Source organism: Ochotona princeps, chromosome 14 (assembly GCF_030435755.1).
Source record: "Ochotona princeps isolate mOchPri1 chromosome 14, mOchPri1.hap1, whole genome shotgun sequence".
NCBI lineage: Eukaryota > Metazoa > Chordata > Mammalia > Lagomorpha > Ochotonidae > Ochotona > Ochotona princeps.
Genome location: NC_080845.1, coordinates 49,058,458 through 49,130,546, shown reverse-complemented (window position 1 = coordinate 49,130,546; position 72,089 = coordinate 49,058,458). Strand labels below are relative to the sequence as shown.

General features: G+C 37.1%; 1 protein-coding gene across 1 annotated transcript; it reads left to right on the top strand.

Annotated features, from left to right (window-relative positions):
* The first annotated feature begins 20,277 nt into the window (after positions 1 to 20,277).
* LURAP1L (leucine rich adaptor protein 1 like) lies at positions 20,278 to 51,545 on the top strand. The gene is made up of 2 exons (XM_004581106.4): positions 20,278 to 20,758; positions 50,826 to 51,545. Exons 1-2 carry the CDS (start codon positions 20,450 to 20,452, stop codon positions 51,198 to 51,200), a joined length of 684 nt encoding a protein of 227 aa, XP_004581163.2. The 5' UTR covers positions 20,278 to 20,449; the 3' UTR covers positions 51,201 to 51,545.
* Positions 51,546 to 72,089: the final 20,544 nt, after the last annotated feature.

Below are 72,089 nucleotides of genomic sequence, written 5' to 3'. Positions count from 1 at the left end.
GAGCCGCACCTGGGGGAGCCTTTTTGTCAGCCAGGTATAGGGGGTGGGGATTGGGAGGGATTGAGGGCAGGCCCCCAGGGGATTGGCGCCTGCAGGTGAATGCCTAGATACTTTTGTCCCTAAAAATGAATTTGATATATTGTCTCTAATCTTCTGGAAGATACATTTTTATATGTATTTATTTGAGAAGCAGAAAATAACAGACGCAGTAGGATGGACCAGTCTTCCACACCGAGAGCACGGACCCAGCAATCGACCCCATCACCACTTCCTCTTGGGTTTGCATTAGCAAGAAGTTGGGCTCATGTGCTGGAGTCTGGCTTGGATCTCAGGTGCTCTAATGTGGGATGTATGTGCCTTAACTAAAACATCAATCACTAGACCTAATTCCTATCCCTTCTGGAATATATTAAATATCATTGGAAAGATTTCTTCTTCCAACACTTTGGTAGAATTCACCAATGAAATCATTATGGATTAGATTTCAGTTTGGGAACACTTTAAACCATACACTCAGTCTGTGCAATAAATCTATGTCTAGATACACTCTTTAGTAAGTTGGATATTTCATGTCTTTCAGAAAATCCAGGCACTGTTGAATACATGTATTTAACAGGGTCCTTCATCTGCCTTTATTAATGTCTACAATGATATAATCACTTTTCCTAAAAACAATGATAGTTTAGTCTTTTTTCTTTCATTACTTGGTGATTCCAGGCAGAATTCTGAAATTTTCATTGATCTTTTTTGGTAACAGATTTTTATTTCATTTTACAAGCATGTTAGGCTGTAACTGTGCTTCTGAGCTTCATTTCATGCAGTTTTATATGTTTTACTGATATTTACCTTAAGTCCTCCTCTTAGATCTCATTGACCCTTTATATGATTTTTAAAATTTGTACCTGATTAGCAGTTTTCCAAATGACTTTTCTTTTCTTTGTCTATATCATTTTGTTGCCAATAAATATACTCTGAATTCTTTACAGTTTCCAAGTTTTATTTTGTGACCTAGGTACTGATCTGTCTTGGCTTTTTCATATGCATTTGAAAAGAAAGGATATTTTGCTGTTGATGGAAAGATTGTCCTATGAATGCCATTTCAGTCCTGAAAATATTCATTTAGCTATACTTTCTTTCTGCCAACTAATTTCACTGAATACTGTGAGAGAAAGTGTTACAGGCTTTATTTACCGGCATAATTGCAGATCTATTTCCTGTTTCAGTGATTTCAGTTTCTGCTTCATGCATCTAAAATTATATTATTAAGATCATATTCACTAGGCCCAGTGTGGTAGCCTAGTGGCTAAAGTCCTTGCCTTACATGCACCAGGATCCCGTGCGGATGCAAGCTTGTGTCCTGGCTGCCCCACTTCCCTACCAGCTCCCTACTTGTAGCCTGGAAAAGCAGTTAAGGATGGCTCAAAGCCTTGGGATCTTGCATCCATGTGAAAGATTCAGAAGCTCCTGGCTCCTGGCTTCAGAGCAGATCAACCACCACTTCAGCCATTCGGGTTCTAAGCCAGCAGGTGGAAGAGCTTCCCCTGTGTCTTTTCTTCTCTCTGTACATCTGCCTTTCCAATAAAAATAATCTTTTTAAAAAAAATCACATACACTTAGTATTATCAGATCCTCTTTGTGAACTGATCTTTTCATCATTATGTAATGATCCTTGTTCTTGACATATTTCCTTTGTCTGATATAAAAATGTCTCTTCAATGCTTTTATTGACATTTGAGTTGCATACCTTTCATCTTTACTTTTAAACTATAGCCTGCTTAAACAGGGTGGCCACCGTCACTGTTACTGTTTCTATAGGATAGATTCTCCACATGTGTTGATTGCCCATTCTTGTGTAGTGTCAGTTCACTATCCGAAGTCTTCCCAGTGCTGTCTACATCTAGTTTTCCATGAGTTCAGTTGTCAAAGCCTTTGACAGTATGTTTAGCACCAGATCCACTCTGACTCACGGGTGAGCCAAGAGTTCATGCATATTTTATGTGATTGTTTCTTTGGGCTGCTATTAATCTCCCTAACCCTGTCTAGCTCCCAGGGGCTCTGTTTGCTAGTCTCTTGCATAGACAGCCAAGGCATTAATCTCTGTGCTCTACTGCACACTTTACATTGCCGAGCTGGTATCCAGGACCAAGCAGCAGTAGCACAGAGGGACAAAATATAATGGAGCTTTTCTCTATGTTCTGAGGATCTTCCTGAAGGGGAGTTATCTCTGTTTACCAACTGTTGACATCACTTTTGCATGATAGCACTCAAGATGCTGAGAAAATGTAGCTTGAGATGATGGAGCTTTATTGGAAGTAATAATAGTGTAATGAGAATAATTAAAAAAATAATAAAATTGAGAACATGAAGTTTCTTTGTGGTATCTCAATCCTCAGGGCTACTTTCGTCATTTGTCAGACAATAAGGAAAGAAGTTTCTTTGGAGCTCTTATTGTTCTTACCTAGTGCATAGTTTCATATTTGAGCTTCATTTAAGTCCAAGCAGGAAGTATGATAAAACAAAATAAACAAAATAAGGACCTCACAATAGGACTATTTATAATGTTGTGCTGTTTTTTTCTTACTTAATCTGTCTCCTACCACTTGATTCGGAGAGTCCTCAGATAACTGCTCCATGGATTCTGTTCAGCTTTTTAGTTGTATTCAATGAGAAGTGGAGTTGAGTATACTTACACTACTAGATTTTTAAATGCAAAATTAATGAGAAAAAGTTGTCTCTTACAGCTTTGCTTATCTTCTATTACAACAGAGTCTTAATTTTAAACATACAGTAATTCAAGCTAGGTAATTCCAATGCAAATACACTTGCTATTATTTTGTTGCAGTTAATCTTGGAAGTGACTTAAGAAGCAAAATTCCTAGTTTTCTGTCCTAGAAACTGTGTTTACCTGTTTGTGTGTTAAATACGCAAGTGTATTATTGGGGGACGAGGGAAAAGACTGAGCTCATGATCAAAATTAAGGTGACTTTATGTATTTTAGACTCTATACTTTTCAAAAAAGTCACATTTACCTAGATATTAATGACAGTTAAAGTAAACTCTTAAAAATAATGTGAATTAAGATACACGTATTTCCTCAGCTGAATGATCATGATAAAAGCATTAGCAATTTTGGATTAAGGACAACAGTTGAACAATAGTATATTTATCACAAAACACACACAATTGCATACCTATGCAAAAATTTCTCCGTAATAGCGACTTACATGTAAAAAAAATGTGATTATTGAAGCATGCAACTCACAAATGGCCCAATTTCTTGTGTCTGGAATACATACATAATTTAGTGTGTGTAAAATCAAGCTTATGCAAAACCACACAAACTATTCAATAAAACCCATAGCAGAAATTTGGGAGAAATCTCTATCCTTGTAAACTCAAGTGCCAACATCGCATAAGGACGCTGCTTCAAATTCCTCTCCAAGGGGCTGTTAATGCACCTGGGAGGGCAGTGAAAAATGACCCAAGTCCTTGGGCCACTGCACTAGTGTGGAACACCCGGATGAAGCTTTTGATTCCTGGCTTGGGCTTTGCTCACCAGAGACAGTTGTAATCATTTGGGTGGTGAGCCAGCACATGGAAGAACTCTCTCTCTCTTTCTGTCTCTCTCTCTCTGCCTCTCCTCATCTGCAATTCTTTTACATAAATTAATAAAATTTAAGAAGTAAATACATTACTTTATAGTATAAAAGACTATTTATAAAAGACTATTATGCTGAATTCTTCAACATTCAGAAATGAATGAATAAATTACTTCCCTGACATTTTTTTTATTCTGAATCCGGTTTCTAGCAAAACTAGAGAGACTATCGATAAGCTTCAGATATTATAAATCTATTGAATTTTTAAACAACCTGCAAAAATATTCATACATATTCTTATAGAAACTTCTTTTTTTTTAAGAGTGAGAAATTTCTAGATTTATCCATTTTATGTCATCAGAAATCCAAATGGTATTTAAAAATTTGATCTCTAGAGAACATAGGATGGAAGAAAGATTATTTTCCTGATCCCAACTATCTATGGGGCTTTGGAACAATTACTTTCTTGAGCTTTTGTGCTTTCTCACTTTATTTCTCTTTAAGATTGAGTTAGTTTTATTGTAAAGGCAGATTTATAGGGAAGGAGAGACAGAAAGATTTTCCATCTGCTGTTTCATGCCCCAAATGACCGCAAATGGCTGAACCAATCCAATGCCAGAAACGAGGAGCTTTTTCTGGATCTCCCACGCAGGTGCAGGGTCCCATGGCTTGGGGCCATCCTCAACTGCTTTCCCAGACCACAAGCAGGGAGCTGGATGGGAAGCCGGGCAGCTGGGACACAAGCTAGCACCTCCAAGTTATCCCCGCACTTAGCAAAGCAAGGATTTAGAAACCTAGCCATCACGCGGAGCCCAAACTTCTGCTCTCTTTTCTGGAAAACAAATATGTCTGATTGTTTGTTCTTGATTTTCAGTGTTTCCTTTCCAAAGGAAGAGTTATAGCCCAGCCTTCCATAGTTTGCTTTACCAATATTTTCCTCTTTTCTCATTTCCCCCTTTGGCCTTCCAAATAAGCAAAGTGGTTAAATGGGAAATTCATCTTATATCGCCTGTTAGACTATGTTCCTGCTTGCAGCATTATTTCTGTCTTCTCTGCAAATAGCTCAAGCTTTGAACTTGCCAGAATCTCCAGCCTTGAGGCCCTCTTGTAGAAGAAGAGGAATTATTATGATAAATGAAATCATACTCATCTGCTAAGGTCAGACTCTTCAGGGAATATCTGCATTTTGATACAAGCTGGCCAAGAGAGATGAATCCTTTATCTTAAAGAATAAGTCCTAATTTGGGATTATCTAACATGCTCACACAGGGAAATTGGAGAGAAAGTGAGACAAAAGCACAGCTTCAATTAAGAAGTGCATTCTTCCACAATGTAAAGAATGGACAGTAAAAAGGGTGTTGCATTGCTTTACTTTTGGGGAGAAATATGCATATGTTAGAAAGACTTATGTGGTTTGTTGTTCACAGTATTCTAAACTTCACAAATACTTATTAAATCCAGTAGAGTAATAACAGCTTTTATGTGTCTCTGGGTTACCTAATAAAACTTATGGTCCAACATAACGTACTCAGTGATAAGAATGAATTACAATGCTCTGTAAAATACTTCTACAAGCGAAAGTAGTCATTTGAGCCACAAATCACTAACAGATTATGTGTTAACTGTTTTTACTTAAATTTTAGAAAATTGTTTTAAAAATAAAACCACTGTGTATCAAAAGTTTCTACAAATGAGGGAGGTCACAGAAGATCACGGAGAACTGTGAACCTGATGCCCCCTTGACATTTAAAAGGTACCTGATTGCATGAAAGGCTCTCTCTCTCGGAGGTGGTGCTACCTCATCTGTTCAAGTGAATTACGAAAATTGCTAAAAGACTAAGATGAGATATTTAAAGTAACTGGCACCTAGTAAGTAATAAAAAAGAAAAATATAAACAATAGCCTTAAGGTGGCTGAAATTCCCATAAAATATACATCTTCAAAAACATTGTGTGTGCCCATCACAACAGACGTCTAAGGGAAAACATGTTTGATTTTTTCAGCATTGTTTGTAAGTAAGTGCAGGTCTGTGCCACATGAAAGATTCAGTAGGGAGTTACTGGGCATGCTTTTCCAGCCTTCCATCAAGAGGAAGATATTTTCTGATACATGTCTTTTAGCATATGAGAGTTATCTTCATGTGCCAATCTTTTCTAAGTGGAGGAAAAAGGATAGCAACTTTCATACGACTTCATGTCTTGTATTTCTTAAGGGATCTATCATTTTTAAGAATGACAATTTTTCACCACTTTCTATGTAGGTCAGTACTCAGTAAGTGTTGTTATACTGAAAAAAAAATGAATACTGGGAGACAGGAGCAATGGTGTGAAGAATAGTTATCAACAGTGATGACTGGCACAACTAGAAAAAAAACATCATGCTTCTATACCAGTTTTCCTAAATACGAGCTGTTGCTTTCTTTTTTAATTATCCTCTGTTTGACCTCTCATATCCTCCCTATTTTTCTATTGTAATAGAAAGCCTTCATATTTAATCCTCCTTTGTTGGACTTCTTAGTCTGGTGGCAATGAAATGGGACCGAATCTCCACAGCACAATATATCACAAATAGCAGAAATACAACACCTCAGTACATGGCCATCCTTCTCAGTCCTACACACAGAAACACCCACACCCACACCCACGAAACCTGCCACACGCTATACAGTGCTTTCTGTGTCTGAAACCAAACAAAACACAAACAATGGCTGGATTGCTATGGCAACAGATTCCAGGCCATGTTTTCTGGGAACCTTTGGCAGCTGTTTTTAATTTAAAGTGTTTGCTCTGCTACCTTATATCCTGTGAGCAGCACTGTGGCCCTTCCAGTGTGTTCCTTGGCCATTCAAAAGTCACTCCTGCTGTGTCCCTTGAACAGGTGAAAAGAAGACGATGTCAAATTAGTAAGGCTCAGGGCTCATCCACTGCAGAAAGCTTGCACACAGAGAATCCAGCAGGACTCACTTGCTCTTCAGGCTTGGAAATATCAGTGTAGTGAACTTCTTTTTTTTTAAGATTTATTTATTTTTATTGCAAAGTCAGATACACAGAGAGGAGGAGAGACAGAGAGGAATATCTTCTGTCCAATGGTTCACTCCCCAAGTGGCCACAGCAGCTGGAGCTGAGCCAATCCGAAGCCAGGAGCTCTTCCGGTTCTCCCATGCCGGTGCAGGATCCCAAGGCTTTGGGCCGTCCTTGACTGCTTTCCCAGGCCACAGGCAGGGAACTGGATGGGAATCAGGGCCGCTGGGATCAGAACTGGCGCATTTGGGATCCTGGCGCGTGCAAGGAGAGGACTTTAACCACTATGTTATCGCACTGGGCCCAGTGTAGTGAACTTTTGCAGTTCAACCTTTTTTTTTTTTTTTTTCAAATTAGCTATTGAAGAATTCTTAATTTCACAAGGCGAAGTTGTGTGTCTTATGTGCTATACTTCTGTCTTTAGAAATTCTGATGTAGGGCCCAGTGTAGTAGCCTAGCAGTTAAAGTCCATGCCTTACAAGCACCAATATCCCATATGGACGCCGGTTCTAGTCCCAGCAACCCTACTTCCCATCCAGCTCCCTGCTTGTGGCCTGGGAAAGAAGTCGAGGATGGCCCAAAGTCTTGGGACCCTGCACCCATTGGGAGACCTGGAAGAGGATCCGGGCTCCTGGCTTCAGATCGGCACAGCTCTGGCCGTTGCAGCCACTTGAGGAGTGAATCAACGGATGGAAGCTCTTCCTCTCTGTCTCTCCTAGTCTTTATATATCTGACCTAATAAAAAAATAAATCTTTAATTTTTTTTTAATTCTAATGTAAAAGGAAGAGGGCACTTCTCTGCCTTCCTGAGAATTCTGTGATACTTTTTTTTTTATTACAGGTGATGAAAATTGTATTCAGAGAGATTAAGCAATTTATGCCAATCCACAGGACAGCACAGGTACTCTGAAGCTTAATAATAAAAGCTTTCCTGCTTCAGTCCTTCTGCACCCTCAACTGTATTCATAAGCATGATTCATCCAACAACATTCTGAGAACATCCTTGTCTAAGAAATATTTAATGAGGCTGAACAGTACAACCAACAATAGTGCTATTGTTGGCATCCACCATTAAGTCTGTGTGCACTATGAGAAAAAGTAAAGGAAAAATAATCACTGAGCGATTTTAAAGGCTGATAGGTGCATGCAAAAAGCAAATAATAATCTTCTCTTATGAACATCTCCGGAGAATCTTAATAGAAAATTGAAAGTTGTGTCATGTTACTATCTCACATCCAGGATTTTTCTAACTTTACTGAAGAACCCTTATAAGTTATTTTATCTATTTATTATTTTTCCCAATTATAAATTAATAGTAGCAAAAGCTGAGTGGGCTCTTAAAAGAATGAGTAGCTTTATAGTAACATACTGAAATTTTCAATAGTATTAGAAATAATATTTAACGCCAAAGCACAACCAAGTGACACCATTTGTTGTTCAACTGAGTTTCACATGACACGTGGGACATCCTGAAGGAAACTCTTATGAGACTAGAAGGACAGAATTTATACACATAGTACCACATTCAGATGTAGGGGTATGATGCAACATGCATCCCTGCTTCCAGACAAAAAATGGATTGGAAGTTTAGAATGAATAATTTAGAATTAGCGTTGCAGGCAATGAAACCATAGCAGGGTCTTGAGATAATTGAAGTATTTAGGAAAATTACTTAGAAACAATATCACGCAACACTGATAAGAAAGGAGACACTGAAAAAGAAATTTCACTTTAGATCCAAATGTGATCATTAATTGATGAACCTGAACTGTAGCAGATTAACAAAAGGGGATAGCAATTTTGTTACAAAAATTCAGTAGAGCTCATTGTAACTATAAGAAGGAGTTGTACCAAACATTCTCAAACCTTCCAATAAGCCTTTTTTTTGAGCGCACAAATTGTGATGTCATAAATTAAAATAAGAATGAATAGTTTGATGAGGATGATCAATTTAATCTTGGACATGAGAATATTTTGCAGATTTATTTATTTATTTATTTTTGGAAGGTAAAATTACAAAGAGAAAGAGAGAGAGAGAGAGAGAGAGAGAGAGAGAAAGAGAGAGAAAGAGAAAGTGTAGAAATCTTCAACCCAGTGGATCACTTCCCAAGCGGCCACAACAGCTGTGGCTGCTCCAGGCCAAAGCCAGTATTCCAGTTTCCTCCAGGTATCTCATGTGCATACAGTGATCCAAGAAATTGGGCCATCTTCCTTATCATTCGCAGGGACTGGGATCAGAATTGGAGCAGCCGGGATTCAAACCACTGGCCATACGGATGCCAATTATCACTGAAGTTGGCTTAACTCACTATGCCACAGCACCGGTCCCAGGAACAAGAAATATTTGTGACATGGTGAGTAAGTCAGTAGAAGATACACTATGAAATTTTAAAACAAAATGTTGGTGCATTCAAAAGTCAAGACTGGGAGTACTGGGAGGCAACAGAAAGGATTTCTCATTGGAAACAAAATCGTTAAAGTCACAATCATTATTTTCATTAAGCCACTTAATGGCTGCATATTTTTGTTTCTAAAAATATTAAAAGGGCACATAAATTATTGTTAAGAAGATAAAATTCTATGATGAATATTAGAATTCTTGAAAATCACATTCTGTTATAAATCAGAGATTAGAGGCAGGGGGTAATTTTGTCTGATACATATGGCAGTGGTGTGCCAACCTCTACATACTTTCATCCACTTTCAAAGAAATGAAAAGTAGCAAGATCATCATGTGTTTTCTGAAAAAAAAAAATCTTTTTTTTTTTTTTTTGGTTGAGCTCTCTTCTGCCAAACATCTCTATTTTCCTGACTATAAAATAAAAATGGGTCATCTCTTACCCATTTAATAGACTCCTTTTACAACCTTCAGCTCACCTATAAACAGAGACACTGAGTGGGTAGAAGAGGGAGGCGGTGATGTTGAGCGAAGCAGGACTGTCTCGGATACAGCATACCTACCAAGCGCTAGAAACAGGTGGAAAGAGGGACCTGATCCCTGAGAATTTTGATTTTTGAAGGAAAAGGCATGACTACAACATGGCTTCTGGATTGACAGAAGGCTGTTCATCTTCAGGCCAAACACAGTTTCTGCCTGTTTGGCCATGAGAAATTTACTGAAGTTAGTTAAGCCACTAATTGTGACATAGGCACAATCAGATGACCTACCTTCCAAGCTTGTGAAAATGTGATGAAACAAAGAGTCGATACTCAGTCATCACCAGGTAAACATCTTTAACAGGAAAGAGTGGTCGGTATCCTCTAACCAACATGACAACACTCACACTTAGTTGAAGTTATTAAGTGCAATAACCCCAAAGAGACAGATGGGAAGTAGAGAAAGAATGGGACCAAAAGAGAAAGTAGCAGGATTTACAAAAGAAGGAGAAATAGTATAAGAAATCAGGTAGAAGGAAAAATTGAAAAGAGACCTGCTAAAAGGTAACAGGGAAAGAATTTCTAAAATTAATATGTATACTCAGACGTGTCCATGTATTATTTTGATGAAAAATTCACTGGAAGAAAAAAAGAGAAAGGATGAAAAGCTTTGAGTGTCAGACATATGGGAATTGACTGAAAGTGTGGAGTATGACTTCATCCAATTCCTTCAAGTATCCACCTTTTTAATACCTATCACTGTATAAGAGGCTTATCTAAATAATACATCATATGAGCCTTTGTAGTCAACTATGGCTCAGCCTTTACAAACAGTATCTTAAACAATGCACACTTATAGAAATGGGAGTAGCACTATTATACAAAACAAAACTATTACATTACACCAGGAAACTTCAGTTCTGTAAGACAGAGGCCACATTTCAACAAACTAACAAATCTTTTTTTTTTAATCCTTAATCATACACAATTTAAAATGATGTAATGCCAGGTTATATATCAACTCAACCATTCTTTCCTTGAATTATCTGACTCAAATGTCTGTGGAATCTGGAGTTTATAACATACTGAAGAAATAAATAACCTCTGTAATCTGATTATTCTCTATACATTATTTCTTACACAAGGAACAAAATTAATTTGATTTAAAATGTTCCAATTGTGTTTATAAAATGAATCTTTATAAGACATGCAAAGTTATTAAGTTAGTATTTTTAATAATTTATTTATGAGCTGAGATGTTTTTCATATGGACAAATTTATCATTGGTGACCAAGAGACTTTTGTAAATGTTTAACGTGTAGGTTATGCACAATCAGATTGTCCCAGGCAGCATTGTTTAGTATGCGCCTGCAGTTGAATTTGATGATCCATAAGATGCACAGGCGCACAGTAACTCAACCGTTCTCTTCTATACAGAGCTCCTAATCAAGATTTGCATTTTCTGTTTGACCCCTTTGCTTTATAATTCAGTCCTCACTGTGCTATCCAACATAATATAGCATAACCCAGGCAAAGGATTCCTGAGTATTCAAGTATTGCAATTCTTTCTGGTTAACTTATTTGCAACTGAATGAGAAGAGTTAAGAAAAGCAAAATGTGATGACTTTGTTGTCAGGAAGATGATTTTGTTGAGCCATTTATTAAAATTAGAGAGTACTTACTATTTCATAAGAACCACATTAATTCTACTGTTAGCTATTTTATTAATATTTTATGCTCTATATAAGAAAACAACCTTGTACAGTCCTAGATCTACCCTTTGCTTTCTATTTAAAAAACTTAATCCAAAGAAAAACATAGCAGAATATCCACCTCAATTAACTATAAGAGACAAATACCAAATTTGCTGTAAAGAAACTAGAGAGTAATAATACTACTGATATTTATAGAGTTGGATTTTACAGTTGTAGTAATTGTTATTTATTTGAAAGGCAGAAAGATGGAGAGGATAACAGAAACACAGTTCTCAGATTCACAGTTGCGGGTTCACTCTTCAAATCCTACACCTGCTAGGGCTGGGCCAATAAGAAGCTGGGGACTGGAAACTCAGGCCAGGCCTCCCTTCCCAGGGTGTGGGTTAACAGAAAGTCAGAAGAGTAATGGAGTCCAGATTTGAATCCAGGTATTCTAAAACGGAATGTGGATGTCCCAAACTGTTTCCTAACTGCATTGCCAAATGCCTACTTCTATAGTTCTTGTTTTTATATCAAGCTTAAACAAAAATTACTCATAAAATATTCTGTGATCATAAGGCAAATAAAGATGAAATGACGTTTCTGTTTGTTAACACATCCCAAATACATCTTCAAAAGCATCCCTTTTATTTCCTCAGAATTAAAATATCATGTATAAACATAAAAGAATAATATTTAAAAATAGTAAAAAAAATTTAAAGCAATGTATGCTCATATATATAGGCATATATATGTGTGTGCATGTATGTATATATACATATACATGTATAAATCTATGCTTGTGTGATAAGAGAGAGAGGAGAGAGGCTGGCGACACTTGTTGCCAAGTCATTAAGTGCTCTATCACCTATGTTTTATTGGTTGCAAGACGATCAGGATATGGCTAGATATAACATATCTAGCAATTTTCTTCAGTGCTAGACTATCCTATAACAGTTTCTGTTGATTGTTTTCTTGAATTTTGTGCTTGTACTCAATTCAGCATTTGACATATTAGTGATTACCTTCTTAACAATGAATTCCAAGAAGCTAATTGTTCACTCTGCTGAGATGCTAGATCTTAAAAACTGATCACTAACCCTTCAAAGATGTTCAATAATTCATGCAACAAAAACAGCATGCTTCATTTGGCCACTGAATAATCAGAATTCAAGGGTTTTGAAAGCTGGGGAAAGTTTTAAAGAAATAAATGAATAAAGAAACAAATGCTTTGTTTGTTTGTTTGTTTGTTTGTTTCAAGGGAATTGTGACCTGCTTACTAACAAAACACTTTCATCACTTTAGAATTCAATAACTCCTTTAAGTTAACTCAGACACAAAACTTAGCAGAGTAAGAGAGAGAGAGATTGCTTCTGACCCAAATTCTGATTAGCTGTCAAAGGAGATTGGTTATTATCACAACAGTGATCATTTCTGAGGGCATGGGTCTTAGGTATTCTCCTCGGTTGGAAGCTCTCTCTTTACCCTTTTCTTCTCTCCTTCCCTTCCTCCCTCTTTGGTTTCGAAATCATGTTTTATGCTAAAGTGCCTTCTTTACAACTGACCCCTTAAGAACCATAATCTCAAACCAAATATGAAGTGGTTTCTGGGAGAGTATGATGAAATTTAAATATAACTAAGTATAGTTTTTAAACAAGCTTTGAAGTGTTCCGAAGACCAAAACCAAAGTTTATGATGAACTGAGAGTTAGCAACCACAAAGTCATCTACAACTCATGGATCCAGTACTAGAGAATCATAGACTCAAGCAATGGAACAATTGTATCGGCCTTTTATCTTCTGGAATGGCAGTGTGCCTCAAACTCCGACCCCCACCCCGAGAACTCGCCATGCACTTGGCATTTGTACCACTAACCTTCCTGGAGCAGTGGAGCTGGTTGAAAGGTGACAAACCCTTCTGTTCAGTGCTGATCTTTGCATCAGCTGACAGCACCCTTTAAGAACTGTTTTCCTCTTCCGCCTGGGCACTTCCTTTAGATCCATCACTTTGTGAACCAAATAATGTATTCTCTATTCACAGCTGATCTTCCCAATTGACAGATTCATTTAAAAAATTTGGCCCTGTGCTACGGAAGGTGTGATTGAAAGAACAGTAACTTCTTTCCACATTGGAACGCCCTTTAAGGAGTCATTGGAAATACATCTCCAATGCACTTACCTGCTTTTTCTCTTTTCTCTCTTTTTTTTTTTTTGAGTTTTACATCAGTTGGAATATGAATTCCCCCAAATCACTAAAAGCAGTAATACAATTTCAATATCTTAGATGTATGTATTTAGCAGTAGAATTCGTTAGTAGTTCCCAGAAAAGGGCTAATGCCCACTGGTAGATAATGAAAACAACATGGCTTTGGGAGCAAACTATAATTTGGGAAAAATTCCAACTTCCTTACCTGATGTCATTGGAATGCTGGGTGAGTAATTTCAGCTCTTAGAGCTTCCAATGCATCTTATCAAAGGGCAGTTAGCAATATTTTTTTTCTGCGTTGCTATGAGAGTTCAACAATTTAAATAAAACTCTCCAAAAGTCTGTCAAAGACAGTTTTGCATACACAGCAACTCGCTTCACATTCAGCACTTTTCAATTGCTCCCATGTTACTAAGAATTTAGATTGCTCTGATTTAAAAGTACATTTCTACTTCAATAAGAGGGTTTTTTTTTCTCTGTTTCATCAAATGAATTCAATGACCAGCGAGCATCTGGTTTAATATTTTTGAAGACACAATTACAGTCTTTATCTTTAATGCAAGATGCACATACTCAATATGTCATTATGATCACAAAAGTATTCTCACTGAGTCACATCTTCTTAGGAAAAGAAGCACAAACACAGACACAGAGCAGAAAAAAAAGTTTCTTCCTTGTGTATCTACACCTTACAGCTTATTCTTTACTTCATAGATAAAGTGTACATATATATATATAAACATAAAGAAGATTCCAGTTATTCACAGCCTCCTCTAAAGAATTCACCCCGCCCTAAGACCTAACACTACAGAACTATGTCCCTTTAAAATATTTGAACTCCTAGCCCTAGCAAGCCTCAGAATATGAGCTGATTTAGGAAGAGGTCAGTCATGGAGCTGGGTAGGTCCTTAGTCCGCTATGAATAGTGTACTTGCAGGAAAAAAGTAATTGATACTGAGAAACAGAGGGAAAGCAGCCATGTGAAGAGAAGCAGTGACTGTGATTATGCCTGCCACAAAAGAGATGTCCAGACCTATCAGAAGCTAGAGGAAGAAAGGAAGGCTCCTCCCTTAGAGGATTTACGGGACCTTGGCCTTTGACTTTGGACTTTCAGCCCTTAGAAAAACCTGGAGACAATAAATTGCTATTGTTTTAAACTACTCAGATTGTAGTAGTTTATTGTGGCAACCCAAGGAAACTAACATGCACAGTTTCACCTGTCCCCTGCTTTTCCTGTTTTCTGCTTGGGAGTTATTTCCCCAGTTACGGTTTTACCTAAACCATATACTGCTTTCCTGTCCCTAGCTTTCTTTTTTCTTTCTTTTCTTTTCTTTTCTTTTTTTTTTTTTTTTTTTTTTTTTTTTGCTGTCTAAATCAAAACTAATAGTCATCTCGCAATGGTTTAAGAAATAGAGGTGTGGTGAGCCAATCTATTTCAGTTTTCAGAAGACAATTGTTAAATTTTCAAAAAGTTTTACCTGTTTTTCAAAAATGTTTATTTTTAATTGCATTGTATAAGTTTTTAAATTAAGTAAAAAGTACCAAAAAGAATAACTAATCAGAGCTCATTTTTCCCTCTGTAATTACATTATCAATTTCTATGTTCTTGGGATCATTTAATTCTGTCCCATCTGTATTGTGAAAATACTAAGTAATGCTCAACCACGTATCTTTTCACCCAACTCATTTTGGTGGCTTACTACCAACCATGGTGAGAGAACTTACACCATGAAGCCTGTCAAGTAAGATCATTCTGTGTTTTCAGAGAGTTGATTGTATTTACTAACACAACATTGATATAATCTCCAAAGTCCACCTAGACAACCAACCAGAATGACTATAGACAAACTGACTCAGATTAGCTAAAGATACATTATTTATGGGCCCTGTATTGCACCTATTAGTACGAAAGCAAGAAAAAGCAAAAGCAAATAAAGACCATCGCAAGTACTGAAGGCACAGAGATCTAACAGGGATTGCAGCAGCGGCGAGGGGATAAGGGAGATTTGCATGCCAGTGACCTACTTTTAGTGTCCTCTACAAAATCTCTCAAGGAAGTGTTTAGCTCTGAGTATAAATATTAATTAGATTTTACCCACAGTCCTGTTTAAAGTGTCTGCTATGTATGGAAGAACGTTTTGGGGACAAAAAGATGATAATATAGAGATAAACAGAAAGATATAACAATGTATATAGTGAATGTATGCACAAGTTGCTCAGGTTGGTAAGACACTAGATGGTTTTACTTCTTAAAACAGAGCCAACCAAGCCAGCTGCAAAATTACAGGTGAATTAAATTACTCTAATAATAGGCAGGGTAATAGTTTAGCAGCGTTCATATACATATAATTCCTCCATATAAGGACGCAGTCACATTCCTTAGCTTTGCTATGGCATCTTCCTTGTTATGCCTGTAAACTCAACCATGTTTATAGGAACAACAGCCCTACTCAGATAAAGCAATCATTCAACGAATATTGGACCCACTAAATGGCTACTCCTTAAAATTATTAAGGGTAATTTAGGGTTGCTGCTACTTGACATTATGCTGTTAGGTGGGGAGCAATCCTTGGCCCTCGTCCTTGAACTGTGTTCCAGAAAGGGTTGGGAATGCTACAAACTTTAAAATCACCAGAGAGAAGGTAGACGGCTTCTTTTAATCACACTGCCAGCAGTAGATTAAGAGCCATCTTACCACTGTTCACAAAGTCCTTCTCCGTCTACCGTTGCTGTAAATGCTGTGCCTCATACTGGGAAGTGTTCTAAGTTCTGAACGTGTCAAGCGTGCCTCACCACAATTATTGTGACTGAGCCATTCTTTCTCAGCCTCCCATCTGAGTCCAACAGTGCTAGTCCAACAGTCCAACAGTGCTCCGTGTAGTCGGTGACTGTTTTCTTCTTTAATGCTAAGTTAAAGTCCTCCATCCCTCACCACCATTCTCCTCCCCCCACCCTTCCTTTTCTGTGACCACACCTTACTGGGGAATAAGCATAGTCTCTAAAATTCTCTGTAGTCTAACAGTTAAGGCTAGATTGCTTCCGTACTTTAAAGAGGAACAAAAGACAAACATGCTTGTGCTCAAACTGTTCTCGAAAGGAAGTCCATGATAAATGATAGCACCAAGTGCTATAGCAGTACAATAACAGTTGCTGCAATTCCGCTTTTTCAATATATTAGGCTCACAGAGACACGGTGAGCTTCAGTGCATCCTGCAGCAGGAACAGGGAAAGGAGGCGGGGCTCCAAGATAATGGGTTCTTTTTCATTTCTGCTTACCCTCCCTCTTCTACTTATTGTTGACCAAACTCACAGTCTTGTCAACTGATTCCCCAAACTCATATGAGCAACATATTTTGCAAACAGTGACTGCTGAAATCTCACAAACATCTTCGAATCACAGAAGAATACTAAAAACAGACAAACCAAAATTACGTCCTAGGCCCAAATGTGAAAGGATCCTTACGTTAAGATGTTTTAGGTCAAAGATGTCCTCAGATCAATGATCAACGCTCTTAAAGCAGTAATGGTTAGTGTTAACCCGATACCTTTATGGCTTTAAATAAATGTCCTGTGATTATAAATGCCCCAAAAATTAGCTAAACTGGGATTCAGAAAAATCTTTAAACTAAGCTGTCACAAGCCATTAATCTGACGACTTTGTTTTTTGAATGATTTATTTCTTTTTATTTGAAAGGCAAATTTTACAGAGAAAAGGAGAAACATAAAGAGGTCTTCCATCCATTGGCTCGCTCCCCAAATAGCCCCAAACGCCAGAGCTGAGCTGATCTGAAGCTAGGAACCAGTAGTTTCTTCCCGGTCTCCCACATGAGTGTGGGTCCCATAAACTTGGGCTATCCTCTGCTGCCTTCCCAAGTACAGAGTTGTATGGGAGGTGCAGCAGCCAACACATGAACCAGTGACATATGGGATGCTGGTGCTAGCAGGTGGAGAATTAGCTTGCAATGCTACTGTGCCAGCCCCAGCTGATGAGTTTTTAAAAGGCTTAATGTAACTGATTTTTATTTTACACTTGACATCTGTTTGCTATTTCACTGAACAAAGTATTATTTTATGATATTTCATATTTATTTTGACTATCAGACGAATTCCTTCTGCAAATTTAAGCAACTCCCGCCAATCATTTAATCAATCAATCAACAGAAGACAAACTGGCCCAGGTTTTTGGCTCAGTGATAAACATAATGCTTGGGCTCTAGCACGTCTTGGTTCTTAGTTTTCAGTTCCTAACTCCCACTCCGATTTCAGCTTCCTGCTAGTGGGTACCCTGGGAGGCAGTAGGTGGTGACTTAGGTACTTGAGTCCCAGTTGTCACTTTAGAGGCCCAGGTTGATTTCTGGAGTTCTGTTTTTGGCCTGGTCTCATCCTGATTGTATGAACTTTGAAGAATAAACCAGCTGATGGAAAATCTCTCTTTGTGTCTCTCCCCACTACCTTCTCCTCTCTCTCCAAACAAAAATTAAATACTCCTTAGAGACTTTTAAAAATAAATAACTATTGAGTCTGCTTTTGAGCTATCTTCAGCATGAAATACCATTTTACTATTTGTGACTCATAATAAAAGCGGCTATTCCTATTTTCTATAGTTGCAATGATGACAATTTGATAGTAAAAAAATCTTGTTGCTGTAGTTCAAGTTAGATATTTGCTTTTGTAAATTGTTCCTTTCAGTTAAACCTTTGCTGAACTTCATGAACTTCATTTAAGAGAGAGAGAAAAAAAATATTCTTGACTGAAACACAAGTGCTACATAATCACATGTCATAATAAAATTCTTGTGAATCAGTTTGCGGTTATCCAAATTTAGAAAAAGAAAGCATTAGTTTTTATGAGCAAGTTAAAATTTAATCTTGTGCTGGGATTTCATAAACGGTGATTCTAAATTTGAAACGAGCCATCTAAAATAACCATTTTCTTCATTCCGTTTTAAGAGGGAGAAGCACGGGTGGGCATGCCCTGCAATGGCCAAGCCTTCACTTGGGGTGCCCACATCCCCTACGGAGCCCTGGGCTTCAGGCTCCACTTCTCTGCCTGTAGTCTGCTCCTGGAGGATGTACACTCCTGAAGGCAGCTAGAAATGGCTCAACCACTTGAATCTCTGCTACCCATCTGGGTGACCCTGGTTGAGTTCCATGCTCTAGGCTTTGTCTGACCTACACCTCTTCCCCAGCTCCCACTCTTACCACCCTCTCCCCTCTCCACCCTTCACCTCCCCCGACCCCCCACTTTTGTTGGAGATTGAACCTGGAGATGCAAAATATTTCTCTGCCTTTCTAATAAAGTGAAATTAAATATAAGGAAAGAAAATGGAAACAGCATACATAACATTTCTGTCATGTTGACAAGGGAATTTCAGCAGCTTTCTTTCTGTATGAAATATTCTATTCAAATGACCTGTTTCCTCTCATCACAATACTTCCCAGAAGAGACAATAACAAACATACAAAAACACTGTGACACATCTGGCTATGTTCTTACAGGTGTAAAACCAGAGTAACATCTCTGATAGTGGAACCTGTAACAGACCAAGTATACAAGTAATTACAAGTCCTGGGAATGAAGGACTCATGTTTCCAAGCACTTCAGGAAAATCCAAGAGCTACAGTCTACTAGATTGAAAATGGTGTCCTCTACTTGAACGTCACTGACACAAATTCATCTCTGAATCAAACATACAATTCATATGGCTCATGGTAACTTACCTGCAAGAAGTATCTCAGAATAATAATATTTCTGTTAAACAGTTGAAAATTATTGGCAAATTACAAGGATGCATTTTTAAAATTCTTACCAATTGCATTTCTCCTAAAATTAAAATAACAGTATCTCATAACATCCTCCTGGTTTAAAATTCCACTGCTAACTCAGTGTTCACAATTATCTAGATTTTTATTACTCTCTTTAGTTGCAGTGACATTGGGCAGCATTTGGTAAGAATATTAACTTTTGTTGGAATTTTTCAGTGGACTTTTGGTAAAATCATTTCTTTTTTATTGTGTGAAGTAGTAAGGAAAATTTTCTAGTACATATATATGTGTGTGTGCGTGTATGTATGCCTGTGTGTGTGTGTGTGTGTATATATATATATTTTAGGGAGGTAGGAGGATGAATAAGACATTAAAGTAATTTGTCTGCCTTTAACTTTGAACTTTTAAAAAACGTTGGTAAAGGTGGCACCTCCCAGATGATATTCCGGGGAAAATGGAAAAAGCTAGCATTCTCTTGTGGGTATTCTCAACTAAGGCATGGAGTTGAAACCCTACTACCGGCTTGCAATTAGAAAAATCCCTATGGCTCTTCTTGCCTATGAAATACGGTACTAGGGTTGGCCCTGGTTTGGTCCACCTGCCAGCGGAGTTTAAAGTTTCCGTGGCTCAGAGAAACACAATGACTTGGATCAAACAACTTAAATGGGAAGAAGGACATTTCTGCCGCATCAAGGAAGCTTTAAACTCCTGCTAAACTATCTTGTAGTTTTTTATGTCTCTGAGCACGGGACCGACCTCCTCTTTCACTGACTGGAATGTTTCTACCAAACCAGGATATTACGAAAGCTTGGAGACAAATGGCTTAGAAAATGAAACGACCCAGGAGTGTGGCCGCATCATTCTGTGTCGCGTTGTGCCAGATGGACAGACACTGAACTTCGCAGGGATGTGAATGCACACTTTTATCATATGATTTTTTTCCCTCTAAAAGGAAAAAAACCCGATTTTATTTTTATTTTTGATCTTGAGTTCTTGCTTTTCCACCCTCTCTGCAATACCAATAAACCCAACTTTACGGTGAAGCGGCCAGAAAGGAGAAGAGTCGCAACGGTCTGGGAACTGCAGCTGCCACCGCGCGTGCAGTGAGGCTCCGGGGCTGGCTGACTCCGCGCTGGCGGTCATGGAGTGGACAGTGCCCAGCGTCCGCCGAGGGTAGAGACCCGGGCGCCGGCAGGGGACTGCCGATCTCGCCGCAGCTTCCCAAGGAGGCCGTGGCTGCACCATCAGCTGCTGAATTTTATTATCCTCATCTCCGTCCTCGGGAAGTCATGGAAGACTGTCCGCTGCCAGACCTCAGAGACATCGAGCTGAAGCTGGGACGCAAAGTGCCCGAGAGCCTAGTGCGCTCGCTCCGCGGGGAGGAGCCGGTTCCCTGGGAAAAAGACAGGGACCCCTGCGGGGGGAGCTGCGGCGAGGGCGGCGGCGGCTGCAGTACCAGCAACAGCAGTAGCTGCAGCTTCCCTGTCTCCTTGTCCTCATCCTCCTCGTCCTCCCCAACCTCTGGCTCTCCGCGACGTGGCCACTCCAGTACCTTGGAAAGGCTGGAAACCAAGCTGCACCTCCTCAGGCAAGAGATGGTGAGTGTGAGGCGCCGGCCACGGCAGACTGAGGGCCGGGGCGGGAAAAAAAGGGGTCGTTTGAAGGATGGGGCGAAAGAGTCAGGGGTGGTCCAGGCTGCCAAGCCGAGTGCCCGGCGCCTGTGAGGAACGGAGTGGGGACGAGCGGCTAGAGGCTGCTGCAGTCAGGCTTATTTACCAGGGACTGTGCTCTGTCATGGTTTGCTACCACAGCAGAGCCTGACCTCCGTGTACTTTCCTACTCGGACTCTGCCAGCCAGCAACCTTTCCCGCACCGCGCTGGCCGAGGATGTGCAGCTATTGCACCCGTCTGTGGCCTACTGTGCGCCCATCATACGTAGATGGGTTCTAAAGGCGGCTCAGTCCAATGCTCTAACTGCAGGAAGACTTCTTGGTTTACCGGGAGGCGGCGTGCCCGGGTCCTGGCGGTTTTCCTTCCTAGCTCAGTCTTCCAACAACTGCCCCGCCTCCGGCGTCCCGCCCCTATGCCCTCCTTGATGCATCAGCTGCAGCTGTTCCAAGGCCACTGTGGAAGAACCACAGCTGGTTGTGAAAACAATGGCCTTCTCGTCCTTGAAGTGCTTGTGGATGGCTTGTTTCGCTGTCTTGATCCAGGAAACAGGTGATCCCGGGGCATAGGGATTTGCTAATTAACCTACTCCTAACCCCCTAACCCTTCCCTCAGTTCTCAATCTGCAATTGTTCTCTGCCAATGTTAGGATAAGCACAGAACAACGGGATATGCACTGGATCTCACCTCGCGGGTTGATCTGGATGCATCTAGTCTAAGATATCTTTACATACCATAGTTTCTTGGACAAGTCGCTTACTCTGTAGTGGACTCGTGTTTATACAGATGAACGGATTGCAGGAGAAGAAAGCTACCAGCTCAGAAAGGAGCAAAGTTGGAACAGCTGGCCTTCTCCTGCAAGACAGTGAGACCTTCATTGAAAAGGTCTGGTCCATTTGGGATTTGCATTGAAAAGAAGTTTCACCAGCTCCTCCCGTTCTGCAGCTGGGAGACTCAGCAAGGAATACATTCCAAGCATGAAATAATCTTGACAAATATCTTAGTGCAGAAAGCCTGTTTTCCGAGGTCATGTCCTATGTTCTGAACACTAAAATGGCACTCTAAGAAGCTCATTCAAGAATGTTAAAGTTTTGCTTGCCTAAGAACGTTGATTTTTGTGTCTCAAGTATTCATTTTCTTGCCACTTGGCGTGTTCCAGGTGTTGAAAACTAATTTATTTGTATATGTGTGTGTGTGTATATATATATATATATATATATATATATATATATATATATATCGAGATAGACATATATATACTCACACATACACAAAAGTGTTTCAAAATATGTGTGGAAAACAACATTTAAAGGCAATGCATTTAAATTTTTGAAGTTACTCCTCTGTATGTATACCTGTACCCACATGTATGTTTCTCATTGACTATGTTGACAACAAATGATTTCATTACTATACTCACATTTCACTATCTAATTACATATACACATATGGTCTTATATAAATATTACTCATTTAATAACTGTTTATTAAACATTTGCTATATCTTGGTAATTAAATAGGTGCTAGAAATATAAAACAAAAAAAAATTAAGAAGCTCAGTTACTAAATACACTCAATTCTTATCTGTCCTTAATTATTTATGCCATATGAATGTAAATGTATTCAAAAACTTCATGGGATAAAGAAAAACATCTGATTGTCTTAAAATAAAGATAATTTCCAGATATTTGTTTCTTTTTAAAAAAATAGTTATTTTTATTTGAAAGACAAAATTTACAAAGAAAAGGAAAGAGAGTAAGGAAGGTCTTCATTCTCCTGGTTCACCCCAAAATGGCTACAATGGCCAGAGCCACCCCACATGAGGAAAGAGAGAAATATATCCTTGTACTCTCATTCACTCCAAAAATAACTCCATAATCCTTCCTGTTCAAGAGATGCTGTATCCTTCGTGCTTATGTCCTTCATTCAGTTTTCCTTCACTCTTATCTAGAAGCATTAACAGAAATGCAAGATGAGTTGTGAAAGAAGTAAGCTGGAAAAGGGATTGAAGAATGGAAACAAGCTGGTTTTGCAGCCAAGCTTCTTAATGCTCAATAAAAATACAAAACACAAGGATGACATCACCCTCCCAATGTCCATTAGCTCCATTCTCCGAGATTTTTTGCCGTTGTTTTTGGTTTGGGATAGTTGTCCAGTTAATTCTGTTCTTCTTCTGCTATAGTACCAAATGAGCTGCCATATTCTCCTCTTGCCACAGGGCCTGCCTGTGTCCACTGCTCTGCCTTTTTCATTAAGTGGGAATGGGCAGCATTTCAGAACTATCCACACCACTTGGGCGGAATCCTCGGAATATGTACACATTGAGACTCTGGGTTGATACCAGGTGGATACTGGGATGTGTGGAAAGTCATGAGTGGTTTCCCCCTTTGTCTCTCCCTTCCCTCAGAAACAACAGGAAGAAATAGCAAATTTGGAAGCAATGAGTACTCCCAATTTTCAAAAAAATTTGATCCTTTCCACCTGGATCCACCATATAATCATTATTAAAAAATGAAATTTATTCAAAAAGTGCAAAAATCACCATCTATAACAAACAATATGGGAAGAAATTTGCAAAGATACACTTGAAATGATAGTCCAATCCAAAGTGACTCTCAGGATGTTTTGAGGAGGGAATGAATTAGAGATGAAGAAAATTGATAATATAACAAGCAAATGCAGAGATACAATATGGAATTCGTAATAAAATTGGAAATAAGTGTCAAGATTCCAAAACAAACTCTGTCAGTAACATTTGTGCAGGACATTTGATGTCTGTCATTTCACTTGCTCCAGACGTCAGACTGAGAAGAAGCAGGTGTTCTCATCCATGCTTTTAATGTGATTATTATGGTTTGTATACAACCTACAAAGTAGAGCAAGGCCAACCAACCCATTAGTGAACAATGCTATAGCTGATTCTTTCTCCATGACAGTAAGTAGTCCAGGAATTTTCGTTCATACTTTAGTAAAGCTTTGTAAATCTGTGGACTGTCAGCAACTTCACAGTGGCACGTGACTCAGAAAAAGGATATGACAAGGAAGCTGCACACACAGAATGAGCCAATCATCAATGCACTAGTCGGCCATGAGAAGTTTGAACCAAATGGCTTCTTTCAAAAAGACCAGCCTTCAAACTGTTGTGGCTCAGTGGGCTGAGCATCTGCTTGCAACAGTGTCCTTCCATACCAGAGTAGCGGTTTGAGTGCCACCTACTCCACTTCTAAAACAGCTCCCTACTGATGCACCTGGGAAAGCAGCAGAAAAAGGACCCAATAACTTGGATTTCTGCTACCTTTATGGAAGCTAGAATGGAATTACTGGATCTTGGCTTCAGCTAGGCCAGACCTGGCTGTTGCAGCCATTGGGTAGTGAAGCAGGGAATGAACCCCACCCACTTCTGTCTGTCTCCCACACTCTCTCTGTCACTGGATCTTTCATATGAGTAGATATTTAAAGTTATATAAATGTCAGTCTTCAGAGCCCCTGTGTTTGGCGTTTCCAATCACTGATTAAAGACCCCCTTTGAAAAAATGCCGAAGAATAAAACACAAGTATTTATAATTATTTCTATGAGATTTAAAAATATGTCATAATGCCTGAAATTTCTAGTAAAGATAAAAACCTGTCCAAACCTATGCTTACCTATCTAGCACTAAATTTTATGTTCTGCGTTTTACTTCTCAGTTAAAGATTTCTGGTGCTATTGCTATATGACCGTGCCATAGTTTGAGGGTGAAAAGTATTTTCATTAATTTACTCTGGAAGAATTCTTAAATACATATGCTTATGGAAGTCATCACTAAGGAACAGGAACTTGAAATGAAATGGGGTGTAATGAAGGCCCCATATTTGCCTTTTAAATAGCTGCTATACAAAAACTCTAGCTTATACTAGCTGTTGATGCCCATGTTGGATTTGAGACAGTTCTCTCTGATGTAGAGTTGGTTTAGCAATGTAAATGAATCACATGCATTTAGGAGAACTGACTTGAAAATATTGTGATTTGTAATCCTGATTTCCATGTTGTGGGCAACAGTTTGCATATCTGCTTAGTAAGGGAGAACCATGACAATCAGAAGCTAGTTACCTATCCTTTCCAACTGAAGCATTCAAATTCTGTGCCTGCTTCCTCAACATCTGTTTTAAGAAAGTTTTCTAATCAACACACAGGAATAGACACAAACATAGATACAGACAAACTGAAAAACAGTGCAACATCAATCAAAATCCCCGAATTCTTGAGAATGGTAGGTTTATACTTGATTTTTTATTGATATTTTCTCTCACTGCTCTATTCCAGATCCTCCTTCTTCTAAAAGAAAAAAAAATGCTTGCTGTTGTAATGAAAAGGAAAACCCTGTTTTAAACTCTCTGTAAAAGAGAAAATGTCATTAAATTAACTTCATAATTGCTCTGGACATGCTTCAAAGAAGGCAAGATGATTTCCATCAGGCAGTTACCCTCAGGTGTATGGCTGAGAAGCTGGAATGGGGAAGGAATATACCTTGATGAGTTCATGAGATAACTGAAAAGATAACAGCGGAATGCAATTTGGTCAGAGAAGGATTGCAACCCGATGTGTCAGCAGGTGTCTGATGCCTTGCAGATCAGAAATATGATTGAGATGATCGGAGAGAACTCAGGAGAGTTCTCAAGGAAATAGGCTTCGGACAGGGATTCAAAGTGCTGATAACTATATAAATTACGGGTTTACTGTTATAAAGACATCAAGGAGATCAGGCAATCTGATTCCCAACAGTAACTTTTTCTGTCATTTTGTCCATGGCATATTAATATAGTCTATTCATCTAGCAAATAGTCTTGCTGCAACCAAATCCACATTCCGTGGCTCACAAATTGACAGCAGAGCAGACATACTGTGACAGAAACACGTGATACTAGTTAAGGATCTATGCACAACTCAGATAGCGATGCTCCCAAGAGACAGAAAGCCCCACTCTACCCTTTACAATGGGTGTATGTACATTGGGTGTCTCTAACAGCATTTTCTTCCAGAAATCTTCCGTTCAGGTTGCAAAAACATACTTCCCTAGTGAACAAGGACTATGAATTGAAAAGTAATTTTTTAAATTTATGTATTTATGCATCACCTACCAGGGTGCACATTAGGAGGAAGGTGAAATTGGAAGCGGAGCCAGACACTCAGAAATGCAATACAGCAATCCAGAGGGGCATGTTCACTGCCACAGACTCCGTGCTGTGTGAGGACTTTCGATTGATAATGTTCATTTAAATAAAAATGTAAACATTTATCTTTTGCCTTTCATTGTGGTGCTGAGTCATACTTTTAAGATATCTTTATATATGATTTTAGCTGGTAAAAGTACTATTAAAACTGACACCGCTAAAACTGAGATCCATGGCTGGAGTACTTGGGGTCCTTAAGAATTTATGACTTGAAAAAGTTTCCTTTGATATTCCTTAGCTACTCTTAACTGGGGGCATTTTGGCTTAATGAGGCCTGAATAACTTTGAAGCCAGATAAGCTAGAGTTTCGGACAAGCCTAGAACTTGTTGAAGGAGAAATGGGGCTATCACTGTTTGGAGACCTTTAGAACCTCTCTGCTGGAGGGTCTATACACTTTAGGACTCAGCTTTCCAGTTCACACGGTGGTAAGAACATCTCTATTAAGTATTTTAAGAATTCAAGGAAATAATTTAAGAACTCACATTAAAAGGTCTTTACTGTGTGGAGTCATGTTCCTTCCATACTCAATGGTAGTTTATTTTTTTTTTAACTATGAAAGGATGTTGTATTTTATCATTTACCTTCTCTGTATTGATTGATATAATCATAGATTTTGTCCTTCGTTTAATTCACGTGACATACCATTTTTGTTGATTTATGTATGTTTGTTGAAGCAGGATGATGCTTAAACAGGATGTGCTAAGGTACATGGCACTATTGTTTTCCGTTATCTTGGCAAAATGGCTTTTCCCAGGTAGGAGCGACTTGCCCAGATTCAGGGGTGGGTGGACATGCCGCCTCTGCAGATTCCATATATTTTCTCTCTGCTGTGGTCCAGGGGAGTCTATATTGTTTGTACTCAGTCCCCTAAAAATGCGTATGATCCCTTCATTTTTCTGGTATCTTCCTGTGGCAGAGAAAAGCTTGCCTTTTCTGTTAGCCACGTTGGGAACTTGTTGAATTATAGATCATAAAGTTAGGTAGCCCATGAAATCGGAGGAACCGAGACCAGCAACTGTACTTACAGCAAGATCTTTATCTGTATTGATCACTGAATTACATATTTGATATGTATGATCCTACTGAAATCATACACTAGATTTCTAACTAAATGCAATTTTCGCAGCAAGTTTATAAACCATCAGGTGTGTTGAAGCTAAATATCATAAGGAGTTGATCCAGTTTAGGTACAAATCTAAGCTTTTTTTTTTTTTTTCTAGTTGGGGCAGGGTTACGCCAAAATCAGGAAACTAAAATTTTTAAAAATTTTGTCTACTTATTTATTCAAAATACAGAGAAAAAAGGAGACAAAGGAGAGAAAAAATGCATTTTACATCTGCTCAGTCACGCTCCAAGTGCTCTCACAAAACAAAAGGTTAAAGGCCCAAACGAAAGGTTAAAGTCTGGTATTCCATCCAGATCTCCATTATGGGTAGGAAGTACTTTAACCCTCATCTGTTGTCTCTCACTTGTGCATTAGCACAAAGCTGGGTTGGAGGTAGACACAGGACATGATTCCAGAAACTCTAATGTGAAATCTGGGTGTTCCAAGTGTGGTTTAACCAGAGTTAAGCCTCTGCCCCTTTCCATATATTTTAAATTAGGACATTTGAGATGAACTACAATTAAATCTAATCATCCATGCAATTGGTGAACAGTATAAAGTCACAGGTGCGTTAATATCTAACTCATCACATTCATAAAAATTTTTTTGATGCCATCATCCCAAATAGTGAGATATATCTGTTAGAACTTCATGATCATTGATAAAAAGCTTTTATACTAACAGGTTTTTCATACCTGAGATATATCTGATACATATATTTTGCAAAGAACATATAACTGGACTTTTTTGTATTTTCTGATTCATGCCAAAGAAGAAATGTTCCCACATCCAAAGGGATGGAGCTCAGTTTTCATGGCTCTTTATTGCGGAGAATCACCTAGAGTTCCTTTGATGAACACTGACTTCTGAATAAGGACTACTGGTATTCTCAATATCATTTAAATACTAAATTATGATTATAATTATAGCACAATTTTGTTCAAAATGCAAACAGGGTAAAAGAACCTATAGTAGAAAATAAGTTGTTCAAGTTCCTTTCCTGTTTTCCAGTCTCTAGAAATGACAAGTATAATATTTTATTTTACTGAACATGTGCAACCATGCTTACTTTCTCCATATTTCAGTATAGCAATATATTTGTGTGCCTGCCTATGTGTACCTTAAAAATTTAAATCTGAAACGCTTAGAAGTTCACGTTGTACCTGTTTTTGTTGGTTCAGCATATACTCTGCTATATATATATAAAATTAAGAGGGTCAGATCACCAGCTAATCTTCCACCTGCTAGGACCTGCATACCATTCATGTCCTGACTGCTCCACTTCCCATCCAACTCCCTGCTTAAGGCCTGTCAAAGCAAAAAAGACTGGTCCAAGTCCTTGAGCCCCTGTACCTGCATGGGAGACCAGACTCCTGCCTCCTTGCTTTGAATCAGTTCAGCTCTGGCTGTTGTGGCCATTTGGAGAGTAAACTAACACAGATGGAATATCTCTGCCTCACCTTTTCTCTCTATGAAATCTGCCTTTCAAATAAAAATAAATAATTTTTAAAAGAGCATATTAGGGCCCTGCGGCGTGGCCTAGTGGCTAAAGTCCTCACCTTGAAGGCGCCAGGATCCCATATGGGCGCCGGTTCTAATCCCGGCAGCTCCACTTTTTATCCAGCTCCCTGCTTGTGGCCTGGGCAAGCAGTCGAGGACGGCCTAAATCCTTGGAGGAGGTTCCTGGCTCCTGGCTTCGGATCAGCACAGCACTGGCAGTTGCGCTCACTTGGGGAATGAATCATCGGACAGAAGATCTTCCTCTCTAACTCTCCTCCTCTCTGTATATCTGACTTTGTAATAAAAATAAATAAATCTTTAAAAAAGGAGTATATTAGAGCACAGATAAATGTTCATACAGGTTTTCTAAAGACATGATTAGATTAGTCCTTTATGAGAGCAGGGTGGCACAATAAATAATTAAGATAACAAATGAATACCTGTTAGGATTTCACAGTAACCATGAAAAGAAGTCAAATCATGCTCTATTCTGCTGCCATTTTAAAATGTGATGATATTGCAAAGCAATACTGCATGAGAAGTCTCCAAAATATAACTTATTTTATCACTTACATCAATAATTTTATTCATACTACACTAGTCTACCTCAACACAAACCTTTCCAAAGATTAAGAATTTTATTGCTTTAAAAATATTTATACATTTTTGGATCTAAAAATTTCTCAGAGTGAAAATCAGACAAACATTCTATATACATGATTTCATCTATCACTTTCCTAACATTCCCATTTTTGGATTCCATATTCCAACTTGCTTTATAAAATTTCTAATTGTCTTTTGCTCCTGCAACATGATCAGCTTGGGAAGAAAATGTGACTAATCAATGCTCATACTTGCCTAAACCCTCAGCTATTATTTGGTCGCTATTTGCATAACTTGCCTATAAGTACACACTAATTCTACTTCCAGCTTTTGTCTAGAATGTAGCAGCAGCATTTTCATTTTTGGACTGGAACAAAGTCCTCAGTATCTTCTTTCAATTCCAGTAACTAAGAGCTGTCATCTGGAAGAAAGAGAAGAAGGAAGGAAGGAAGGAAGGAAGGAAGGAAGGAAGGAAGGAAGGAAGGAAGAAGGGGGAAGGAGGGAGGAAGAAAGGAGTCTGCAAATACTTTCACACTTGTTTGCTTTTTTCAGCCTTAAAGTTATGAGATTACAATAACTCGATGAGATGAATATAGCAATTGTAGCATATATATATATATATATAATATTTTAGTATATATTTCCTAAAATGGATATTTGCCCAGTAAGTGTGGCTACCAGTAATAAACTTCTCCTTGATATTATAAATATGTGGCCAAGGAGATAGGGAATCAAGTTATTCCACCACTATTACCGTGAGCTACAGTAAATTTAGTTTTAAGGGAATAGGCACTCAGCCTAACAGTTAACACACCTATGTCCCACATTGAAGTGCTTAGGCTTGATTTCCCAACTCTGATTCTTTAACTGGCCGCTAGAGCAGACTTTGGAAGGCACTGGTGATGGCCTAAGCTGTGGAGCTCCTGCCAACCACATGAGTGATCCAAACTGTGTTACCAGAGCATGGATTCAGCCCTCCTAGTTGTTGCAAGCATTGGGGAGTGAAATTGTGGGTAAAAATTATCTATTTCTCTCTCGCCCTCTCTTCCTCTCTGAAATATATAAACAAATAGGTCAGTTTTTAAAAACTCAAATTCCGTGAGGGCATTGTATCTAATAGTAAAATCCACATTGTAGAATTTACTCGTAGAAATGACCCAATTGTTGCCTTAATCTGGTTCTGATTAGTATTTACCAGGGAGTGTGGCTCTGAGAACTCTGAGAAATGACATTGAATATTTTTTTTGTATTTCTGCTTAATTTTGTTTTCAATTTACTTTTAAAATGTCTCTGTAATGCAATACTTGTTCCACTTATTCCTTATTTGGACATTTCTAAAAATTAGTTTAGAAATGCCAGAATAAATATGTGAGAAAAAGGGCAATTAAGAGATTTATGGTCTTCTGTGTATATGTGTTTTGTCAGTGGAGAAAAAAGAGCTAGACTATGAAAAAGAATATTTTGGTAAATGCCAAGCTCATGTTGCTTAACTCAGATTACATGTTTTAAAGGAATCAATTCTTTCTTTTAAGATTTATTTATTTTTATATTGGAAAGGCAGATATATAGAGAGGAGGAGAGACAGAGAGGAAGATCTGTCCAATGGTTCACTCCCCAAGAGGACACAACAGCTAAAGCTGAGCCCATCTGAACAGAAGCCAGGAGCCTCCACCGGGTGTCCCATGTAGGAGCAGAGTCCCAAGATTTTAGAGCATCCTCTGTTGCTTTCCCAGGTCTCAAGAAGGAGGCTGGTTGGGAAGTGGAGCAGACAGGACATGAATCGGTGACTATATGGGATCCTGGCACATATCAGGTGAGGGTTTAGCTACTTAGCTATTGTGCCAAGCTGGCATTCTGTATTTTCTTACAGTTACTTTTTGGACTTACTTTATTACTCAAAGATGATCAGGATGACTCTCTTAATGCTCTCCTTTTCAGTTATTTTACACCAATAAGAGGGTTATAAGAGACTGATTTTACCAGAAGTAGAGAAATTACTGAGAGAAGTGACTATTTCCATTCTGTTTTGCTAAAAATCTTGTGTATACACACAGGATAAGATCAGAAATTTGATATCTGAATGACTACACATATGTTAAAGACTCAGTAAACAGGTAGCATCATGATTACAGGTGGTGAAGTTGTAGCCTGTGACACCAGTGGAAGTTCATAGGAGTGGAGGCTTGTGTCCCTGGTACTTCACTTTCAATCCAGCTCCCCGCTAATGGCCTAGGGAAGGTAATGGAAGATGACCCCAGTATTTAAGCCTCTGTCACCCATACAGGAGACTCAGCTCCCAGATGCTGGCTTTATCTTGACTCAGCCTTGGCCAGCCCTGCTTGGCCCAGCCCTGGTTATTGGGACAATCTGGGGAATGAACCAAGAAATAAAAGAACTGTCTATCTCTTCTCCTTCTGTACCTCTGATTTCCAAATAAACAAATATGAAAGAAAAGTAAGAGTGAACATGGTGGTTCCAGTCATGGAACAGCAAAATCTCTTAGCAAAATATGGCTTTATTTTCATCAGACATGGAAAATCAACATGCTTTGAAGAGTAGTAGAAACACAAAATGGAACTACTCACATGTTTTGAGTTAATTAGTAAAATGGGTTCAAAAATATGGTAATTAGCAGGCCACAGATAAAGAAAGATGAGCATAAATGTAAGTAGATATCACTTTCTGTGTTGCAGGCTTTAAATAATCACAGCATAACCATTATTGCCATTATTGCCATTAGCAGCTGAGTGGGTGGAGATGATTACTGTTGGAGTTTCTAACACTTCTTTATTCAAAGCCACAAACCATTAATTAAGTCTCCTAGGAACAATATCAAATGCTTGAATTGCTGAGTTGGAAGTGGAGATACAGAAACAGAGTGATTCATAGGAGATAAAGACCAGCTTTTCTACTTGCCTGGCTGGTTAATCAGGTGTAATGCAGTGGCCAATATAAATATAAAGAGATCCAAGTCCAAAAGTCCAGGCATCGTAGTGGGGAATACTCAGTCATTTCATAATATAAAGAGTTGGTCATTTTTATTTGCTTTTCCTCTTAAGAAGAGTTGATTAAATATAGATTTACCCAGACCTGAAGGAGAAATGTACTCTTACTTTTGTTTAATGTCATTGAGTTGATTTTATGTCAATAGAATCAAATAACTTGAAAACTTTATTCCCTTTATTAAAATTCTCCAATGTACTTCCGTAAACAGAATTTGGAATAACTAGAGTGTGCTAATTCTTCTGAGAATAAACAAAGTGAGTTAAATCTAGGCAAAGAATGTCAGACTGATTCATGCACTGGGAAATGAGTCTAACTAGAATTCATTTCTCATCTCTATGACTACATATGGGCCAGCCAAAACTCTTGTTTCCTGTAATTAAGCATTGATGAGGGGGATGTATAGTAAAGGGTATTCCAATATAGCAAGAGGATTTCAAAATGTTCACAGAAAATAGGACTAAAAGGTAAATGATTTGGTGAGAAACATCGGAAATCTGTGACTAGTTTTTCAGTATAAGTTTGGAAGATTCTTCATCTGTGTATAATTTCATAAGTTTTGTTTCAAAAATAAACCTACTATTTAATGCCATATTATACAAACTTTCTCACATACGCATAAGCACATTCTAATTTCAGCCTCACTGACGTCTAGAAACCTTGAGGTGTACCCTAGTTAATGCTTCAGTATCCATGCTGGACATGTGTCCCGATCCCTGCTTCTGTTGATGTTCCAACACACATATTATATTTATATTATTTATATATTATATATATTATAACATTATATTTCACAGTCATTCAGTGCTATGCTTAGAAATTGGTCACTTGCATCCTAATTTACAAGACAAGCTACATCTTATTTTCTATGATTGGTCCTGTGAACTCTTTTGCTTGTTAACATTTGTAAGTACTTTTTCTTCTGTGCGAGTTTTTCTTGCTTTCCCACGCTGTCTCTTACCCTCTGCGATAACTCTATGTCGTTATCTTTGACTCCATGCCAATGATTCTCCTGTTTTACTATTTGTTATGATATTGTATTATTTGTGTAACACTTATTTTATCATTATTTATTTGTTATTTTGATTTTGCTTTTTCAGCCTTTCTGTATCTTTCACTAAATTATGCATTCCCCATAACTTAAATCATGCCTGATTTATTTCATTTCTAGACTTACACAGGGTAAAGAGCTCAGTATTGAAAGGATTCATTGGTAATGAAGAGTGATTTAATTATCTACATTGTCCTTGTGAGGAAATAGAGAAGAGCTCAGCTATGCCTAGGGGTGGTAATCGGTACAGATTGTCTAGGCAATTGTAAAGAGAACAATTGAGACAGGCTGGGTGGTTATGTTAGAGTTAATGAAAACAATATTAAGAAGTAAAATATCCAATTGAATAACAACCTAAGAAGTTTAAATATGGTTTGATAGGCAGTAAAGACCAATTGTCATGACTGTTTTGGGGAAGCTATATATTAAAAAAAAAACTTATACTGCACTTTTGCTTGCTGCTTTAGTTTTTTCTTCAGTACTCTTCTAAAAAAACAAAACAATTTCCATCTGTTTTGTATTATGGGCCATAGAAATGTTGGACTTTTGGAATAGTCATAAACAAGAAAACACACTGTTGATTTCTGAGGAATGATAATAAGCACTAAAATCAAAGGTGGCAGAAGGATTTTTGAATCCGATTTACATTTTGCTTTGATTATCCATTTATAAAATTCTGTTTTTATAAGTGGTTTATTTTATAACTAAAGATAATTTTTGCATAACATGTAATATGCACTATTGTTGGATATTTTCTAAGTACATAGAATATCAGGAAAAAGTAGAACCAAGTTCATCACTATATAACCCTGAGGACATTTTACTTTTTTGTGTGTTTTTCTATAATTTTTGGTATTTTTGAAGTTACAATTGATAGAAATATTATTTTTTGTAGAACCTCCTCCCTTGCATGGTATTAAGAACCTTTTTTATATAACTTAGTTTGCATTACTTGAAAAATATTCCATGTCTCTATACACATCTAATATCGATAAGCAAGTTATTCTTAAATTTTTGTTGCCATGACTATCTTTTGCACAGTGGGATAAATAAGTATTCCTTTTGTAACATAATTTTACAATTCTTGATTTACTTTTTTTTGTCAGATTCACTGTTAGAGCAGATTTTTAGGATAAGAGGGCTTATAAACTGAACTTTGTGAGTTGTTGCATATGGTGTTCAGAAATGTTGAGTTATATAATTTTGGCAAGTTAGTTTTATGAGTTTGGAGATGGTGAGATCTTCCTTTGAGGATTTTTGAAATTGTAAGATTAGGTGAGAAGAGGTATTTTCTAAGTGCTTTTCATGGTGCCTGGAATTAGCACTTTTTGAAGGTTAGCAACTCCTGTTTATGTCATTATTATGATAATGATGATTTTGTGCTATCAATACTGATATCCATGTAAACCAGTAAAAGATCTGTGTATGGGATTACAAAGCAAAGCCAATGAGAAAAATCAAGACAGAAATACCGTTCAAACAATATAAACACCCAGTGCCTCTGAAATTCATTGCCAACAGGGACTACTTTTGGTGTCAACCAAAGAGCTTTATTTTCAAAATGTGTGACTTTCAGAACTCAGTATCTCATCACCAACTGCTGCTTACCCTATTATCCTAAGTAGCAACCTCCGATCATCGCAAAAGCAAGCCAGAGAGTTGCTCTTGCAGTTACTGAATCGTGGCAATGGGACCCACATTTCTAATTATTTTATAAAGAAGCCCAAAACATTAAAGGGAATCAATGCCAAATTTGCTTCTGAATATTTCTGAATCACTGGCATCAATACTGCAAAAAGGAAAAAAACTGTCTTTAAAATTCTTTTGGGATTATTTTAAAGCAAAAGTGTATCTAATATGATTATGATTACTAGAAATTCATTTCAAGCTCAGTGACAGTTTGAGTAAAAATGCACTTGTTTCTGTAGCCTATTTTTTTTTCCTATATTACAATTTAGGGCAAGATTTTGTGCTTTCTTTTAAATTCAGAAGATGCTCTGAGATTTGAGAATTATGTATTAATGTTGATAGAGAGCTGTATTTAAAAATTTATATCAAGAGACAGCATGTAATTTGGCTTAATCGTGGCTAATTTTAAGGCAACAAAATATATCTAATGAAATTCCATTACTGTTTATGTAGACATGTGTAAATATAAGCAGCTTGTTTTCTATTGAATCTACTCCAGATGAATAATGAAATACGCCTCAAAAAAATGAATAGTAATGTGGCTGCTAATCTTTGAGCATGAATCCTATCTCAAGGTATTTCTGTAGTGTTTTATGGATTTTGAGTCAAAGTTTTAGCATATGCATCATTCTTATTTCTTTTTTACAATAAAAGATATACAATATCATAATAGAAAATTATAATTTCTTCATAAGTACAGTTTTCAGTGCAACTTTAGGATAGCATATGAATTAAACAGCCAAAGTTGGTTTGATGAAGCTGGGTGCCTGGGCACATTCTGATACAGTCATCACATGCCATCTGCTCCAATATATCTTGCTTCTAACTCCCATATTTTGCAAGGGAGATTGTAGGGCCCTAGCTGTCATTATTTGACCCTTTCTATTGTGGAGTTTTCACTTTTGCTTTGGAAAAAAAGTACAACATAAAGCAAACCCGCAAACTCTATATTCTGTGTTTGATAAGATATTTTAAAACTGTTGTAATTAAGGCACAAATAAGTTTGCACTGTCTAGGTCGTTTCCTTCATCATCCTTTTTACCTTTTGTGATAAAATTGAAAAGAATAAGCCAGCCTAATCCCAGTAGCTTTTCTGAATGTGGTGGCCCATCTGTTGCCATATGCCAGACATCTGCTTTAGTCACCCTCATTTGTAGTCCTTCAAAGCTAGAAACGATGAATTAACATTGAATTTTTGCTAACTTAAGAGAACAGATATCTACAAACCATCTAATGCAACAGCAATAATTTTCAGATAAGAGTACAAGAGGCTGGGGATAGAAATAAGAAATAAGAAATAGGGCCAGGCACAGTAGCCTAGTTGCTGAAGTCCTCAACTTGCATGTGCCAAAATCCCATATGGGTGCTGGTTTGTATCCCGGTGGCCCTGCAGCTACTTGGGGAGTGAATCAGTGGACAGAAGATCTGTCTCTTCCTCACTGTCTCTCTTCCCCTCTGTGTATCTGACTTTATAATAAAAATAAATAAATATCAAGAAAAAGAAGTGAGAAATATATCTGTCTTCTCAACCCCATTTTTGACCCAGGTTGTATCATTTAGATAACTGAATCATATCCATGGTTTTATTTCTTTATTTTTTAAATTAGGAAACTGTGAGGAGGGATCTTTGCATATAAATGATTTGTTGAATTTTATCAAAATGAATATGGTATCACATATAATGGGATAGAGTCATGTATGAACAGCTTTGAAAGTTGGATGCTGTTGAGTGCTGTTACAGAATTGTTTATTCCTTACAATAGATGGTTAATACTTATCAAATCATAAACAGTCATCAGAATGTGTTTAGGAAAATTAAAGGCTAAAACAGTACTGATTAGATGTTTATAAATACATTTCTTAAGTTTGTAGAATTGGGGAAGTATGAACAAATTGGAGTCAGAAAGTCAAGAAGTGTTAGTCTTATTTCTAGCACTAAATCATCACACAGTTCTGGGCCAGTCGTCCATCTTGGGCCACATATGTGTCATAGCATGTGATCTGACTTCATCATTAACCATGCTCTCTGTTAGCACTGGGAATCTCTGATTCCCAGCCCTAATTTTAGGCAACGTTTCCATTGTATCCCATAAATTCAAGTAAGTCTCAAAGCAATAGTACTCTAATAATATTAAATAAATTTGAATAGCATTGTCTTTTAAAAGGGTGACTAAAATTGTATTCAGGCATGTTTTCTATGATGAAACCAAAATAAAAATAACTTTTTTTAAACAACACAACCAAATTTCATTTTAATCTTTGTTTTATATATTTAAAGTGTAGAGCTGATGTAAAGTACATAAGGAAACTGTGCCAACAATCAAGCATGGTTATACATCAGTCACCTCCTTGTTGCTTTTGATGTGAAAGAACAGAAAATCCCATCAAGTTTCTTGCCTAAAGTACAATAGTGATATGTTCAGTTCTTATGTTGTGCTTTTGCAGTTTGTACATTATTTAGAACTTGGAATTCTTATTCTCTGACATACATTAGGTCTTTTTAAAGATAAAAGAAACTACTGAATTTTATTGAAGGCTGTTGGGACAGGCTCTAGACTATATACACCTGCTGGTTAACAGCTCTGTCAACCACATTGTCAAGTAACAAATAACTACAGATTTATGCATTAGAATAGAAAAAATTTAATATTAAGCTGTTTGAGATCCAAATGTCTTATATAAGTTTTTGAGATGTTTGAAATACCATTTTATGTGGTTGACATCTGCAATTTCATAAGGGTTTACAAAAAAGTACCTCAGGCATACTAGGCAAAAAATGAATAAGCAAACACCATATTTATTCCTTCAAACTTAGATGCAGAGGGAATATTCCAGTAATTTTCTGTAAAGGTATAATTAATGTTAGAGCACCAATCTGTTAAGATCATTTGAATAGTTGTAATTTTTTAATTTTTAAAGTAAGAAGTATGTCTTTATCTAGTATCTTTTGACAAACTCCAATTTAGACTGTGATTTCTTACTGTAGTTTTGATTAGGCATATAATAAACTCTGATACCTATGTGTGAAAACAGTTAATAATATTTAGAGCTTTTTATTTTTTAAACATTTATTTGTTTTTTTGGAAAGACAGATTTACAGAGAGAGAGAGATAACTCTTCCATGCACTGTTTCAAACCCCAAGTGGTCACAATGGCCGGAGTAGAGCCAATCCGCAGTCAGGAATCAGGAGCTCCTGGGTCTCAAACACGGGTGCAGAGTCCCAAGCTTTGGGCTGTCCTCTGTTGCTTTCCCGGGCCACAGGCAGGGAGCTAGATGTGAAGTGGAGAAACCAGGACACAAACCAGCACCCATAGTGAGATCCTGCTGCATGCAAGGCGAGGACTTTAGCCACAAGGCTACCATGTTGGGACCAATATTTAAAGCTTTTACATAGGGATAAATATCACAGCTCTAATCTTTGTCACAAAAACATGTTCTTAATCAGATGCTTAAACAGACAAGATCATTTCTCAATTATACAGAAATATATATTATATGATATATAAAATGTAATAAAATTATATAATATACAATATGGAACAATTCCACATCCTACCATTCATGCAATAACATCTAGCCACTCCACAGGAAATAACTAAACAATTTTGCTTGTATCTCTCAGTAATAGTCAAAATACAATTGTTATTTTTTTTAAGATTTATTTGTTTTTATTGGAAGTGCAGAGATACAGAGAGGGGAAAGACAGAGAGGAAGATTTTATGTCCAGTGATTGACTCCCCAAGTGGCTGCAATGGCAAGACCTGAGCTGATCTGAAGCCAGGAGCCAGGAGCTTCTACCAGGTCTCCCATGTGGGTACAGAGTCCCAAGGCTTTGGGCCATCCTCTATCCTTCTTTACAAGGCCACAAGCAGGGAGCTGGATGGGAAGCGGAGCCACAAGGATTAGAAACAGCGCCCATATGCTATCCCAGTGCATGCAAAGTGAGAATTTTTAGCCTCTAGGCTACTGCACTAGTCCCCAGAATATAGCTTTAAATGTGGTTATGCGCAAGACAAAAAGTGATGTCGGAAAATTTCCTCAAGGTGAAGATTTGTTGGACGTATAGGTTCGGAGTTTATACCTCTGTTTTTTATACTGAGTGTAAAGAATGTGCACGCACATGTGTTGTATGTATGTGTGTATTTTTTTCACCTGGAAGGAATGATTCTGACATTATGTATCATTTTAAGTTTCTGCTCTGTAATTTTCATTAAATTGCTGCAAAAGTAATATCCTATGAAGTTCATTTTCTGGGTGTCCTATATTAATTGCCACACATCAGAGAAAAGACAGGGTTTCATTTTTTTTTGACAAGAGTAGTATTTTTAACATATATTCACAACATGTAGATTTATATATGTAGATTCATATCATATTCTGATCAGTTGATGGACATATAGATTAATTCCATATCTGAACTATTTTGCATTGTGCTGCAAAAAACATGGGGATACAGATAACTCACATATAGATTTCATTTCATTTGGATAAATTCACAGGAATAAAGGGGCTATAGGTCATATGATAAATTTATTTTCAGATTTCTGAGGAATAGCCATGTAGTCTTCCATAATGCACCAATGGGGCATTTCCCCACCTGCTCACCTACATTCATTGCTGTCTGATTTCTGTGTGGTAGCCATTCTAGCTGATGTGGTGAAATATCATTTGGTTTCATTTGCACTTCCCTAATGGTTAGTGAACCTGAGCACTTTTTCATTCAAATGTCCATTGGCCTTTTGGATTTCATCTTTTGAAAAAGACCTATTCATGTCATTTGCCCATTTCTTAACTGGATTGTTTGCTTTGTTAGAATTTTTAAAGTCCTCATTAATCTTAGATATTAATCCTCTGTCAGTTGCATAGTTTGCAAATGTTTTCTCCAATTCTGATGGTTGCCTCTTCACTTTGTTTCCTCCATTTCAATCGCTTTCAGCAGTCTGAGAATTGTAATTAATGCTTCCTTAAAATCTTGGTAGAATTCAGCATTTAAGCCACACTGTGCTGTGCTTTGCTATTTGGGGATGGTCTTGATGGTTGATTCAGTCCATCTTCGTTATTGGTACATTTAGGTTCACAAGTCTTCCACGACTCAATCTTGGTAGCTTGCATGTGTCCAGGAATCTACTAGTTTCTTCTAGATTTTCCAATTGCTGACGTATAGCTGCTTGTAGTGATTCCTGATGATTTCTTTAATTTCAGAAATATCCAATAGCATTTACTTTTCAAACCTTATTTCATTTAATTTTTGTCTTCTTCCTTGCCCCCATCCTCCATGCCCCTTCTTCTGGTTAATTGAGCCAATGATGTATCGATTTTATCCATTAAAAAGAAAAACTCTTCATTTAACTGGCCTTTTGTAATTTTTGTCTCACATGCATATATTTTTCTGTGATTTTAATTATTCCTTTCCTTCTACTAATTTGAATTTACATTGTTGTTGTTTTTCTCGGTCCTTGGGATGAATTGTTAGTTCATTTATTTTACTCTTTTCCAATTTCTGGATGTAGACACTAATTGCTTTAAACATTCTGCTTAGTTCTTTCCACATGCCTTAGATTTGTATATGTTTTGCAGGCATTTTCATTTCTTTCTAGATTTTTAAAAATTTTTTTTCATTCGGGAGCTTATTTTCCTGTCTAGTTGCATAATTTTTAGAGTTTCCTAAAATATCAATTTCGAACTTCATTCTATTGTGGTCAGAAATGATACATGGTGGGATTTTGCTTTTTAATAATTTGTTTGGACTTGCTTTATGGCCTAGCATCTGGTCTAATATAGAGAGAAAATCTGATGCACTGAAGAAAAGAATGTGGATCCAGCAGCTGTGGGATGGAATGCTCTATTAACATCAGTTAGGTTCATTTGGTCCTGTGCGATTAGCTTTAATATTTCTTTGCTGATTTTTTTTGTCTATTTTCTCTGTCCACTGATGAAAATTTGTTGTTGCATGCTGGTTTTTCCACACTGCCCCACAGTGTCTCTTTTTCTTTTGTAAAAATTTTCCTTGAGACTTCTCTTCAACTCTCCTGGCCTAATGCAATTACTATGTTTTTCTTCTATTATTTTCCTGTTGTCAAAATTATCATGTATCCTCCTAGTCATTCATCTTGGATTCTCTCTACCAACATATATTTTAAAGTAAATCTTGCTTAAACATATTTTAGTCAATTATTTTTAAACTTAGCGTGTATTTAAATATTAAAATTCAAATTTCCTTTGTGGCCTTAAATAAAAGTACAAAAATGAACTTTAGAATAACTGAAGGATGTCTCCTCAAAATGGAGAGGAGTCAAAACCCAAGAGGAAGAGGACATTGGTCATGAGAATCTTTGAAGTAGCAAGAATCACTTTATGGGGAGGAAATGAAACGATATGATGAGAATCTGGAGCCAAGCCCTCTGGGTCTTCTGTGTCACATACTTGAAAAGCAGTTGTTCCTTATTTTAACTCTAATGGAGAAACAGAAAACAGCTGCTTCACATGTACAAATTAGCTATTTTTGATTAACTGCCCTTTGCTTCCTAAGAATAAATCTGTCATTCCCAATTCGAGAAAATGGATTTCCTGTACAGTTTAGTAAGATCAGTACTGTGAAGGGTTAACATCCATTCCAGAGAGAGATGACCATTTTGTGGTGGACCTGATGTCAACATAAGCTGCAGGTCCTTTCTACATAACCAGATACATTTTTTTTTCTGCAACATCCTTTGCTGTTATTACTGCACTTTGGTTGACACAAGATGGTGGGTTAGAGATGCTCCTTAAACCCTCTAAACTTTGTTTAAGAGCAATTCCATGTTAGTAACCCACAGAAGAGAAGTAAGCGGAAGCTTCAATGAAGAGCTTCTCTTTAGGATGATGTGGTGAGGTTTGATGTGGTATAGGCTGTGACAGCATTGCCCTGAAAAATCCATAGACATCATTCCAGATCCTCCAAGACACAGTTCCACCTTCACCTTGAACCACAGATGAGATGCTCAGCCACTGTGTGTGGCTTGCTACCTCATAAAAAATAAATACCTGTATCTCTAAGACCTTGTCTTCCTGGCATCTCAAAAACATGTCTTCTTTTTCTCTCTTATATAATATGCTGTGTTCCACACTAGGGTCTAAGATTGGTTAGGTTTGAGCTACTTTATTGGAGGAACTCTTTTTTTTTTTTTTAATCAAATGTAGGGCTCTACACTGTTTCTTGAAAAATTTTCACTTATCTATCCTCTCTTTTAAATTTTTTGTTATGTTGTTTACATTGGAAACCAATGTAATGATTGCAAAGTATATGTAAAGACAACATCTATATGGGTGCGAGTTTGAGACGTAGCTGTTTCACTTCCAGTTCCACATTGTTAAACTTGGAAAGACAGAAGAGGATGGCCCAAGTGTTTGTGCCACTGCACTACAATGGAGACCCAGAAGAATCTCCGGTCTCCTGACTTTGACCTGGCCAACCCGCAGCCCTTACAGCCATCTGTGGTGTGAACCATTATGAAAGATCTCTCTCCATCTTTCTATGTCTTCTCTCTGTTGCTTTCTTTCAAATAAAGAAATAAATCCTAAAAAGTTTCCAACACAATAATTTAAACAGCAGCATGATAAAAGACACTTCACGCACTTAATCCCTGAGAGAAATTTAGTCATTTTATAGTACCAAGGATGCCATTAAGATATTTATGAATCAAAATGTAGAGATAAAATTATTAGTGCTGGATCATCACAATAGTCAATACTTATTATATACTGAATCATTGTGTGATATGGTGAAATATTGATATTCATCCTTGTTTCCCGGTGTACAATTCTTGAAATTTCCAAAGCAACCAGTGGCTTTTTGAATATTGGAGAGTTGACTGAGAACTGGCAGCCTCTTGGTAAATTCAGCATAGACATGTGACCACAAAGATCAAGACAAGATCAAGACAAGATCGGAGGGTGGGACTTTCTGTGCTTGGCAGCTGGCTGACAGCTCTCTGCACCCAATACTCATAGGCTCTGAATGAATCTGCACTAAACAGATATTAGTGATTAAACCTTTGGCCTGCTGAGGGATGTAAGCCAAGCACAAGAAGTTAGGTCCCAAGGGGTTGGCCCGGAAGCTCTGTGTCTTTCCCTTGTGCTTGCCCTAAGCGTAACTTCATCTGTCTTTGATTATATATTTATAATAAATACGTAAATGTACATGCAATGCTTTTGTGGGTTCTATGACCTGGTTTAGGAAACAGTCAAATCTAGGAAGAGGTTTGGGGAACCCCAGTTTGTAAGCAATCAGAAGCATAGGCACAATAACCTAGGGTTGGCAACAAGTATCATAATGGAGGAATAGAGAGACTCTTGTGGGATTGAGTCCTAACCTGCAGGGTTTAAGATTCTGATACTATTTGCAAGTAAAATTGAAACTTGCTGACGTCCACTGTAGAAAGAGTAGGTTGCTTGATGTGTGAGGAAACCCCCATCCCTACTTATACAACATATCACAGAAACAACATGCTTCTCAGAGTTAAAAACAATGATGCAAAAATTCATATGGCAGAACAAAGGATCACGAATAGCTAAAGCTGTCTTAAACAGTAAGAAAAGAATAAACAAAGCTGGAGGATTCGCAATATCATATTACAAGATGTGCTACAGGGCAGTGGCCATCAAAACAGTCTGAGATCAATGGAACAGAACAGAAACCTCACAAGTGAGCCCACACATGTGCAGCCAACTGATCTGAAACAAGAATACAGGAAAGAACCCACGGAGAAAAGGCAATCTGTTTAACAAAGGCTGTTGAAATAATTGGGTGTCAAATTGCAGAAATAAGAAATAAGACGCCCCCACCCCTGCACGCATGCGCGCACACACACACACACACACACACACACACACACCCTTTCACCTTCTACAAAAATCAATTCTAAATGGATCAAGGACCAAAATCTGCATCCAGACACCATCAAATTACAAGAAAAGAAATGTAGAGAACACTATACAAAATACATATATAGGCAACGAATTCTTAGAAATGTCACCAAAAGCACAGGCGTTTAAAACCAAAATAAAAAAATGGAATACATCAAATTATAAATGTTCTCTACAGCAAGAGACACAGTCAATGTTGATGAAAATTTTATTTATTAATGAAATAAGTCAGTCCCAAAAGAACAAATACCAAATATGTTCTTTGTGATATGACAGCCTTTACATAAAGTACAAAGTAAATAGATATAGGTTAACAACTATACACATATATTCTCATAGATGAACTGTACAACAGGCACTGGGACTCCCAGTGAAACATTTAAATATACATTTATAATATGACACTAGATTTTCTCTTCTTTTTTAAACCTATTTCTTATTGTTTATGGTATAGTTCCATAGGCTCTGGGATTTCCTATCCTCCTGTCCTGTAACCTCCTCTCCCTGCTCCACCACCCCATGGCTTTCTCCTCTGGTATTACAACGAGTGGTTCTTCATGTGTTTATTGATGTGATTCCCGACATTGTAGGCATGAACAATGTTGGAGAGTCCAGCATCCTACTATTAGGATATTTTCAACTGTTTCACTGGGAGTCCGTCTTTGGTCTGCATGCAGAGAGACATACTGCATTTTGTGTCCACATCTGAACATGTCAGTCTCCATTATACATCCACTTAAATATAGAGTCAGTGAACACAGTACACAACAGGGAGAAAAATAGTAAATTTTCATTAATGTGAGGTTAACAAGCATGCTACAAAATGCAAGTGCATTGCTGGAGTGGTGAAATAGATCAAAACCCTTCCTGTAGAAATTGATGCTGCTGCATCACCCATGCGGCACTGAAGAAACTGCAATAAGCACTAGCATCATTACCCACGAGATACAGTCAAAAGAGTGTTGAAAGGGGCATTTACAATCTCAAGTATTTACAGGCAATCAAACCTTATTTTCTGTCTTTGCCTATACCCAACATCCCAGGATACATTTAAATGACAATGAGTTAAGTTTGTAACTGTTACTAAGGGACTGTTCTACCGTGATAATTTGGGGAAAAATGGTGGGAGTGAAAAATGTGTAGAGAAGAAGGCTGAGGGATGAACCCCCATACCTACACAACTATACCATGGAAAACAAAAAGTAATAAAAGAGAAGATTGTGCATTTGGGTGAGAAGCAAGTCAAGAATTTCATTTAAAGATGTGGGAGGGAAATGATAGTCCTGTTTTCTTAACAACATACACATGCATTGCTGAATTTCTGAACCATACACCTGTCTTCCATGTGACAATACATTTTAAATTCCACATTGAAAAATGTACATAGTTTTTATTACAAATTAACAGAAATACTTTTTGTTATGTTGGTGCTCTGTGTGCTTTAGAGTCTTGCTCTCAATGTTGAGAGTTTACATGTTTTTTAAATCATTGCAGATGAAATCTCAGGATTATAGTCTAGCCCATTAGCCAAAAACGTACTTTGCATATACATGTTGAAATCACCCCAGGAAGCAACATTTATTATATTAGTATATGAAAAATAGATTGATGTCACAGGCACTAAGTCTCAATTTGACTCAACACCCGGTGGGATAATACTGGAAAGCCGCGTGTTTGATATTCACAAGATTCACCGGCAGAAGCATACACATCTCATAAGGAGACCTGCGGGCAGTGATTAGGGTCAAGGGAGTCGCATGTGCACATTTCAAATAAACCAGCTGCAGTTTGCTATATTATCAAAGCAATGACCGACAGTCAGCTGTGCTGTTGATGGTCTTTTTATGCATGTAGTTTCATCTTCAGGGAAATTGCTCCTCAAAGGTTTTTGAAAGAGTGAACCACTTCTGTCACTGTTCACTTCCATACAGAAACCCCAGTGCAGGAAGACAAATCTAATACCAAAATGGAATCGTCTGCCTGCCAATTAGAAACAACTTTTGTTCTAACTGTTGATGTAGCAGTCAAGGAAAGATTTGTTGGCAGGAACAGCAGTGACTTGTGTCTGGCCACAGGCTTTTGGCCGGAAACAATCCAAACCCACGACAGCGAGAGAAAAGTCCTCTCAGCAGGCAAAAGGGAAATAGCAAACTATTGGTCCTCTGAGAAGACAGAGAAGCGCTTCATAAGTGTAGTTACTGATACATCTGCTGGGAACTGTAAGGGTCATACGCAGAAAACCTTTGATGATCATCATTAAATTGAGAATGTGTTGAATTTGAAGAAGGAGCAGATTTGGACGTGAGGAAGGTTAATAAAGGGTACATGCAAATAAAATGGGATAAACTGCCAGTGAAACAGTATGCCAAACACCTTTACAATAGCTCTTCAGTTCATGTAGATGCTTTAATGTGTGTGTGTGTGTGTGTAAATAAATATGAGAATTAACTGTCATACCAATTGTAAGTTCGGAAAAGAATGCACTGAAATACTTCTTACTAAACACTAGGGGTAGGTTAAAAAATGAGGCTAGTCTTTTTACTTCCCTTATTCCTGTATGAGATTATGGACTTGCAAGGGTAGCTTCCTCTCTTGTAATTCACGCTCCAGCCGGCAGGACGTTTGACATTTACAACATGGGTATTGTGGATGTTACCATAATGGTTCATAACTAGAAGATGGTAGTCTTATCTGCCAAGTTGATGTTCTTAAATAAAATATGGAAAACAGGTAGTGGATGAGGCTACTATTCAAGCCTCCAGAATAACAAGATGGATTGAAAAAATATCACTGCTTGGCAGACATAGCTAAATATTATATAATATGTATACACACACACATATATATATGATTGTCTTGGTACACAGAAACAATTTTTATTTAACTTAAAATAGTGAGAGAAATTTCTGATAAGGTCATTAACATCTACATAGAATTTTTACCAGTTACACGTTTTGCCAGAGTAACTTAGAAGCAAAAGTTCTGTTGTGTTATAGCCTGAATAATATTCTCGTGGCTGAAATAATATAGTAATCACATGAATCCAGGAATGAGAACTAACTGAAATGATATGAGATTGGAAGGAAATTCTGGGGTGATCTGATCTGTAATACCTTCTTATCAAGTATATTGAAAAAATAGTACTTAACAAAAATATTGTGTATTCTATGCCTCAGTTAAACTAAGCTTTCCTCAGTGAGATCAATCTGTGTTTCTTCACATCGCATTACCATCTCTGTTACTCTTGATTCACTGGAGGTAGAAACAAATCTTCATATTTTTCTTCAACTGTGAGAGTAATTCAGAAAGTTCTTCAAAATGGTAATAACAAGCTAAATTTAGCCTAATGCAATTTTTAAAATTCCATGCATAGATTTCTCATAAAATGAACTTTTCAGGAATTTTTTGAAGATACATCATATACCTAGAGTGCAAAAATGTTCTGCATTAAAATAAATGTGTCTGTTAATTCTACTTTTCATTAACATTTTGTTATGCACTCTTGAAACAAATTTGCAGCCCACTGAGGTTCTGTGTCCCAAGCCACTTTGTTAAGTTTTCACAGAGGAAGATAATGGCAATGACAGAGCAGATTCCTGTACTCTGTTCTCATGCAACACCACAAAAGAAGTCAATTTGATTATCCATTCCCGAAGCAATTGATAATCTGACTACATTCTTTCTTGAATTCCTTTGTGCCAATTTAAAACCTTGGATTCTTTCAGTGTTAACTTGGCAGGGTGAAAAAAAAAAACAGTTTTGTGGAAAGGTTTTACTATGAAGGCTGTGAATATTACTGATTTCAACTTCTACCATAAAAAAATCGAAAGCATGATGTGAGATCTCCAGTTGTTTGTTGAATATTATGATTAGTGGTGAGTTAAGCCTGTGGATATAGAGTGAATTAAAATTGTCCTTGTAAAAAGTGGTGAAGAGATGGGAGGGGAGGAAGGAAGTGGAAGACACATGGTTATCTTCTTGGAACTGCACCTATGAAATGTATAAAATGTTTTTATCAAAAGCAGTTAAAACAAAGGAGAAAGGAAAAATGAAAAAAAAAAAAATCAGCAATCTCCCCTGAGTGCCAACACACATTATGTTAGCATCCTTAGGCAGAAGATACCAGGAAGATGAACAACATGAAGACCAGGATAGAGTTGGGAAGCAAAGAGGAAAGTATATTCACATTTTTGGGGGCCAATGGACTCAAACCTCATTTCTGTTTTTTTCTTTGCTTTTCTTTCTCAGTGTCTGTTTTGTTTGTCCCTTTTGTTCAATTCATTTTGCAAAGCGTTTACGGAACACCTGTGCTGTGCTAGAACAAGTTATCACCTTTGAACAAACATAATATTTAGACTGTGACTCACACCTCGAAGTCCACTTCTTCTCGAATGATGTCATGTACTCTGTAATTTTAAGCTAGGAGTAACCTTTCACCAGTTACTTTGTGTATAATTTCTATGAAGGTATAGAAATGAGATTATATGCTAGGAAAGCATCAATACTGAAATTTTCTTTTCTGCTCATTCAACGCACAGATCACTAACTCACATGAAAATGGCATGTTCCTGACAAAAATTTCAACCCAAAACAAAGCTTGTAATTGAGCCAAAGGGCAAATACTACTTGAGAAATGAGAATGTGCCAAGCAGTCTTCTAGGTTAGTCACAGTGGGATGATCAGGACAGATCAGATCTGCTGTGCTTCCAGGCTCACAGAGAAGTCAGAAAATAAGCAAATAATAAGCAGGATGATTCCAACTATTTGTAAATATTATTGAGGAAACAACAGACATGGAAATGAAATGGAAAGCTGTGCATGAGCATGGGAGAGTATAACTGCTCAAGAATTAGCTTTATCAAAAGGTGGCATTATATTCAGACCCCAACCTCAGCATTCTTAGCATGAAATAATGGGACCTAATTAGATCATAAGTGCCGAAATGATATGGTTTTCTGCCACCAGAGCAAGGCTCTATATTCTCAGTTGATAGCCACACGTCAAAAGGACTGGAAGAAATACTGGCGTAGAAAGGTACGGCAACCATAGCAGACAGAAGGAAGGTTGTGATTGAGCTGTTCGGCAGATTGTTCATGCCTTCAAGTTTCACAGTAGTGTAAACCACACCTGCGTTCTTGAAACGAAGTGCCATGCAGCAGGTGGGAGTTCTCTGTATCTGGAGCTGCTGGTGATGGACTGGGACTGTGTGAGCCTGCTCTCCCAGCTTTCCCACAGCTGGAAGCTGTTTACTCTCTCCTCTCAGGACCCATGGTTAGACATTTACATCCATAATCATTATTAGCCAGATAAACATATTCTAACCAACTTGCTCTCACCATTTCTTCTGCTAACAACGGTTCCATTGCCTGTGAATATTTCACTTTCAAAAAAAAAAGCCTGCTTTCTTGTTTAAATAAATCATTTCATGGTCAAAGGAGGCTTTGTTACTTTGTTGTATTCTCTTCCCCCTTTTATTCTTAGTGCTCAATAAAATAGAATTTTTTTTTTGTTTAAGCCAGTCTATCAGACAAAAAAGCTAGCAAAAATTTCAATGTAAGCTTGTTTTAACCCTTAAATGACACGGTTGCTGGGAACTTGGGTTATTATTGTCTTGAGAGCTGAATTTCTGGGAATCTTTGAATCATGACTATTCCTAAAATTCAATGCTTTGGACAGACTTCAAGATATGGATAATGTTAAGATGTGGCTTTTCTTACACTTCTAAAATGAAGATATCCTGGGAGATACAGATATAAAAGACTAAATTAAGACCACTAGCGGAGGCTGGGGTCAGCAAGGAGTGCTTAATGGAAGACAGGGCATGAAGAATGGAAAGGGTTTGGAGAGGTAGAGAATGAAGCTTTTCAAGCAAGCACAATAAAAGGAAAGTTTGCCTAGCTATGGGCATGAGCTAGAACATGTTCCTGTGGCCTGATGGGAATGTGAAAAAACGGATCTGTGGTTCTTTAGGAGAGCAATTCTGAAATGATCAGACTGATATTCTACCGTGTTTGTACTGGGCACAGCAAGTCTTCTCAGCTATTGTAGAATGGATACATTCTATGATATTTTAATGTGCACATTGTCTTAGAGGCTCATGGTGTGTGTATGTAGGGTGTCTGGGGAACATATGAATTTTCACATAAAGACTTTCTTCAACACAGATCATTGTCAGCCTAAAGAGATAATATCAATATAAAAGCATCTCAGGGTACTGAAGTCACATCCTTCTGTGCCTGGCCTCTTTAGAAAGACAATAATAATCACCATTATCATCCATGCAATTTTAACGTTGCTGCTCTTCCCAGAGAAGATGAGGAAATCACTGAAGTTCATTCATTTTCCCAGTAAAATTAAGGTTCTAAATTACACTTTGTGCTCTTTGTCTTTAGACTTAACTTCTTAAAGCCTGTAATCTTGCATCTATGGAGTCATTAGTGGACATTGTATCTTTGCTGATGTTTGTTCATCATGTGCCTTTAGTTATGTATTAACTTCCTAACAGGAAGGATTTTTCGCAATATAAATGTATAATTTTGAAGACAATGGGCTCTTTTTACCTTCATGTTTTGAGTCATTCAAGAATGGGCACCTTTGATAATCTAAATAGTCACAAGTCTGAATTAGCTTTGGATCCTGTGGAGAACATTAGTACCCAGAGACACCGGAATCCATTTTCAAACCATAATGGATGTAAGACCTCTAGTGGCCACAAATGTCCCTACCTTCCATTCTGGACACAGGACTTCAATTCCAACAAGAAGCTGGGCAATTACAGGAGATCTTTTCTGTGGATTGCATTCTTCTATGAAATGCAGATAAGAACAATATCTTCTGTAGCAATGTATTATAATATTTTGCTAATTTCTGTTGAGATTGTATAATAATAGCAATCACATTATCATACTCCTTTACTCTCTTTTCCACAGGTTAACCTTAGAGCCACAGATGTCAGGCTCATGCGCCAGTTGCTTGTGATCAATGACAGCATCGAGTCCTTTAAGTGGATGATTGAGGAAAAAGCCACCATGACCAGCCGAGGCAGCAGTCTCAGTGGGAGCCTGTGTAGTTTACTCGAGAGTCAAGACACCTCTTTACATGGCAGCTACAACAGCCTGCACGATGGCAGTGATGGGCTGGACGGCATCTCTGTGGGGAGCTATCTGGACACTTTGGTTGATGATGTGCCGGGCCATCAGACCCCCTCTGACTTGGACCAGTTCAGCGACAGCTCCATAATCGAGGACTCGCAGGCACTGCACAAGCACCCCAAATTGGCATCTGAGTACTACTGCTTTGGCTAACTACCCAGTTTTCTGCATGAGACTGGTGTGCAACTAACTTGTATTTACCTTTCTGCTCCACTGCTGTATTTTTAGTGTGAATTTTTTTTTAATGAGACAGCCTTTTGGAAAGAAGCTTATTTTGAAACTGCTTGCTGCTGTTTTTGTTGCTCCTAATATTTCTCATCTGGACTGATTTTTCTCTGACACTTCTATTTTTATTTATTGTCATGATTTTCTCTCCCCTTTTTAAAAATGGCACAAAGCAGGGGAGAAAAGAAGCAATAATTATGGTTTTCTGAACAAGGCGTCAGGGATTGCAAAAAATCTTTGCTAAATTTTACAATAAACCAAAGTTCCATAACATTACATTTGTGGCTTGTGTTCTTATTATTTTTTAAGATTTAGGTATTATTGGAAAGACAGATTTACAAAGAGAAAGATCTTTCATCTGCTATTTTACATCCTAAATGACGGAAATAGCCAGAACATACAAGGCGAGGATTTAGGTATTAGGCTATCACCAGGTCCTACTGTTTGTCTTCTTAAGGTTTCATGTACTAGAGGGTGTTGAGTTCCATTACTTTCCTTGTGTTAGGTTGAACAAATGCTTAGAACTACACATGGCATGGGTTCTGTGTCACAGTGCCCAACTATATCACCAGCAATAAGTTCAGTCATATAGTTTTACATGACACACAGTTGGAAGAGTACGGCGCATTGCAGTATCTGTACCTACACTTGAGATGGTGCTATACATTAGCTTTTTTAAAAAAGATTTATTTTATTTTTATTACAAAGTCAGATATACAGAGAGAAGAGACAGAGAGGAAGATGTTCCGTCCGATGATTCACTCCCCAAGTGACTGCAAAGGTGGGTGCTGCGCCGATCTGAAGCCAGAAGCCAGGAACCTCTTCTGGGTCTCCCACGTGGGTGCAGGGTCCCAAGGCTTTGGGCGGTCCTCGACTGCCATCCCAGGCCACAAGCAGGAAGCTGGATGGGAAGTGGAGCTGCTGGGATTAGAACCGGCACACATATGGGATGCCGGCGCATTCAAGGCAAGGACTTTAGCCGCTAGGCCACGCTGCCGGGTCCTATACATTAGCTTTTTGTCATCAACAATTTTGGCTCAAACTACTGATTTGTGTGATAGTATATTTTATTCACCCCAATTTTAAATAGCATTTGTGATTGGATGTGAAAGTGATTGGAGTTAAAAATATATTAATTGTATTTTGAAATTCTGTTGATGCTTCTTGTAATTCTGACACATCTTGTGATTCTGACAGGATGTGTAAGCATATTAATGGACATTGATGAGAGAAAGAGAGTGAGAGAAAGAGAGTGAAGGAAAAACTTACAGTTGGAGAGTAGAACCATTAATAAGAGCCAATATGGGACAGATAAATAACTGTTTAGCTTTTTAAAGTAGTATCTAGAAATGCTATACCTCATAACTCATGCTATGAACACACATGTAGTTTTGATGTGATGTTAGCAATCCTCTATATATTTTATTTTGATTCCTAGTTTGAGATTTTAACTAAAATTTAAAACTCTTTTTTGTAATGATATATGCCTCTCCACTTAATATGCCACAATACAAATTAAAAACTTTCTATTTATAAGTAATTAAAAATAAGAAATTATCTCCCCAAAATGTTCTTTGTTTTTATATAATTAATACACATTTTTTACATTTATTTTTTCTAAGATCTATTATTCAATTTCAAAAAAAAATTACAAGGTCCTGTATTTCATACTAGTCTCTCACTCAAAGTACTTGATAATAATCCTCATCAAAAAAGTCACCAGAAATGAGAATTTTCACCATTCTAGGTTTCAAGAAACAGAGACACAAAGAACTGGATCAAATCTTAGAGGAAGCATCAAACCAGGATACTTAACTTGACTGCATATTACTCATAATAATAACCATCAGTAATATATTTGGAACTTATGGTGTTAAATAGTAAAATATGGATGAGAAGGGAAATTTATACCATGAGAAAATAAGAAAAATGTGACCAATACTAGTTCTTCAAATCAGTGGTCTCCATGTTTTGCAATACTGAGTTTGCTCAGCCTGATCTTGAAAAAGTGCAGGTCCAGAGGCAATTTTATGTCTCTAGGTAAATCAGAGAGATGCCTATCCTCCACGTTTCCTAATACAATTCTCCACTATTTCCTTTGTAGTTATATTCCTTGAAAAGTACGTTGGTTTGCTGCTTTATTTGGTTTTCAGCTAGAATTAGATTAAGGCGTTTTTTTTAGCACAGATTATTTGTCAAACTAAAATTCAAAAGTACACCCTATTCTTGGTCATGAAAAGTATCCTTAAAGCCAAAACTGGTGAATGTCAAAACAGAAACTGATGAAATATGTGACCATGAGTCTACAGAAATGCCAGGAATTAATCCTTATGTGAAAAATGGGCAAACAACTAGGGAGTAAGAGCAACAAGAGCAAATGCTAACACATATGAAATCCATTATTTGCCTGAAGGAATCCGTGCCATGAAAGATAATTTCTGCTCTCAGCTCTTAGTTTCAAATTGAATCTGGGGAAAGTATTTTATATCATTCTTTTGCAAAGAGTTTCCCCTGATATCTCTGTACCTCCTATTATCTTTTAATTTTTCCTCTATATAAAGGAAATGAGAAAAGCATAACGTTGGAGAATGGTATATGATGCTTTTCACTTATACATTGTATTATAAGAAATGAACATTAGCAAAAACATTTGAAAACTTATCTTAGATCTAGGAGTCTCAACATTTGATATTTATTTTATTTTCCGAAAGGCATTAAGTATGCGTTCAATGATTGAAATATACAAAGGAACTTCAGAAAGTTCATGGAAGATACTTATCAGGAAAAAATATCATACATTTCAAAATTTTGTTGTACCAAAATAAATGTGTCTTTTAATTTTACTTGTCTACAAACTTTGAAGCACTGTCCTATATATCAAAAATGTTCTAATAGTGGCTTTTACTAAGAGGAGTGAAAGCACGGTCAATCAACATCAAGTAACAATGGGTTTATTAGTCTGAGGAGAGTGAATACACAGAATTGCCAGTTTTCAACTAAAGAATCCCTTAAACCAAATTCTGATCTGGAGCTCATGATAATTGATCCTGTCAGTATCAAGGGGAAATTCAGCAAAGTTAATTTCTTTTTTTGAACTACACTCTACCTGTGCTATGTTATGGTGTATCAGAAAAAATTAAAGTTTGTGAATTTGAATATAAGAAAATATTGAATGTAAGGGATTTAGCGTTAAAGTTAGTACATTTTTGGGTGTTTTTTATGAAACACACTCTAGCTGATCAGCCAACTAGAGACATTACTTCAAGGAAACTAAAATTGATATCACTCATCAGTTCCAAATTGCATAGCATAAAGATTTAAGTATTTATCAATGTTTAGAAAGGCAACAGAGATCCTTGTTATTTGGTGCATTATGTAGGCACAAGCAACTTCAAGCAAGCGTTTGTTTCCCTGCTCCATGTTTATTTCAATGTCCCATACTTGCTGATGTACCAGCAGCAGTTGACACAGCTGATTCCTCTGGCACATTAGCAGGGAGTTGGATCAGAAATTAAGCAACCAGGACAGGAACCTGTGCAGCTCCAACCCATGGACATAACTCTTCAAAAACAGCCCCCCAAAGAATTCACCTAATTTCATAATGTGAAATACTACCTATGTGCTAAGATTTCTAAGTGCACACTTCAAGCATGAGTCTCCCTGATCTCTTACATCCATTTGCCCCATTACACATTTACTTACTGTTTGATTTGCAAATCAACTTCAGTATATCCCAAACTGAAACTTTCTTATTTGGCAGCCTTACCCAGTTTAATAAATTGTGCTTTCTAGAGGCAGCATGGTGGCATATTCATATATGGGCTCTGGTTCGCATTCTGGTTACTCAACTGCCCATCCAGCTCCCTGTTAATGGCCTGGAAAAGCAGCAGAGGATGGTCTGAGTGTCTGGGCCACTGACCCACATTGGAGAACAGAAAGAAGTTCCTGGTTCCCAGCTTTAGATCAGCCCAACTCTGGCCTTTGCAACTTTTGAAGAGTGAGCCAGATTTCTCTCTCCCCGGCCCTCTGTGTCTCCCTCCCCCTCTCTCTGTAATGCTGACTTTCAAGTAAGAAGAATAAAGAAAAGATGGCACTTCCCTCCACTCAGCAAATTCTCAGCTGAAATCCTTCATGTAAATGTTAACTACTCCCTTTCCACTACACAACATCCATATCTTATGACCTCCATCTTAGAAATATATCTGCCAGGCTTCAAGTTCTCACTCTGTTTGCTGGCACTATCCTAAGCCACCATCAGTTCTCCTTTAGAGTACTGCAGTAGTACTGTATCATTTCCATCCCTAAACCCCACAGCCAGTGCTCAACACTTCCCAGTAATATTGTCAGATAAAAGCTGCATTTTTCAGCCTGTATTCCTAAATGCAATTTTTCTCTGTCTCCTTAAAGGTCAAATCCAATTTCTTATCATGAGCTGTAAAAGCTGCCATCCTTGTGTTTAGGAGGTCATTTGTACAAAGTACCTCTCTGGTACTGGAGAATAATGCTCCAGTACTTAAGTACAACATATTTACTGAGTTGTTCATGTCCTAATTACTGGAACCTGTGCATTTGCTACTTCATGGCAAAAAGGAGATCACATGTGGTTAAGTTAAAGTCTTTGAGATGAGAAGATGAGCTTGGTTTACCTAATGGGCAGAGTGTAGTGACAAGAGATAGACAAGAATGTTGAGTGAAGGAAGAAAGGTGAAGATGATGAAAATGCTACCGGGCTGACTGTGTGGACAGAGCAAGCGGTCGTTAGCAAAGTGCAGAGTCTATTTTTTATTTCTCAACATGAGTTTTATTGATTGGAGCATAAATCTTGTACCACTTCTAAATAATCACTGTTATCATTGTTCAAATGTTTGTGGAACATCCTCAGTGAACGTTAACCAACACCCCAATGTTCTCACCTAGCATTATGGATTATTTTGTGATGCACACTTAATCCAAGGTCTGCTTGAGCCAAACCAGAGCCAATACTGGCCTTGTGTGCTATCTACCTATACTTGAGTGCTAGTTACATTCCAAACATTGCCCAAAGTTGGCATTGCTTCAAATCGTTAACGTTGTGTGCGAGGCCTATTTGTCCAAAGTGGGAGGAAGAATTTTCAGGGGTTACATTATTTCATTCTTTACTAATGAGCAATCTTGGACTAGTAGGGAAATGTATGCATTCTTGATGTTTTTAGATTACACTTGGAGTAATTTACTACAATTATTTTCACATCAGCCAAATATGCCTATAAATCAAAAAGAGTCCAGCTATCAACTGTGCATTTTTTCCTCTAGTGCAAAGGGGTGTTTATGAAGAACCAGAAGATTCCTTACTCGTTTATGGCTGATACATTCCAGCTTCTTGTCACTTGGCTTTTTTCTCAAAGAGTTTTTCTTTTCTGGTTTCATTGGCTTGTCTATGAAAAATTGTTACTGATGATCCTGCCAAGTGATCTCAAAAATTTATGACCGTAAAAATTGGGTTCAAGTGATTAAACATTTATTCTACTAGACCCTTAGAAACTGTGTTTTTTTCATTTTAATTCAGATATTTTATGGTATTGGATGGCTAGAGGAGATGTTGAATAATACCTGATTTTGAAAATAAGTGAAGCCCTCTTCAGCAACTTGTACACATGACCAAAATTGCAGATAAAATGTTTTTCCTAAATTGTATTTCGAAAATGACTCATACTTGCATAAAGAATGACTGGCTCAAGGTATCTTCATGCAAAATAGATATGTAAATTGCATTTAAAATATAAATAATGTAAACAGAAAAAAGGACAGTTAGGGAGTTAAATGGAATAGACAGTTAAGGGTTAGTATATAATTAAAAGGTTCTAAATGTGAAGTATATCTGCCCAGCAGTTACTACACTCAGGAACCTATTCAAAGGAATTTTATTATTATATACTGTTATATGACCAATCTAGTAACTATTTTGAACAAAGTTCCTTCTTGAGAAGTTTCTCCATACAAGATGCAGAAATTAAGTATCAACATCTGTGATCACTTTTATGGCCAGCCATGGCAATGAGATGTTTTGTCAAAGTATAACAAAGGGTCCTGGAGAAGTTATCCTGTCTTTGAGCTATTTATATCAGCCATTCTTGAATTCGGGATATTTGGAGATTTTTACACACTTATTTTCTACACTACCTTTAAAAGCCTTGTAAGAAAAGGCACTGAAATTAAAGTGGGCATTTTAGGGTTGATATGCAGTGCAACTCATAACTTAAATTACGTAGGGTTTTCATCATTTTTGGAGTTCCCATAACGTACCAATTTGACAACAAGTGCTTTTTAAGCAAAGTACGTCTTTTGCCTATGTACCACATATTTCTGATTATCTTCCTGGTCTTAGATTCTTAGTAGTTGAGCATAGATTGTGGCTTTGCATAACCTTTTAGCATTGGTCTTACTATTGGTTTTGTTTTCTAGTTTATAACCTAGATTTTTATGACTAGGTTTTTTGTTATTTGTTTTGCTCATTGTATTAATAAGTAGGAGTGCTTTTACACTGAAAAAGTGATATTAGGAAGATGAAGTTGTAGACTTGAATGCCAGCATGAAGAGATCATCTGAAAACAGAAATCACCTAACAGCAGTGTGTTAGAATACAGAATAAACACTGCCAAAGGAAACCGTCAAATAAAAAATAAAATTCATTGTAAGTTTTTCAAAGCGAATCTATATGGAATAAGAGCTAAGATAAGCTTGCATAATTAGAAGTGCGCACATTGAAAAGGAATGTGGACATATTTGCGATACTGAAGAAAAAAACACAGCATAGTATTTCTTGAAAAGTTAATTTTTATCTTGAAACGAAGTAATTTCAGTTACAAATCACAGTGCCCCCTGATGTTGGTGATCCAGTTTTTTTTTTTTGGCACTGTTTAGGTACAATCTTATGGTGAAAAGACATTGTTTTACTATCCCCAGTTCCATAGCAAAACCTCAAAACAATTTTGAACTTAAAGACCTGTAAGACTGTTTCTCATCAAAATAGAAATATCAGAAAGAAAATGAGTGAAATTTTAGCTGTGATACATTCTTGTAAGAGCTCAAGAGCTCAATGTTCCCTGCATTGCCAGCCATGAGATCTTAGCTGTTGCCTTAGGGTACCAGTCTTTTGGAATGTGGTGGTATTTGCTTTATGCCTCTCATTAACTCAAGTGGGAACATCTAGCCATCAGATTGGTAAGGACTTTTACCCTAACCAATGGCAAATATTTGGACTTTAATGCCAGTGAAATCCTTAAGGATTTTAACGTTCCAAGTGCTATGAGTAGCAGTAAAAATTTGGGACGAAGTAGGATCATGATAGATTTTTGATAAATTATTTGGTGAACTTCTAAATTTCAGTGATCTCTATGGTAAATGGTTTATGTGACTATAAGCAAAATCTTAAATCATTATTTGACACCTGTTATTTTCTGGCTGATTTACTTGACAAACTTAGCAGACAAAAGTATATCAGCCTTTTTTTCTAATCTATCGTAAATCTGTCAAAGTGAGTCATCTACATTTATCTGGTGTAAACATCTACCAGTGATCTAAAGGAAGAAGGTGACATGTTAGATAAGTACTTCTTTTCCATTTCAAAAATTGAGTTTCACGTGAAATTTAAGACACAGGGCTAAGAATATTAAAAATCGTTTCAATGTCTATAGAATTCTCCATGTCTTTTTACAGTTTCCAGAAACCGAACTTGAGACACAAAAGCTGTATTTATCATCAGTTTCTCATTCTGTATCTCCTTCTTTCTGTAAACCTGCCCAGCCATTAAAAACAAACAAATCTTATTTTTAAAAAATGAAAATCTATCTCCTTGAGGTATTAAATTTTTTATCTTAGTGCAGTATTCATTGATCTTAAGTAGCATAAGCTTTGATATTTAGGACCTTTTTATATGAAGTATGTGTTTTTCTGATGCTACAAGCAACATGAAGGGGATCACAAATTATCAGTTTGTTGTTATCCATTATACTACGTATTTCATCATATTCATCTTTGGTATATATTTAACAGATATTTTTATAGAGTAAATTAACAGAATTTACATTTTAAAATATCCACATAAAAAAAGAAATTCCTCTAACATTGAGGTAAGTAAAATAAAAAACTCATAATATTATTATGTAATCATCAGTATTGTTTAATTACAACAGCAGATAACTATTATTAAACTTGTAATTAATTATAAAAACATGAATATTGAAATGAGGTGTCAGAGCAACTCTGAGAGGTTACATAATGCTGTGTGTAGACATACCAACTGCTAAACTAAAAATGCTGAACTGAAAAAGCTATTAATGAAATAAGTGAAAAGATCAATATTTTTAAACATCTAGTTTGTTCTACATTATATCACAATCAAAAACTACATAAAGATATTTTAGAACAATTTAAAAATTTTTTTAAAAATTTAGATTTTATTTTTGTCTACATAGTTGAGAAGGATGCACACCCATGCTGACCTCTGATTAGGGTGGGAAGGGTCAGGTATGGAAGAAGGTGAGTGGGACAAATGTCTCAATGTTTTCCCTCCTGTATCGGCAAGGGTAGGGGAAAGGAAGGAGTTTGCTCCTTGATGCCAAGCTAGATCAACACCCAGGGATGGGCCAGATCATTTAATGCCATCTTAGAGACCCTGATGAGGGGGAAAATATTCCAAGTGTGTTATTTGAATGGTGTTGATAGTTCTGAGGTGTTAGTTTCAGAAGTTCCCAGTGATAGTTTAACCCACCATACCACAACCCTCATCTCCTCAGGTCACTTCTGATGTATTATGTATTAAACTCTCTCCAGTCTTGCTTGGAATAATGCAAGGATAATGTGCACTGGGAATAGAATTAAATCTTGGGGGCCAGCACAATGGTTCAGTTGGTTAATCCTTCCCCTTCAAGTGCCAGTTTCCCACATGGATGTTGGTTTCGTTCTTCCAGGGTTGACAAAATCCACCCGAGAGGATTTTCAGACGCAGGAAAAGTTTGGCCAGGAGAATTGTGAAAACTGTTCTGTTTTCCATCCTCTGGTGAGGCAGTTGGTGTCTCTCATTGGACTAGATGAGCTGACCATCATGCACTCATGTGCTTCTGCGCATGTTGTCCACTGTACAGACATTAGCGACTAGGAGATCCTGTCCTGACATGTGTACTCCAAAGTTGGACTGCATATCCTGTGGCCAGGTCTGAGTCCAGCTACATAATTGAGAAGACTCCCAAGAAATGTCACCTGGGTGACCTACAACTTTATTCTTGTGTGTTTCACCCAGTGCAGGGTCAGGATCAGTCTGTCACAGTCTGAATAACACATGCACTGGTGGATGCAGCTGCCTGGTCAGTTCCACCCAGGACCCATATCAAGTGAACTGACTGGTGCTTTGCCCAGCCTAGCCAGTCCACCACAGACCTGGTCCTCTCGTATACCAGTGGATGCCACAGCCTAGCTGGGACAATACCCAATAACAACTAACAGCTTGTCGCACCCCAGTCTTCGCATGCACCAGCCTCTGCTATAGCCTAGTCCAGCCCAGTTTCATCCCTCCAGCTATTATGCACAGCCATAGTTGCTGTAACTCAGCTCAGCCCAACCCACCCCCACATCAGGTCCTTTCATTGGCCAACAGATACCACCACGTTGTCCAAGCTTGTTCACGCCCCCCGTCTGAGCTTCTCCTACCCACTACTAGTAGGTACAGTCCAGCAGTGCTCACAGTTTTCCTGCCAGGCCTTCTGACTTCTCCCTTCTAAGCCACTCCATCTCAGCTCCTTCACAGACCTCTGAGTCTATGTGTCCATGAGTCCATGGCTCAGTCCATGGAAACCCCCAGAAGTCATCTCTCCTAACAAACATGCCTTCAGCTGTGCCCACTTTAACTTGTTCCCAGAGACCATCATCCATGGGCCATCTGTAGCCCCCCAACCTGGGGGCCAGGGTGGTGTATTGTGGCCCAAAAGAGCAGAATAAGCAACTATGCTAGCACACTTATATAGTTAATGCAAATTTGGCATTAATCATGCCCATAATACCTGCCTGCTGCTGGCTAATTTTATCCAGCCCTGCAACACTTGCCTAGGTTCAAGGTAGTCCAGGCAGTTGCCTACAGCTGCAGCAGGACGATTTTTAAGAAAAATGAGTTTGCCTTACCTAAAAAACATAAATGTTTCAAAAATATGTAAGAATTTTAAAAGGAAGTTTACTTAAACATATAAATAACATAATATATAACATATATATAGCTAATGTTTAATTAAACTGAATAAGAGCATAAAATAGATTATTACAGGATAAAAAAGATAACAAAAAATGCGTTTGAATTGCAGCTAGCTGGAAGACTGTGGGAAAACATGAAAAAAATGCATTCATCAAGTAACACTAAAAGGAATACTTCCCTATTAGATAGCAAAACCTTTTAGATCTATATTACTACAATATGTGTCTAGTATGGAAAGATGTCTACTAGAATACCATAGATAATATATATATAATGATTTAATATTTATACAACTAAGTACCCAAAATTGAAAAATAGTTTACTTAATTTATGACATTGAGATAATCTTAGGAATTTGAATAAAATTTTTTGATGTACAGCTCACTATAAATAAAATTAAATCCCATTTGTATCAGAACATTCTTTTTAAAAATAACTGTATGACTACTAGAGAAAGAGACACATTTAAGTCTAAGATATATTGGAATAAGAATCAGGTTCCAAAACAATGAAAAATATTATATGTAAAAGCCAATACACTGAAATTTGGAAAAAAAAAAGATGGAATTGGAGGAAACATGAAATAATAAAATAACAAATAACAAAATAATAAACATATGTAATAAAATTGATGTACTTAAAATTTAACAACCAGATTTTAAAAATTATAGGGTTAAGTAGCATCAAAGTGAAATTATTTAAATAAAATGAAAGTCATTTATTATAAGTGAAAGCTGGAGCAATTGTTTAAAAAAGTTAATAAATTAAAAAATAACAATTGGACTGAAAATCACCAACACACTAATAAGTAAAAGAATAATGGAATAACAAATTTTTGAAGTGTTCAATGAATAAAGTAACATAAGAGAGCAGTCTTGGCTGGGAGCTCCTTGGGGAGAGGTGATGGTTAGTTCGGAACTTTAGATGGGACTTAGAACTCCCACATTCTGCCTTAGAGTGGATGAATGCTTCTCCTGTCGATCCAGCTTCCTGCTGATTGAAGCCCATGTGTCTTGGTTTCAGCTTGGCTGGTCTATTCCATCATGTTCATATGGGAAGTTGATTATCTGTTGAAGTTACATGCATAAGAGCATCTGAAAAATCATCTTGTGCAAAATGCTTATTATGAAAGTTATGTAAGGATTTCAAAAAATCTTTGTGCCAGAATTAACATATTATAATTACATTTTCCACCAATTTGTATCCTAATTATTATTTAGAATTTCAAAACATCTAAATTTAAAATTTAGGGACTAAAAGATATGGAAAATTATCAAAGGTAGGACAAAGATGTTTGACATAAACTTAAATTTAAATATAGAAATAACCTAATATCTAGCAACAAGGAAAAGTTTAATTAAATTTTATACATGCTCTTGAATGAAATGCAACCAATAACAGTGATAGTAGTGAATTTTCTATGGTAAAATAAAATTATGATGAAACATGATGAAGCAAATATTTATACCAAAACAAATATTCAGACTTTTAAATAAATAAGTATGGATATGGATGAAATTTATTGCTTTATGGGCATTGTGTATTATTCTTAAGACATTAAAACATTATGCTTACATTCTGAATTATAGAGAACTTTAAAACACATTGGTAATTTTCTCTGTAACTAGGTTATGTCAATTAATCCATATTAATATTAATCAATATTTGAGTCCATTTTTCATCATATTCACCAAGTCTAGACATACTTTCTTTTTAAGCATTTTAACATTATTTTCTATCGTTATCAGTGTTTTTTTTCCTAACTAATTAATGGTATTGAGTATATAGTCATCCCAACGGGACCTTCATTTTCTTCTATGAATAAAGCTTATGTTTGTTAGTACTGATGTTTTTCTTGTTTATGTAGATTATGTTTTCTTATGTTTATGTAGATTACTTTGTGAGCCAATCTGAAGCCAGCAGCCATGAGCTTCTTCCAGGCCTCCCTCCCACACAGGTGCAGCAGTCCCATCTCTGACCACTTTCCCAGGCCATAGGCAGGGAGCTGGGAGGATTTTAGCCACTAGGCTGCCGCGCCAGGCCCTTAAAAGATTATTTATTTATTTACTTATTCAAAAGGCAGAGTCATGTACAGAGAGGAAGACACAGAGAGGAAAAGGAGGAGATTTTCCATCCTCTGCTTCACTTCCCCGATGGCCACAATGGCTGGAGCTGGACCTGTCCAACACTTGGAGCGAGAAGTCTCTTCCAGTTCTCACACATGGATTCATGGGCTAATGGGCTTGTGCATTTCCAACTGCTTTCTCACACATTAAGAGGGAAATGAATCAGAAGTAGAGCAGCCAGGCATCCACCTGCATTGTCAGTGCCGCAAGTGTTGATCTCACCTACTATGCCATAGTGCAGGTCCCTGGACTTTCTTTTACCTAATAATTTATTTGATTTATTTCAAAAGCAGAGTGACTGAGAAACCCAGAGAGACAGAGTGAGAAAAATATCATTAACTTGCTGGAATACTTCCTAAAAAGTACAATATCCAGAACTCTGCCAGGTTAAACCAGTAACCAGCAACTATTTGAGTCTTCCAGATGGATGTGAGGGTCCAATTACTTGGACCATCTTGTGATGCTTTTCTAAATGCATTATTAAGTGGATGGACTGAAAGAGGAACAACCAGAAAATGAACAAGTGCTCCTGTTTGGAATCCCAATGTCACATGCAGCATCTTAACCAGTTGTCACACTGCCAACCCATCTTTCTGACTCTTAGTGGCATTCACTGGTATTTGGATCATTGGTCTATACACAGAAATGCATGTCTCCAGTATTATGGCCATTTTCACTAACATTATTTTCATTTTAAAGACTGATTTTGACACATTCAGGTTTAAATAGTTTATTACTGGAAGTGTCATCTTTACCTGCTATCAATGTCAGAGTATCTGAATCTTCAGAAGCTCCTAAGATTCATGGTCAATTCCACTGTTAAAAATTAAAAGCCTCCGCTTTTCAGCAGAATGATAATCAAAAGCCTTGTTCACTCACACGTCAGATTGAAAATTCAGCTTCCAGAGCTACAGGAGGAATAAATTCAACAGTGTGATTCAACTGCAAAATCCTCCCCAAATGTTAAGAAGCAACATTTCCTGCTTCTTGATTTGTGACATGATCCCACAGACTTCTCTAGAAGACAGCTCTCCGCGCAAGGATCTATTAATCATTTGTTATTGTTTGGGGATTTTTGAGGTTTATTCACAACTTTCAAGTGAAATATTGTGTAGATCATGACCACCTTAAAAATGCTGTAGTTTCAGAAAAGCTGAAAAAGATAATCACCTTTTACTGAAACTAAGCCTGACATTTTTTTTACGTCATGCTTGGTATTTGTCACTAAAGAGAATCTGATCTGTACATGTAAAAAGATTTTTTAAAAGGAAAACATAAAGAAAAATTGGTAAAATCTAGTGCTGAATACATTGTAGATACTTGCTGTATATCATATGGACAATATGAGAAAAAATCCCAATAATACATCATTTTTCAGAAAACCTTTTAGTTTTAAATCGATCTGTAACTTGATTAGTGTAATTTGATTTGGGAATAATGCATTTTATTTCTCTGCCTTGCACAATTACTTTTGATGTGTGCATTATTCATGTGTACCTCTGCTTGGTTTCCTGATTAAAGACTCGGCAAAATGGCTCTTATTGAGAACGTGTTTTTTGAGACCATCCATGTCCAAGTGCGCACGGGTGCTTCTTTTGTTCTGTTGACTTAATTTATCAAGTTAATTACCATTTTGGTTTGTTACTTAGATTTGAATTTAATCTGAATCAAAATTTTGTAAAATAAATAAAAAGCTCATTTCAACACTAGATGTTTATACACAGAAACAGAGACTGTAGAAAATTGATACACGTGTGGTTTCACTTCTAAAACTTTCTGACCGAGCATAGAATGTAGAACTCACACATTCTTGATCCCTGCTTGCCTGTTAGGAAGAACAGTGAGACATCATATGAGGGAAAAGACTTCAGGAAAGTAAACCTTATCATCCAGGTTATTATTCACTCAACAACTTTGTTATGATGTGTTTGATTGAGATAAGTGCTACATTGGAATTTAAGTTAAAAAGAAAAGGCTGGGGCCCGGCGGCGTGGCCTAGCGGCTAAAGTCCTCGCCTTGAAAGCCCCGGGATCCCATATGGGCGCCGGTTCTAATCCCGGCAGCTCCACTTCCCATCCAGCTCCCTGCTTGTGGCCTGGGAAAGCAGTTGAGGACGGCCCAATGCATTGGGACCCTGCACCCGCGTGGGAGACCCGGAAGAGGTTCCTGGTTCCCGGCTTCGGATCGGCACGCATCGGCCCGTTGTGGCTCACTTGGGGAGTGAATCATCGGACGGAAGATCTTCCTCTCTGTCTCTCCTCTGTATATATCTGGCTGTAATAAAAATGAATAAATCTTTAAAAAAAAAAAGGCTGAATTCAAGTTATTTTTATTTTTAAATCTATTTCAATGGGAGAACAGGGGAGGGGATACACAGAGAAAGGACAGAGAGAGAAAACGGAGAGAGAGCAAGAGAGAGAAAGCGAGAGAGAAATTCTCCACCCATGCGTTCACATTCCAAATGCTATAACTGGGTCGGTTTGAAATGCGGAAAGAATTTATGCATTGGTTTCAGAAAGAGTTTGTTTATGAGTATCTCTGGGCTGATAGAAAACTGAGTGTGGATGTGTTGCACTGCCAGGATAATTATTGCTTTCTTAGCTTCTCAATGAGGATTTTGAACTACAGAAAGATCAAGAACTACTGTCTTATCAACACTAAGATTGTAGCTAAAGTATACTGGAGAGGCAAAGACAGAAAGAGGAGACAGCTGCTGTTGCTTACACAAACGCCTGCAAAGGTGAGGATTAGATTAGGCTGAAGCTGGGAGTCAGAAATGCAAGCTAGGCTTCCTCTATAGGTGACAATCTGCTTATTTCTGATAATAAAAACCTCAGAATATGTATAATTCTATTCATTTCTATCCTAGTTATGGGTATGAAAAAAATACAAATGTTTGGGTTCTGTGTCCAAGGCTTTTCCCTTTTTCTGGGAAATGAGCAGGACTGTGCATAAGAAGTTGTGTGGGCTTCCCATAAGTGCACCAGACATAAACGTAATGAAGTTACGCTATGTGAGCTGACTTTTGACCTTGAATGCATCCTGCTTAATTTAATTGAACAGAATGGAATGGTGCATATTTAGTGTTTCCCTCAAAGCTTATGCATCAAGGATTCATTTTAGTCTCTGTAAACAGGACAGTTCCATTCCATTCTGACTTGATAGAATGAACCCAGGTTTACATATAGCGTTACAGACAATTCAAATTTAATCCATATTATTTAATGATTGTATTTTGAGGAGTTCTCTTAATTAAAATCAAGGAAACAAATATGTTAATTATGTTGAGTCTTTGTTTCCAAACTGTCTGTATGCTATCATAAATTGTGAAGTTATTACTGTATAACATTTCTGACGATATGTATTTTATAGTTTTGAACAATTACTCTGTAATATTCCCCTCAATACATACACTCTTCATTAAGTGTAATGCTTGAAAAAATAATATAAAAAGATACACAGCCAAATGCACTGATATTTATTTTATTTGTACTGTATTAAGAGCACTGTGAATTTGTGAAATCACATTGTAGAAATAGTTGAAAGTATTAAGGATAACATCTAATGAGGGGATGACCCTGATATGATCATTATATGATTGGAAATATAATACAGCATATGATTGGGAAAGTTCTGGGACCTTCATTCTTTCAATATTAGAAATGTATGATAGAGCTTCTCACAGTCAGTTTGAACAAAATACATTAGTATCAGGGAAAGCGAAAGTACTCAATACAAAAACCTAAAGTATAGGCAATAGAAGATGAAGTCAAAGAATTTGGCTGGATAAAGGTTATGAAAATATTTGCAGACTAAATGAGGTCCAAGATTCACATGAATTTTGACATTGAAAGAGCAGATAATAAAAGTTTTAGAATCATGTGTTGTATGCACTCTTGAGCTTGTCTTATTAAAGAAAGGATTGTATAATAAACACCTGAATATGGCACTGATATAAAAATCTATAGACAATATTTAAAGAAAGGCTTAGCAATAAAAGGTTCGTATTTTGCATATGATGCTTGGGTAGATTTTTCTCACTGTAACTTTTATCACTCCTGTTCCACATAATTCCTATTAAGCGAGTCTCCTTTCATAGAGGGGAACTGTTAAAATGAGAAGGTAGTCTAACTGTTGCATGGAGAAAAAGAAAGAAAATAAAATTTTTAAAAAACATTTAAAATCTCCGGGAGGATGAATTTAGTATTAGGGTACTGATTCCTACTTACACATCAAATGAAAAAGCATACCTCAGGACCTCCAGGGGTCCCTATTGAAAGTGCAAGCTTTATCTCCAATGAGAAAGCGTGACATCCATTTTCTGGAGAAGTGACGATTTGAAGTCCCATTCATTAGAAAGAGACTTTTCCCAGAGGCTAAGGTAAAAAATATGAAACTTTATAAACACTAGCTTTTCAGTCCAAGAGGATGATATGTATCACAGTAAAATCAGACAGAGAGTGCATTTCCATTTTTTAAAGTAGAATTTAAATTTTATTTACTAAGAAGTGTTACTTTCTGGTTGTATAAGAAATTCATAATACAAACATATATATGTGTGTATATATATCTATATATATATATATAGATAGATATATACATATATATATATACTGATTGCCAAATTGACTAACAAGGTAGGATATGTTTCAATTGAGAGATACAATTGTATGATAAATAGACTTTTCTGTGTGAATTCTGCTGATTGCTCAGAGTTAATATTGATAAACATTACCATGTTGCTCCTTTCCATAAATAGCAAAACTACACATACCCATAATGCTTGCAATTGGCTAATTCTGGGAGAATTAACCATGCTATTTGTCTTATTTTATTTTCACATTTTTGTTATCATTGATTCCAGTCAATGAGGGAAGCAGTACAGTCATGGTAAACCTACAAAGACTGGTCAGATGCTGCTCTAAATGGAAAAATGCATTTAGGCAAATTGTCATCAATTGATAAGAAAAAAAAAGGTGGAATAGACTCTCTTAATGTTGCAAGCATTTATTATTTTCTCTTCCTTGATGTATTTTTTTCATATCATATGTATATGTGTAGCAAACCCTCCAAAAATTCTGTTTCATAGATATAATTGAAACAATGGATGTTTAATTGTCTAATAGACAATGACCTTACATATTTATTCCAGTGAACCTTTCTTAGCAAGTTTCTATTTATTTTACTAGCAATCTAATGTTCTTGATATTCACCAAAATCAATTGCAATGAAATACTGAAGATAGCTTGTTAACATTGCATCTGAGGTGTGCAATCAGGTACCCAAGAGCACTTAAAGAAGGAAGATCCCCTTTCAAAATTATAAAAGAGAGGACACAGGGACAAATGGTTGTAATATGGAGATGATTCGTACCAAGATTAAACTAATATGTAGAGTCATCCTTCCAAAAATATGCTGCATTGAAAATGAACAATAGTCAACCTTCACAACCACCTGCTTCTTTCACATAAAGAATCTTGATATGGTGCAGTATGTGAGTGCTCCAATGGAAATCTTACCTGTGTAAAAATACATGTTTCCAGCCATATTCATTAGAGTTTTTATAGGTTTCATAATGTTTAGAATCTTGGAACAACCAAAAGGATTAAAAGAGTCTAAATTATGCACATTTTGTAAGAAACTATAAAAGTATAAAGATTTTGTAATAATATATTTGAATGTGTGATATTATATTGTAAAAAATTAAAATTTTAATTAAAATAAAGGACTCAACTATATGTGTACCAGGATATGAAAACAAGAATATTCAAATTAGCCTTTAACAGAAAAGACCCCCAAAAGTTCATGAACAGTAAAATGAATGAACTATGGAATACATAAGCAAAGAAATTCTACACAAAATGTTCAGTAACCATAGCTTTAAACAACCAAATAGGTGAAACCTAATAATATGCCATAGAAATCACAGAAAGTGCATACGGTAATACCTAAGGACATAGACAATGTCATGTAGAGGAATGCACAGCGAGTGAACGTCCGGATTAATAAACCAACGGAAGTAGGTGGCTATCACAAGATCAACACAGTGATTACTTCAAAGGATTGGATCAAGAGAGTTCATGGCTTCTCGAATGCTGTCCTTTTCTTTGACATAGACTGTGGTTATAGAGATTACTTCTTGTAAGTTAATTGTTAGTTGGACTCAGTCTAGAAGAATAGATGGAATTAACATGGGTAAATATATGGTGGATGGAGTTTCAAGAAGTATGAGACAATCTGACCAAAGGGGAAGATGTAGGGGAACAAAACAGCTTTGACTGTGGAGTAAATGACGGCTTAAAGAAATTCTCACACAGCAAGCAAATTTCTTACAATAATGGGAGTTAGACAGAGGTATTAAAATCATCCATTGACCTGGATTATTCCTTTGTTTCCACTTCTATATAGCTGTACAAGCTCAGTGTCCTCCCAGTCCATGGCCATTGAGACACAGAATTGACAGAACTGAAAGAACATTAGCTGTCAACTGCTTCTGAACAAGAGGGGTGCTGTGTCTACCTTCCAACACCATGAAGTTTTAGAGCAACCATGTCCTATTTTCTTAGTCTCTATGACTAAAAACTGATTTATATTTGCATACTGCATATGTTTTAGTTAATTGCCACTGCAGAACAAGCTGCAGTGTGATTGAGTATTTCAGGTTGTAACTGGATAATTTAGATTCCTTGTCCCTGTGTACCTTCTGCCTAATGGGGACACCACTGCTACTTTTAGAATTCTGTGCTGGATTTAGTTTGTCTTTTGAAGGCATTCTGTTTGTTTCGGTGATAATCTGTGTTAGATAGGCCTGTTTTCTTGTTACTATGTGCCTCTTTCCCATCTGTTTGGCTATAAGAAGTATGGACAAGTTCTGTGATATAACTGAATATTCATCTCCAATGTTCAGAACAGAAATGATATTTATTCAGCAAATAACAAACGGTTTAAATATTAGTTGTTATATATGTAAAGAAATTGATTTCATCATCATATTGCCACTGTTTTCATGCTAAAATGCTAACCTAATCACTCCTAACAGTAATGAAAAACTTCTTATGAGTCTTCGCTGCAATGAACAACTAGGCACAATTTTTAATCAAAAAATCTATTTCCATTTTTCAGGAGAAACTAAATCATACTGGACTCGATATTTATTGAAAATCGTCTGTAAAAAATGCATCAGTGGTAGAACTCCTTGATTTAGAAAGCTGGGAAAATTTCAAAAAAATAAAAGTAAAAAAAAAGCTCTTCATAATGGCCCTGTACTGGTCTGCAATTCAAGAACAGAGATGGCTTATAAGTGACATTGTCTTTTTTCCTTTAGATTGTACAGCATTTTATTTTCTTATGCCTTTAGAATACATCTTCCCACTAAACAATCATAGAAGAGGCTGGTTCAAAATAATAAAAATAATTTTATTGTAAAATTTCCCTCTACAGGCTATGATTTATAGTGATATAACCATTTTCACAAGAAATAATTATAATATTACATTTCTCAACTATCTCTACATACTCAGTCTAACCCAACCTATCTTGAGCTATTCTCAAGTTCACAAAATTTAGGTTTCATAAGTGTTTTCTTAGTGTCTTCTGCTTTATAGTTCCTGTCCTGGGTCAAGAGCTGTTGTGAGAGCTAAGGGATTTGCAAATCCTCAGTTGTTGTGCTCATTTCCTATATTTTAAGAAAATATGATGTTCTCCCTTTGCCAATATTCTGTATAACATTTAAATTAATTGTAATTTTAAATGGAAATATGAGAGTATCTACCTGTACTTCCTTTGTGTTCCTAGTAAAGATCCCTTACCTTCAAATAACTGTGAGTTGCTAATTATAGCAAGAGCAAAAAGGAACAGAATTTAGACATTACAGTGAGAAGAACAACAAGTCCAGGAACAAAAAATCTTGGGATTCTCTCAACATTCTTGGTTTTTGTATGTCTGACTATGAAAATCAACGTTCTCTGCTCTACATTCACATAAAAGAATATTCTTCTCCCTTGCCCCTGAGTTAAATTTTAAAATATGTAAAGAATTTTACTAGTTATCAGTCTGTATTATGAACTTCTATGAAAGAAAAAAACTGCTGAAATCCAAGGCTGTTGTTCAACCTCTAGTCATTCCCAGAGCTCAAAACAAACATGGCGACCAGCAAGCAATCCTTTTCGAGAGAACTGGGAAATGGTCCTATGAGACTGTCTACTGGCTTAAATGTGTCTATTCTAAACTAATTCATTTAAGGCTAGCCTTCCTATTTCTTGAAATACTTCTCTGTGCTCTGATCATCAGCTCCCTGCCCAACTTGATTTGGGTCCCTGCAGTCTGAGAAGGCCTATATGCTAACACACAGATATATTTTGTAACAGTCCCTTAAAGACACACAGAGAGAGAGAGACAGAGAAAGAGAGAGAGAGAGAGAGAGAATCCTTTCTGATGTAGTCTGTGATTCCATTCCCTCAGGTAAATTTGGCG

Coding starts and splice junctions, on each gene's coding strand:
- LURAP1L (XM_004581106.4), top strand. CDS start 20,450: ATGGAAGACTGTCCGCTGCCAGACCTCAGAGACATCGAGCTGAAGCTG. Junction 20,759..50,825: donor ACCTCCTCAGGCAAGAGATG/GTGAGTGTGAGG, acceptor TCTTTTCCACAG/GTTAACCTTAGAGCCACAGA.